The sequence below is a fragment of the Phalacrocorax carbo genome, chromosome 10, assembly GCF_963921805.1.
Source record: "Phalacrocorax carbo chromosome 10, bPhaCar2.1, whole genome shotgun sequence".
Classification (NCBI taxonomy): Eukaryota; Metazoa; Chordata; class Aves; order Suliformes; family Phalacrocoracidae; genus Phalacrocorax; species Phalacrocorax carbo.
The window spans coordinates 11,836,426-11,908,514 of record NC_087522.1 but is presented as its reverse complement, the minus strand read 5'-3'; the positions used below and the strand labels follow the sequence as shown (position 1 = coordinate 11,908,514).

General features: G+C 37.8%; 1 long non-coding RNA gene across 1 annotated transcript; it reads left to right on the top strand.

Moving 5' to 3' along the window:
- Positions 1-57,429: 57,429 nt before the first annotated feature.
- On the top strand, positions 57,430-71,827 carry LOC135315122 (uncharacterized). Its single transcript, XR_010374566.1, has 3 exons — positions 57,430-57,505; positions 58,242-58,312; positions 71,749-71,827. It is a non-coding gene; the product is annotated as an uncharacterized LOC135315122 (long non-coding RNA).
- The last annotated feature ends 262 nt before the right edge of the window (positions 71,828-72,089 follow it).

Below are 72,089 nucleotides of genomic sequence, written 5' to 3'. Positions count from 1 at the left end.
AAGCTGATTGACTTTTAAGACATATGATGTATATTTGGTTACATTCCTATTGCATTCTACAGGACTTTTTCATCAGAAATTCTATCAAGCCCAAAATCTTTTGATGTGCTGTGGATGAACTGTCACAAGATCCAGTAACACTGCAGGTGATGCCAGTTCAAAGCCTGAATTGTGCAATGAGCTCCGTACTTCATGGGATCTTTAGAGAGGTGGGTAAGCGTGGGTCCTGTTGCAGTCCTGGCAGTATGCTTATTAGCAATAGTAGCAATGCTTCAGGCTCAAATATAAATCAGTCTGGGTGATAGGGTTTGCAGTGAAACGGGCAGTGAACTACACACACAATCCTTTCACACACAAATGCAAGTCTATAAGAGCGGGGCCATGGCAGAACAAATGTGAAGGATATCAGTCTAGTGGAAGCAAAAGGTAATGAGTGTTTGTAGTTCATCCTGTTTCATGGCATATCCCTGCCAGCGATACAGTAGTTCAATATTTGGAAAAAGATTAAATCTTCAGGCGTTCTTCATGGGCATTGTTTTTTGCTTTTATTTGAAAAAGCATGGGTTTTTTTCCTCCGCTTGAGTTAAGTCAATAGAAAATCTGCCCGTGGCTTAATCAGTAAAGTAAGAAAAGGTGAAAGGGAGAATTTCATAGGATCTAGAAAAACCCTATGCATTAGAAATTAAATAGTTTCAACAATTTTGGTAAGGTGGTGTTACCATCCCACCACTCAGACCTATGATACCTGTACCCAATATTAGGTTATAAGGGAAAGACTAGTGTGCTTCGCTGTGAGAAACACAATGGAAAAAACAATCATTGTTGTCTTCTACTTTATCACTTAAAAGCGTGTTTAGACATCACGTGGATTTGATGGTATCAACTTACTTTTGTTTCCTCAAGATTATTATCTCCGAAACTTTGTTACTCTCCTGACTTCTAAACACAAAACCTGATGTTCATTTCCAGTCATTAACTGACTTTCACACAGTTATGCCCTAAGCTTCAGCTAATGCAATTCCAGGTAAACAGTTGGAACCACAAACAAAATATTATCCCTCTTACATCTAAGTGAATTATGCCACTATTTAATTACCTAATTTAAAATTAAGTTTATGATTCATAGAAGTAATAATGCACAACAGATGGATTGTTACTGCTGCTAAATTGTCGGATATGTAACATTCCTTCAGCTTGATATAAGGTTTATGGTTAGTCATTAGCTGTTTTTTGAAGAATTGACAACACATGGTATTACAGTTCCTGTAATAATGACATGGTACAGTTATTCTGTGATATAAGAAAAGTGGAGGGGTTTTCACCTCTTCTGAGAAGGCAAAAATGTAAACTCATAGAAAGTTAGATCTTCATATTTCATGGGATTTTGTATGTAATTTAAGAACACTTTTTGCAGGTGTGCCCCTTTCATATTTAGCTTTATATGTTTTTGGGGGAAAATGCCATTGCGAACACACTGGAAGCAGGTGAAGGACAGAATGCTCATGTTTTTTATTTCTGGAGAAAAAGACAGAAAAATGAGATGAGAGAAATGAGTTAAATTCAAGGAAAAAAAAACACTGCAGCTTTTCAAATGGGATAGATTCAAGAGAATTTTCAAGGTAAAGGATTCAAGTGAATGTATGAATTATTAATTATTTGCTCAGTTGGAGAACTCAAGAATGTTCTCCAAGTTCTGTCATACCTGTGAACTCACTATAAAAGCAGTCAGTCGGTCAATATTTTACAGATACTTTGCAGAGCTAGGCCAAGTATCATTTGATGAGCTTTCATAGAAAAAGCAGACTATAGATGTAAAAACAAAAATGTAACATTTATAATGAGCAATAGAGAAACCACTGAGGATTCATACACTGGATCTAGTGGTTCTAAACCTTCTTCCTATATTGTGGACCAGAAACAGCTTTCCAGAACTAAACAATATTTATCATAAGATGATAAAAACATAAATGAAATTCTGGAGATTGTGAAATAAAATGGTCTCTCCACATGTACCATGATGTGGAGGTACATCATGCGTAAATCCATCATCTGATTGTAAATACATCTACTGCATTACAAATCTAATATGTTAATGGTTAGGAGTATTACATTGTATATTTGTTGAGAAGTCCATTAGAAAAATATATGACACTTGAATGCCATTCTAAATCTGGTTTCAAAGGTCTTCTATTTTGCAAGTTTTCTGGTTTGTTTTTTCTTTGTTCCTTTCCCCCAAATATTGTTAGGAATTTAAAAGAAATATTTTTAATATTTATATCAATATTGAAATACAGGAATATTAGAATATAAATTTTTAAAAGGAACTTTTCTTTCCCCTTTTCCATTTTTCTCTTCTCTGTTTCATCCCATTTTTGAGGTGAGTGTGATATAATGGAATTTACTATGTGTCTTTTTTCAGTTCTTTGACAGTTTATCTGTACTGGAGATTTATGAAGTAGGAACACAGGGGCAGCTGTTGGGTTTTTGGATTTTGTTTGTGGGTTCTTTTTTATTTTGTTATGTTTTCATTTTAGAGCTCCAAAAATTATATGAACCTGAAGATGACTTAAAAAACAGAGTGTAAAAAAAAAAAGTAAAAATGAGGACTAATACCTCCCTCCTAAAAAAATCCAGAGCCAAACAGAGGAAAAAGGAAGGCAGAAAAAAAAAGGAGTTGAATTTTTGAAATTTTCTATTTTAATGAAAGGCTCGTTTTGAAAATAGCCAATTTTTGTTAAAACTACTTTGAACAACAAATTTTGACTAACTGTAGCTGTGTCTATGGGAACTTGCTGTTCATATCCATGGAGTTCACTATATCATACCACATCCTCTTGGGAAAATCAAGTTTATGTACCTGGAACAGGATGGTACAAAGGCCTGCTCCTCTCTCCAAGGAGCTCATCCTCTCCACCAGTTTTCACTTGTGATTTTAATGTCCTTATTTTGTAGTTGGATTTCAGACCAGGTGAAATGTGAAAACCAGGTCTGCCAGAAAAAAATCTAGTTATACAAGCAAAAATAGCACAGGGCTGCAGACTTCCAAGTCTTGCTGCTGGTAATGTGAATCTTCCTTTTTTCCCTGCATGTGAATTATACTTCAGTGGACTTTAAACTACTGCTTCTTTTTTTATTTAAATAATTTATTTCTTTGCTCAAGAGTGCTTGAGAAATTGTTGATTAAGATCTATTTTAGAGTAAGAATTGATCACTGCTACTGGACTTAATATCTACTGTTTTAATTTAGTAGTGAAAAAAAAATCATCTTGGACCTATACCTTAGCAAAAGAACCTCTGCACTAGATAAATCCACTTTCTATTTTCACAGAATCACAGGTTGGAAGGGATCTCAGGGATCATCTAGTATTTTGATGATTTCCATGTCATCATAGGCAGTAGGGAGAAATCTCACCCTATTAATGTTGTGTGATTAATTTCCCAAATCATATTGTATTTTCTGATGCATAAACTTTGGTAAGCCTGAGAGATTTTAAGATAGCCTCTCAAATACTTCAAGTGCAAACACTGTTTTTTCTACTGCCCCTATGCACCCTTCAAGTTTAGCTATTGTCACTTATGAAAGTTTTTGTTTCAAGTGAATAAGCGGATTACAAAACCCCAAAGTAGAGGTTTTAAATGTAGTTAGTTCCAATGAAGGTTTGCAAACATTTATTTGTAACTTTTGTTATTATTTTAAAAATACATTATTACTCTAGGTTAGTCTGAAATAAAAAAATATTGTTGCTGAGTGAAGTTCCATCCAGAATAAATAGCTATTAAGCAGATTACTGTAGCTTTTTAAAATGGTAACTTTTGAGTCTAAATTGAGTAAATGATACCTCTGTAAGGCAGTGTACTTGATAATGAAATTAATAAATGGTACAAACATTGCAGTCATGTGCCAGTAGTTGGTCACAGTAACATGGCAGGAGCTGGTCTAGTGGAGTTCTCTGGCTTGAGATCTAAATGCCACACGCAAACAAGGTGTTTTCAGAAATATTCTCAGTACTGTCATTAGTTGAGTGATGGCCCATCCATACTGAGAGTTCCTTCCGCAGGGGAAGAGACAATTTAGCTCCTCCTTATGCAAAAGGGATAGATACAGCAAGGTGGCAGGAGTCAAGAATTGTGTTGGTAAGGGTCTCTAGCTCTGTCTGCTTCATGTGTGGCAGCCTCTGAGGCTCTGTCTTGGCCATAATACTGCAGAAAAGCAAATTTAGGCTAGAGACTGAGACTGCCTTGCCTGGTGGGTGCTGTCTTGTTCTTTAGCTGGGTACAGAAAAGATAAGTCAGCGTAAGAAGCAGGTCACACATCCCATACAGAGAGTTCCTGCCAGGTGCTGTCATGTTTCGCTATATCTATGTTCTAGGGCAAAGGGTGCAGTCCTAGTTGCCAAGGGCATATCCTGGCTGCAATGTGAAATACACCTCATTCCTCATCCTGACTATCTCAGCAGGGTGTACACTGGAGTACATAGTGACTCCATCCCCACCTGCATACTGTTTCCTTCCAAGGGAAACTGGGAAACTTGAAGGGATGTGTTGACTAAACCCAATCCACAGCAGCAGTAAATTTATGTTTCAGTTTGGAAGTGCTCAAGGCTTTGGAGAAGAGAGTGATTTTGGCAGTGAAGGATCTTATTCTTGTCTCCTGAAGAATCCATCTTAATGACAAAGAAATATGGATATTTCCTTGCTTTATGCCCCTCCTTACCCCTTCAGTCCCCCTTCTCCAATATACAGTTGAAGTACTGTACATATTCTATGGTTGTTAATTAGGCATTCTGACAATTTAAACAAAGCTACACCTCACTGATTAATTGCTACGTTTCTGGTCCAGTGACATGCTTTCATTTATGCAGAAAAAAATGTAATACAGTTCCTTGCTCCAAGTGCACGGTGTAAGAAATTTGGTCCCTACAATATAAATAAAACTTTACTCCCATTCGCATTGTAGGAGATATCTTTTTTTTTTTTATTATTCCCAGACATTTGACAGTAATTGTGTTTTTCATTGCAGAAGTTGTTTTTAATGACAGCAGCTCAGAGTGTAGTGTTGCAAATTCTGAAGGTGATCTGTTGCAGAGTATAAATGGGTTCCTGGTGCTTGATGCAAAAGGACATATGTAAGAAGTTCTCTGATGCCAAAAGTTAAACTTCTGAAAGCTTTGCGGTATAGTTTGGCAGTCTGACTGCAGAAGACATGTTTTAAACCAAATATTTTTAAGGGTATCTGAAACTACAGATGCCTTTTTTTATTACAGTTCAGAAGGCAGAGTAGACTATACCTAGCGGTGTTATTGTAAAAAAGATATGTAGCTGCCCTACAGCATTAAACATTCCAAACTTTCTGTCAATTTACCTTTTTGTTGCTTTTATTTTTTTGGTTTTGCAGTATAGAAACTGAAAGGGTGCACGTTGGATTGTGTTGCTGAAAGCAGAGATAACCCTTGCCCAAAAGGCAAATATAAAGATTGTGAATGATGCAAAATGAGTTTAAATACTGGAGGTTGATAGAAGTGGTGACATTCACATGCCATTTTCCTATCCTTTTGCAAGATCTCGTTTTATCTGAAAGGCTCAGTCTGATTCCTAGCACAACTTAGTAGAATCATTAGAGATTGAACCTTAAAACTACATATTGTTGCCATATTTATTTTTTTGCTTTTCCTCTTTTCCAGTCTCTTAAGTCCTACTTGATAGCAGGTCAGTTGTTTGCAGAAAAAAATTCTATTCTATTACGTCTCTTACATCTTCATTATCACAGTATCTTAGCAGCTTCTGGTAGCACACTCAAGAGATTGATTACCATTTGTCATATATGCTTACATCTCTTAAACTCTCCAGAGGAAGAACTGTATGCAGAGTTGTATTTGAGATTTAAAGATAGAGTCAGGTCCCTGTAATTACCCTAGGACAAGATGAATTTGCTTTCTAATCTAATGTTACAGGTCATGTACTTTGTCCTTTGATCAAAACTTCAAGTTTTGAAAGAGCAGAGGAAGAGATTTCACAGAATGACAGAATCCCAGGTTGGAAGGGACCTCAGGGATCATCTATTCCAACCTTTCTAGGAAGAGCGCAGTCTAGACAAGATGGCCCAGCACCCTGTCCAGACGACTCTTAAAGGTGTCCAACCTGGCCGAGTCAACCACTTCCCCGGGGAGATTATTCCACTGGTGACTGTCCTCACTGAAAAATTTTCCTCTTGTGTCCAACTGGAATCTCCCCAAGAGCAACTTGTGTCCATCCCCCCTTGTCCTCTTCATGTGACTCCTTGTAGAAAGGGAGTCTCCGTCTCCTTTGTAGCTACCCCTTAAGTACTGGTACATGGTGATGAGATCCCCTCTAAGCCTCCTTTTCTCAAGGCTGAACAAACCCAGCTCTCCCAGCCTATCCTCATATGGCAGCTTCCCAGTCCTCTGATCATCTTGGTGGCCCTTCTCTGGACCCCTTCCAGCCTGTCCACATCCTTTTTGTATAGCAGGGACCAGAACTGTACCCAGTACTCCAGGTGTAGCCTGACAAGCGCTTAGTAGAGAGGGATAATGGCTTCTTTATGTCTGCTGGTGATGCCCTTTTCAATGCAACCCAGCATCCTGTTGGCCTTCTTGGCCGCAGCAGCACACTGTTCACTCATGTTGAGCTTCCTGTCCACCAGGACCCCCAGGTCCCTTTCCACAGAGCTGCTCTCCAGCCAAGTGGATCCCAGTCTGTGCTGCACTGCTGGATTACGTTTTCCCAGGTGCAAGACCTTACACTTGTCCTTGTTGAACTTCATAAGATTCTTGCTGGCCCACTCTTCCAGCCTATCGAGATCTTCCTGCAGAGCAGCTCTCCCTTCTGGAGTGTCTACTTCCCCACTCAACTTGGTGTCATCAGCAAACTTCATCAGGCTACACTTGATGCCATTATCCATATCACTTATAAAGATGTTGAATAACATTGGGCCCAATATCGATCCCTGGGGGACCCCACTAGTGACAGGTTGCCACTTGGAAAAGGAGCTATTTACCACCACCCTTTGGGTGCGGCCTGTCAGCCAGTTCCCCGCCCACTGCACAGACCACTTGTCTAGGCCATAACACATCAATTTCTCCAGGAGGAGGCTGTGGGGGATTGTATCAAAGGCCTTGGAGAAGTCCAGGTAGACAATGTCCACCGCCTGCCCCATTTCAACCAGGCAAGTCACTTTGTCATAGAAGGCCACCGGGTTTGTCAAGCACGATCTGCCTTTAGTGAAGCCATGTTGGCTTTTCCCAGTCACGTGCTTCATTTGACTTGTGATGGCCCCCAGGAGGATTCGTTCCATAACTTTCCCAGGGACTGAAGTAAGGCTGATGGGCCTATAGTTACTCAGATCCCCCCTTGAGCCTTTCTTGTAGATAGGGGTAACATTTGCCTTTCTCCAGTCCTCTGGGCCATCCCCCGTTCTCCATGACTTCTCGAATATTATGGAGAGTGGTGTTGCGATGATGTCAGCCATCTCTCTCAACACCCTCGGGTGGATGGCGTCAGGTCCCATTGATTTGTAGGGGTCAAGCTCCTGTAGTAATTCATGTACCAAAGCAAGATTTATCTTGCTTTAAAGAAAAACACTCCAGTTCTGTAAGGCAACTGCATTCACAATATAGCAAACTGGTTCAAAATCAGAAAGCCTTTGTGCTCATGCTCTAATGTAATAAATTCTTCTGATTGCTTTGATTCATTGTCTGTCTTCTGTAACTTGTTGTCCCATTCAGGACCTCGTTTCCCCTATACCCTTTCTAACCTAGAACAAAGTGCAAAGGATGTAGGAGAGAGAAAAGTGGTCCTGTAAGTCCTTCTGCTGAAGTTTTACAATGATGATTGTATTATTGCTCCTAATCTCTGGTAGAAAAAGCCACGACACAGGTTCTCCCTGTGCCTTGAGATTAATCCAAATGCACAAATCTGAAGCGGGTCGGTGCATCCATGTACAGTGAATTGGTAAAGCTTAACTTTAATCATAATTCTCTATCCTTAAATTGAAGTATTTAGGACTTGTTTTTTCAAAAGAAGTGTCTAGTGCTTTCAAAAATAACAGCAATCATGGATGGATTCACAGGCTTTCTGCAGCCAGCAGCTGTGTACTTCCAGCAAAACCTGAGGAAGTCTGATCATGCTTCAAGGGCCATTGCTGGGATCCCAGGGTGAGCTTATTCTAAAATAGTGCCCTAATTCCTGTCCAATCTTTTCCCCATAAATCTTTCTGTAGTTTATTCTGCACAACTTGAAGGAAAGAGTCTGGTCAGCTCTGTTAAAGCCTTTTAGAAATTAGAATTTATTTAGCCAAATGCCTACCAGTAAGCCTGGAGAAGAGTGGATTTAAAAGACTTATGATACATTTTAACAATCACACAAATTACAACTTTTGCAAAGATTGACAGCTGTCTTGGGACATCGGTATTTATATTTGAAATTGTAAACTCTAATATCAGTATTCCCATAAGCCAGTGAGCCACAACTGGGGAAGTTCAGTGTATCACTGAATGGACTCAAGAGAGAATGTTTCAGGACAGTTCAACAAAAGTAAGTACCTAAATAGGAATGGACCACCGTGGAAAGACAAATCTCATTGTAGTTGCAAAGAAGTGTTGAATAATTTGCAGTTTCCAAAAAGTAAAAAAAATGTTTTGAAGAAAGATTTTTGTAAAGGAAAACTCCTGATTGCTCATTTTTTATTATATTCCCCCATGATATGGGGAATAGGTGTTTAACTTAAAGGTCTCAGTTAGAAGCCCCATTTGTCTTTTCATTTTGGATCATAGTGGAGTACTTAGACTAGTAATTAGAGTTAGACACTTAAAAATTCAGGTTTCTGAAACAGAGTTGCTGTGCTTGAAAAATGACAGTTTTCTCACATCAGGAAAACCGTAGTTCAAAGGTAAGAATAAATATTAATTCAGCCATTAGTCACTACAATTTTGCCCTTAACTTAAAAAAATAAACATGCTTACCAAGTAATGAGGTTTTGTTCTTATTTATGCATTTTAGGAAGTTTGTTTGCAAACTGCTTGTTGTGCTGCTGTGTTTGAGCACCTGTGTGTTAGTGTTACATCTGAGGGAACGGTCTTCATTCTGTTCATTTGCTTTTGAAATTTTGTGGGTTTTTTACCATAACTCCTAAAATTTGGAGATGTCAGAATTAGCTTCTTCACTGAATGTGAGATTCTCCAGATATTCCTGGAAGCAAAATGTAATTTAGCAGGTTCTCAAAGAAATATAGTTGCAAGGAAGAGCAAAAAATGGCCAAAGAGTACTAATTAATTATATAGGTCAAGTTAGTTAAATTGTATCTAGCCTTCTTAGTCCTGCAAGTTTGTATCATGTGGAAAAAATAGTTGGACAGATTATGTTAGAATAGCACGTGATTTGTACAGTTCCCCTGTTCTTTAAAATTAATTTGTAAAATCTCGGGGAAACAGGAGTGCGTTAGCAGCTTTCTGACAGGAGTTACACAGTATCTGTAGTAACTTCGTCTCGGAACAATTTCATTTCCTCACTAGAAATAGGATGGCTTCTCAAAGATAAGTAGACTGTTATAAATAGCTAAGAACCTGCCTAATAAAATACAGCTGATTGCTACAAATGGAATTGCATGAACAACCATGAATTACATAGTTGTTTTATAGGACACCCACCCACTGCCATGATGTTATACCTCATTACCTATTCCTGTCATTATTTGTACATTCTTTTGTTTATAAATCTAAAAACATTTAAATTCTTCAAGAAAAAAAAAGAAGTGGATTTTAGGGGCAGTTTTATTTGAAAGCAGCGTTCATTCTTTACTGTCATATGCATTTATGAGATTAATTCCCTGCAATCATAAAAGTGACAAGCCCGTATTTAGTGATGGCAATAGTTCAGCTAAGTTCTCTAGGCTTTACATCAGTTTTGTGCAGCTGGATTATACTGTTTTGTGTACTAGCATCACAACTGTCCTGTGTCAATCAATGAATTGAAGGGAAATCATGCATGAAAAGAGGGGACATAAGTTCAAAGTGTTGAGAAGTGATGCCCAGGCTTTAATGTATCGATTGCCTGGCATAGTTTATAATTTGCATGGGTAGAATAAAAATAATGTATTTCTTCAGTCTCTCTCTCCCATCCTTGGGTAGTTAGATATGGTGAAACAAAAACATACACTCTGAAGGCTAGGAATAAAAATCAGAACACTTGTGTTCATAGTCAGAATCTGTGCTCATGATAGCAGGATTTATAGAGCTAATATTGAACTCGCATCCTGTTACACAGCCTAACAAGGCTAGTGAAACAGAGTATTGTATTCTGCTTACTCATGGTGAGAATAGACCACAACCAAAAAATTATTGTTCCTAGAGGAGTGCTCTGGGACATTTCCTTCTGTATTTCTGATAGTTTTCTTCTCAGAGACATGATGTTTTAATAGCATTAATCCTTTTGTATTTTTAGGACATCATAACTTGATGGGGTGACAAATCAAAAATTGACTTATACTACTGGGATTTGTGTCCTTTGTGGAAAACACTGATTTCCTGAATGTAGATTGAAGAACAAGTTTTGCTATCAGTAGTAGTGTCTAGATATTCTGGAGTGGGCATTGCATTAATGGTAGGAGTCTGAGGAGTGGCTAGGGAGAGAACCTATCACTGAGTCATGAGGTTCAGACAGGACCCCCTTGCCTTCTAAACTCCTTCCCCAAGAGGAGTCTAGGTGCAGCTAAGTCCAGTCTTAGTCTCAGACTTGGTCAACGGTTTATTTTCTAAGGATTGTAGGAGCAACCACTCATCAGAGTATTTGTTATTAGTAACTAATTTGGCAGATACTCAGGCCTGTCGCGTTCAACGAGAACAATCACGGCTAGATTAATGAATAGTACAATTTATTAAAGCAACAAATACTCAGGTTCTTTGGATTACCAGTGATAAGATTGCTGGTTAAAAGACACACATAAATACCAAAAGTATGAGTACACTGCTAGGCTACAAGTATGCTGAACAAATATGAAGCAACTCTAATATGAAGCGAAGCAACTCTAATATGTTAGGGATTTAAAGTGACTCTGTAAAGGTTTCCAATCTTACCCAAAGGTGTCCGAGTGAGGGGGAAGAGAGGCTCATCCTGTTGACTGTCCCCAGAAGTGAGTGTGGTATGTGATGGCATCTTCCCCAACACCCTCTTTCTCTTCATGCATTTTATACTATTTTTTATCTTTCAGGTGGAGCTTGAGTGACTCTAGTCATACATACCTTTATTATGATCAGTGTAGAATTTCCTTGCTTTGCTTTTAAAAGCATAGACTAGAAGAAATTCAAAGCGCATGCCCAGTGAGGGGTGGTTGCACCTTAGGGGCGGGTAACTTTTGGGATGGAGGTGTGTTCTGGTATTATAATGATATTATAATGAGGAAAGTTCACAAAAAGGACAGCATTTTGTCAAAAGCATGATGGACTGTTGGCCCAGGGTGGCAAATATGCAGCGTACCAGCTCCACGGTACCTCGAGTTCCCATTTATCACAGAGCCTGGCCGTGATGCCTCCACACCGCTCCACCCTTGTAGCTGTACGCTTCTACGGGAGAACTTATCTTGGGCCGCATACCTCTGGGACACAGGGCTCTACCCACCCTGGGGACAGTGATGCACAGACACCAATATGATGGATACAAAATGTCCGTCTATTTAGCTGCGTCACACGCTTATATAGCTCTTGCGGTTCCTGTTCCTGCCACTCCTATGGGGAGGAGTCTATCTTTCCATCACATCCCGTAATCCTCCGGTCGCCGATCCCTGTCTATTCCCCTACATCCCCTCTGGACAACTCCTCTTAGAGTCAGTACGCCAAGCTCTCCTGGCATTGCCGACATCTGTGGTTACTAGGGAACTTCTGTGGAATGGCTTTCTCACATAGCAGCTGCGCTTCACCCTGACAGCTTCTTCAATGCTGTACCTTTTCTAAAAACATAAGTTTAATTTCTAAATCACCTCCAGCGATTATTCCACAGTGGGATAGGTGACACACTTCTTCACAAAGCAATTGCTGAATCTGTGATAAACTTTCTATTTTAACTGTGCTCTTAGTTGTTAATGAGGGTATTATAGAATTTCTTATTGTAGAAAAGGAAATCACTAGTTAAAATCTGCTTATATTAAACTGAAACATAAAAAGGGTAGATTTTGTGTTACAAAAGCTGAAGCTCTGAAAAATTCAGGAGTGAAGGAAAGTGAGCCAGGCCTAGTGAACTCTTGACTCTTCTTTCAATAAAATGTAAGTCTTTAGAACATTTTTTAATAATAAGAGTAAATAAGTAACGAAGTTAATGGAAAGGGGAATATGACATGCTGTTCCTTTATCAGTGAGAAATTAGGTGACCTTAAGGTATTATCTTTGAGAAGATTACTGAGAAAGAATTTAATGTCTCTGGATTTCAGAAACATAATGCCAAAGAGAAAATTATTAATTCTGGTGTAGAACTAATGATCCGTGCACATCTTTATGCAAAAATTCAAATGTCAGTGGAACCTAGTAAACAAGATATAATAGTGGTTTGCAGTGAAGGAGAAAGCGCCAAACTGATGCATTTAGAATTCCCAGGAAACTTCTTGTGAGCTGGACATAACAAGTACAAATGTTCTAATTAATTTGCTTATAACTTAGACTTGAAGATGACATCAATTTGGAGAAGTAGTAGAATATTAAACAGGAAAGAATGGATGATATTGAGGGTTGTAATGATAGAAATAGGGTGAAAGTATAAGAATACAGCATGTGAAATCTGGAAAATCTGCTGAAGTTGGAAGCTAGGCAATTATAATAAAGAGTCAAAAACCCACCACTGTGCAAAGGTTTCTTGCTGATCAGAAGGAAACTATTAGCTGCTGAGTGATATAGAAGTGCAAAAATGCACGTGCGATTTGAATTGTTGTTGCATGGAAAGGTTTACAGCAGAAATTAAAGCATTCATAAAAGACAGTAGTGGACTGAATCTAGGATGCTTTAAACTACCCTGATCAGCAGCTGCAAGGAAAAACTGCTAGGCTTATTGTGAATGAAAAGCCAATGCATGTAATGCATTGCTATCTCTAAATATATCAAGAAATTAAATACCAGTGAGTGAAAAGGTAGATTTGAGCTAAAAGTCAAATTGTAATAAACTGATTATAAATAAATCTTAAGTAGATATTTTGAGATGGTTTCTTGCTCTGACGGGTGTGTTGTTCTGGAACAGGCAGACAGTAAAAGTGGAGACAAAATCTAATGAATGTTAAGGTCGCCCCCAATGAGTTTATAAAGGAGAGTACATAGTGTTGTTGCCTGCAACAAAAAGGGTTACTGGGCTTAATAAACAAGGAGGTCTTTTCCAGTCCAATCTCCAGGAAAAAGCAAAAATATTATGGGCTGTATAAGCAGACCAGTATCTGTTTCTTGTTTGTTCTTGAGAATTGACTCATGCACTCATTTTAACTTCAGATCTCTAGAGTTCAAACTTAGATTTCCTTGTTATTGGTTTGGTATTAGGAGGGAAAAATGTGGTGAGAGGGAGACAGAAGTAGGAGGAAGGTACTCATGTAAGTGATCGGTGTGCCTTAATTCAACGTGGGTTCTGCAGCTTTCCTTCTCATTGACGTTAAAAGACTGAAGAATGGAGCAGGAAGGAAATTAACACATTTGCACTTGGCAAATAAGTATTGTGAACAAAAAAATGTTACATTACACTTACCAATTACCACTGAAATACAGCTTTTTCTTCTTTTAGTCTTTTTTCTTAATGACCTTGCTGGGTATTTGCTTGTTGTTGCTATGGGCAAGTTGAAGGACACCGGTTATATAAGAAAAAAATATTGAAAAAAAACCCATTTGCTATAAATTATAACATAATTGCATCGTGTAGAATTCTTTGTTATTTTAATATACTACCTGTAGTTTTGTTACCATATACGAAATTTATTGGGTCATCTGATTTAGCAGGGCATCAGTGAGTACATAGAGAACAACAAATATGTTTCAGAAATCTTACTCAAAAACCTTATTCAAAAGGGGTTTTCTTCTTGTTTCAAGTATGTGCATTTGTATTATTACGAATTTCAGTTCTCTTTAAGGATGGGGTTCTGAATGTTATGTAGAAGATAGCAAGGTACATCCCCTAACATGCCAAGAATTTTATTCATGATAGTCCTTAAAGCTTGACACGTTCTTTCTTATACCTTGAAGTTTTCTCAGATGATCACAATATTAATCTGCCAGGGAGATAAACACAGTCAGGGTACTCCCATATGTGTGATGCATGCAACTGACAACATTCATTCAGATTTTGAGCTTAGACTGTAATCCATCATGGATTACAAAAAAAAAAAAAAAAATAAATCAGTGACAGACACTGTATAATATGCTTTGCTGAACTCGCTCTTGTTCACTAAATAGAAATATCTCTTTATAGGCACATGCACTTTCCTTTATATTTGTAGTATGTGGCTATTTTATATACGTGCAATAACTTTATAGGTGACCCAAAGGATTTAGTACTACTTCATGCTGATGTTTTACTTGTAAATGAAGAAGAAACCATTTTGATGTATAAACATTCCTGTATTCTGCACATGACATGAGTTTGCATCATCTTAGTTGATGCAGAGTGCCCTACTTGATCCATCTTGCAGCTTTCCTCCAGCTGGAGGAAAGAGGAGTGGCTAGGCTCTGAGGAGCTCTGTACGAGTTGTCTTGTTGCCATCGTGTCAGAGCACACTTCGAAAAGCAGCCTGTGGCACAACTGGAAGGAGATGATTAGTGTGGCTGACAGAATGGAAGAAAATGACTTTTCCATCAGCTCCTTGCGTTGCTGGGCGCTGCCAGAAACTATGGCTGTGTTACAGCCTGTCAAGTGTGTTTAACTACAGCTAAACAGCAAGTGCCCAGGACTTGCAATCTCTAGTGTTATAAGCCGTACTGAACATTGTGAATTTTAATTGAATCACTGCTGCTAAAAGTCCACAAAGTCTATGAACACAGGCTAACAGACACGTCGTCCTCAGCAAGGAGTTATCATTCAGAAAATTGCAAGAAAGCAGGTCTGAGAGTGTGGAAAAGATAGTAGTGTTTGTGTGAATTAGATATGGCAGTGCTACTTGCTACCAGACATCTATGAGTCTGGGAAACTGAAATATGAATCCAAATATGCCATGAGCCAGTAGGCAGTCAGTTCTTCCACAGTTCTTTAGGAATCCCTGGCATGAGCTACAACAATTAGTCAGTCTTAACATTCACATATTTTTCTTATATAATTTGCTATGAACTTGCATTTGCAAGGAAGGGACCTTTAAAGATAAACATCAGGAAACACTTGTTTACTGTGAGGGTGACTAAGAACTGGCACAAGTTTCCCAGGGAGGTTGTGGAGCCTTCCTCCTTGGAGATATTCAAAAGCTGTCTGGACTGGTCCTGCGCAACTGGCTCTAGGTGGCCCTGCTTCAGCAGGGGGTTGGACCACATGATCTTCCAGAGGTCCCTGCCGACCTCAGCCAGTCTGCAATTCTGTCATTCTTAGTTCTTTACTTCAGAAAACACATTTGTGCCTCATTTATACAAGGTAAACTACCTGGTGCTAAAGGCATGACAGTGCAAATCACAGCAAGCTGCTTTATGAAATCCAATGACAATAATAGCTGGGTGTGTTGGTGACTGATTTACCTATAACACAGTGAATTTTTCTGAATTGTTGCATCCCTGCTGCATAGCAGTTTTCTGCTATGAAGCAGGCTTCTTCTCAGCCGTACGGTAATATATTCTGTGTGTCATAATGAAATTAAGCCTTTGTCTCCAATGGAAAAACTATCTGGTCCTTCTGCCACGTTAATATGCCAGATTAAGAAAAAACAGGAATCCCAGTGCTAGAAGGAGTGGGGGTGGGTGGGAGGGGGGAATAAAAAAAAGAGAAAAATATACTTCATGTCTCTGACATGGAAGTGAAGAAATAGGAAGTATGAGGAAAAACACATTGCAGATTTTATAGCATGTGAATAACTGAAGTCTGTTAGACACAGAGATGAAAGTGGATGAAAATTACTAACAGATCTTAACCATCTGTTGAGAGGTGGGAGTTGGGTCTCTGTTAGTCCTCCTTCCCGTCTCATACTCCAGCCTATTTGCAACTGCCTGAGATAATTGCTGCTTGTGAGCCGTCTATGACTGTTAAATTGCATGTCTTACATGTATGTTTCAACTATATTTTTTCTTTACACATTGCTTGTCTTCTCTACCTAAGTATATATTGTGCTGGTACCTGTTATGTTAGCATTAGATCTCTATAACAATTACTGCCATTATAAGTGTCCAACAAGTATTGGAGCCTGAAATTCCAGATGGAAAAACTCCTTTTACTGAAAAATTACAAATTACTTTTGTATATTTTAAAAATTATTTAAATTATTATGAATGTAGTTTTGTTCTCGCTGTGATTGTTCAGAGGCCTGAAATTTGTTAATGGGACTCTCACATCTGTTCTGAGAGTAGCAAGATTTCTTGGAGGGGTCTGCCTTTGACAGTAACTAGCATTTGTGTCCCATCAGGCCCACTATCATTATATGACTGTAGGATTCAGACTGTTATGAGACATTTGACTACAAAGGAAATGTAATATTCAGAAATACTGGAGCTCTGTCATCTTCCAGTAGGAATTAAGTAAATGAAAAAGAGCCAAATCTGGGATCTAAGGAGCAGGTGTACTGTCTGAAGTTCTCCTGGGGAATTCTTGTAAGCTTTGTCTGTTTACATTAACCATTTTGGCTTCAAGTAGACATCAAGTTCTAATTTTGAAAATAGTGTTACTATATCACTGTAGTTAAGACAGTGTTTTCCTTGTTATGCAGTGAGAATTGATTCATGTAAACAAGGGAATGGCAGAAATGTGAACCAAGATGCTTTGATAGATTCACAACTGGTTCAGCATGCAGATGGGGAAAAAGTTCATCAAATTTCCAATTTTTAAGCTTTTTACTAAATTTATAACCAATCACATGTATTTTCTTGTTCTTTCCATTATCACAAAAGATGCCACTACATAAATATGATCCAAGGCAGTTTTGGAGTAAGGTTGAATTCAATTACTTCTTTCTCTGCCATGGAATTCCTTAGCCTTTCCTAAATCTTTTGACATGTAAGCCCTGACTTTTATAACTAGACAGTACAAGTAGTGAAAAAAGCTTGGGGAAATGAGCAATCACATCGAAACACAGAGCATATGAATGCTGAAGATGCCTAAAAACTTACACAGCTAGAAGGCTTCCTTAGGTACAAAATTGTCCCACTAAACTTAGTAGAATTACTCATATATGAAATGTAGCTGTAGTGTGAGTATTGACTGCTACAGGTGATTACTAGTAATATTTATCATGCCCGCAACATAGGTATGGTCCCTACCCTCATCGCTGCAAAGAGAAAATAAAAACAAATGTGGAATGGGGTATAAAATACCCAATGCATTGTGGTTTTCCTGCTTTATATATCATACAATGGTTTAATAAACTGTGATATAAATAAAACAAAGTGTTAAGACAAAATCGTACCATATTCTTATAAAGCCAAACAAGCATTTAGCAAACTATTCTTAAATTTACAGCAAGCTGATAAAAAAATTTTGTTTCACCTTCCCCCCATTCCCCTTCCCTCCCCTCTCATGTGAGATTAGAAAGCATTAGTGAAGGAATTTAGTAAAAGAAGCTAGCTAAGAGCAGGATCTCATACAAAGCATTAATTCATCTCTGATCAAAGTATCTGAGCCACTCTAATTAGCCCAAGTGTTCTAGCTTTTGAAAACGGAATTGCTTTTCTGGCATAGAACATGGTATTTCCTATAATACTCTGGTGCCTCATCAGCACAGCAGAGAAAGGTGAACTGTTCCCTCAAAAATTGAAGTAAAATTGATATGAACAGCACAATTCCTCTATGATTACCGTGCTACCCAATCTTAGCACTTCCTGTCTTCCATCCAGATCTTTCTGTGGACCAGCTAAAGCATCAGCATGTATGTGGCATAAATAGTTGTCTTTGTTTAAAATAAGTGTTGAGAAAAGTAGTTATATGTTTTGGAAATAGTGCTGATTGTCTCCCTCCTACACCTAAGCTCATTGTGGGACAAGCTGTGGCCAAGAAAGCAGTGCTTGGCTTGTGGAATAGGAAACCCAGAAAGGGTGCCCTCCTTGAAGTTAATAGGACTAGTTGTGTGACTGGGTATCTGGGCTCTTGGGTTTTCTTGGGAATTGTGGGAGAGTTTATTTCCTCTGGAAGCAAGGGCTGCATGTGGCTCATGCTTGACTGACACCAGCGAATTTCTTGGACATCTAGCTCTGATGAACCTAAAGGCATACCCATTTCAGACATAGGAAAGTAGCTAGTGCTTGACTTCAGAAAGCTAATACTTTGAAGGTTAGTACATTAGCCTAGAGAAATGTCGTCTTCTGATTTAAGCTCTTCTGAGAGTCTAAAATGAAGCAGCTCCATTTAACATGAAAAATGGTACAGTATTGTAAGCCTTTCAAAACTAAACCAGAGCCTGCCAACAGATGACAACATGAGCCTCTCCTTCCTGCACGTCTCTGTTTCATTCAGCATAATACTCAGAAAATCAAACAGATCCTTTCCAGCACAGAATAACTAAATAAACTCTATGCAAGGCATTAAGCAGGTGTTTGAAAGCACAAAAACCTTCCAGCTTAAGGACAAGACATCTGTCTCAAAATACTTTTCCAAGCCATGCCCTGAGCAACAGGATGCCTTGTCCCCCCAAGGCAAAGGAGAGGCCCTTTTGGAAATTTCATGCCACTTGATTTCAGTTATTTCTCAGTTATATTCCTTACTATCATCACATTGCAATAGAACTGCTTTTATGGTGTGCAGCAATTGCAGGACCTCTGCTGAAATGAAACCGCTGGGCATCAAAATGTGCCTTCTTCCCTGGGAGCAGGGACCTAGCTGTGCACCTGAAAGGATAGCCTCTTTTCTGGTCAGGAGGATTACAAAGTGCTATTAGAAGGCAATTATTTATTTATCTATAAAGTTAAGGTTTAGAAACAAGTCAGTAGAATCCTGAGTAACAGTAGCTACAGTGAGGGCTGGGAGTGAATCTAGTATTAATGAAACAGCTGTGCCTGTTGAGCCCTTGGACATTAGACTGTAAAGTGTATTAGATTTTTAATTTGCTTTATGATTCTGCCAAATTTTAGATCAAGCTGTTTGTTCATTCACTCAGGAAGTTGCCAAGGTTTCAGGAAACTTGGTTTAGGGAGGACATTTCCACATTTTAATGAAATTCTCAAATGTGCTGGCAGTTTTTATTGCAGAGTGACGTGTTCATGTTTGTGCTGCTGGTACCTTCCCCCTGCTCAGAGCTTCTGGGTTTCAGTTCAAGGAAGTGTCTCATATTCTATCTGCTCTGTGGTTGTCAGGGGAGCATCACTGCAGTCATTGGATTCTTTTCACCTGAAAGCCTTTACAGCTGTTGTGCGTGTCTTGATGAAATATTTGTATCTGAGTTTTTGACCAAATGTCTTTGCATCTTGTCTCCAGGGTGGGATGATGGCTCGGTCTGTACAGGAACAGTATGAAGCATCAGCAAACATTTGTGTGAGGCTATTTTATGTGTTAGGGCAGGATGTGTTATGCCAGCTAGTTGTACCAGAGCTGAGAGAACTTGCTGCTCAATAGTAAATCCACTCCTGGAGTCCCATTTATCTTTGTCCTTGTTGTTCATTCCAGTGGAATGAAACCTCATTTTCATTATCTAAAACTTCATGCTCAAAGACAAAATTTTATGAGTGTTTGAAAAGGCTTTTAAATATGGCAAAAAAAGACCACATGATCTTTGACTGATAAGCTTGTGTTTAACAGGACTTTGGGAACTGAGAATATAAGGACCTTGTAAAGGTTGTAAAGGTAGCTAGTATATTTGAAGACCACTCAAATCCACGTTTCTTCCATGATCTGGGCTCCCAATGGAGTATAACAAGTTGGGGTTTCTTGGCCTTGACTGCATGGTGGCTTGTATGGCAACACAATTGCAATTTCAGTCCAGTTTGTAGTTGTTGAGTGTCCTGTTTGCTGGCAATATCAACAGAGACAAAGGATTGAATTAGCAGAGTTTTAAGTGAAAATCCCGTAATTATTTTCTGCAGATGAGAGATGAAGAGCAGTGATGGGAATAGGCAACGTTTTATCATCAGTGTCCATACTGAGAACAAACAGAAGGTTTCCAGTAACACAGCTTTCACTCAATTGAATTTCATTATAATGTTTTCTTTAGAAATATTTTATATGTAATCATTAAAAAATATCTTACTTTGTCAATATGACTTATGTAACCATCCTTCTCTTCCTGAGCTAGTAGAAAATAGTAAAAGAATGAAGCTGAATTCTCAGCTGTTGCAGTCACTGAAGGTTTCCTGATTTATAATTGAGGACAACAAAACACATGACTCAGATCATCAATAAAAAATTCTAAGTGTATTCATTATCTGGAGCTTTAAAAATATTCTTTCAGTGACTTGACAGAACAGAACTGGAACATCATCAGAGTTACTGGATCCTCCCTTTTGGGAGTTGTTAGGTTTCTTTTCCAGGTACTTATAATCTGTGCCTTTGGTTGCTTTTACTTAGAATAGGATTAGGCTAGATCTGAGGCCAGATGTGGAATAACAATTTAAACCAGTTAGTGAAATTAGGGAAATTTTCTTTTATGAATGTAACACAGGGGCTCCTGTGATGTATATCTACAGAGAAGTATGACTTCTTGGGTCACACACTTTTTCTAGGTTGTAAGACACTTGGAGTCCAGCTTCAGTTATCTGTCTGACTACTATGGTGGCAAAAGCTCAAGTTTTTAACCTCTCTCTTCTCATTTCCTGGCTTTTTTATCTTTAAGCCTCTGCTAGGACTTTTCTGTGATTTCTGGGCATCACAAGGACCCACCTTTGATTTGAGACCACTGAGTGTTGTTGTACTGCAAACAGAAAGCAAGAGGCAAGCAAGCAGGACTCTGAAATACTCTTACTTAGTAGTTACTGTATATTAGCTTCCTGAAGTCTCAATCATTATATTTCACCTGTGCATCCAGGAACATCTACTTCCTTTGGGTAATCAGTTCAGATTAATTATGCTAATCAGCTACTCCAGGCTGACACAATTAGCCAAAACAGGCAGTAACTCTGGAAATCCGTGCAGGATCTTTCCTACTTGATGACTTTAATTTCATGATTGAATGCAACAATTACAGAAAAAGAGAGAGCTCTTTGTTTGCGTTTTCATCTCTATCATTCCACAGTTCCACTAATTGTCATAAAATTCCCCCCAGATTCTGGGGGCAGAAAGTCCCTTCATCAGGCTGCCTTTGCACTTGCTGCTTTGCAGGGATATTTGTTTTCTGTTATCTCACAACTTGAAAGGTATGTTTATACACAGTTACCAAACATTTCATTGAAGCATATTTCTGTTAGACTCATCACAGAAAGATGCCAAGAAGCTCTCCTGTGGATCTGGCTAGTGGAGCGATGGATTTACATGTGGCAGTGTAGATGTAGCTTGTAGAGCTAAAATAGCGAATTAAATTATAGAGAACACAGAGAAGCTCAACACGAAAAGCTAATGAAAACTCACCTATCCTACTGCTCTATGAGAATGTGAAGAAATATTTCTGTTGGTGTTTTTAAACAGCTATATTAAACATATTATATATATTATATATATTATTATATATATATATAATATATATTATATATATTAAACAGTACAATTTAATGGTGGTTCTTAGCATCTCCAGAATAAAAAGGGAAAAGATTATATTCTCATGACCACAAGTATTAATACCAATATGAACATCCCTTGTAGATGATGTGCAGACTGTAATATCTGCATTGTAAATAAGAAATCCAAAATATTAAAATAGAATAGAATCTTTTTCTAAGCATTTGGAGGAGAGGAGCTAATATTTTATATATTGATACTATAAAATATTGATTTAGCATATTTCCATTTCAGTCAAGAAATGTAACTGAGGAGAATTCAGGTTTTGTTCTTATCTGTATATTTTAAATGTAACTGTTTCTGCTTTATCTGGCTAAACTTGAAAAGAATGAGAGCTGCGTGCCTGTGGTCTTTTCCAGACAGAAACCAGCTGTCTGTTTGCCAGCTCCAAACCAGAGGCCAAATTTTTTGGTGAAAACCCAAACTAAAGAGCCCTGCTGAGATGCTCAGCCCCCTGATAACATAGCCATTGTCCTTCTAACTAGAGCTGGCTTATGCCCATTACCCATCATGGAATCCAGGCAGAAGTTGTTCACCTCTACCTTCAAAATGCCATGGAGACATCATCAGTAACACTCATGTTTATAGGCCTGAGTTTTTTCTAGGTGTAAGAAGCATAACTATTTCCATCTTATTCCTAAGTACAATGGGAAGGAGCAGTTTTGGGAAGTTTAAAGGACTATCATGACTGCAGGAGTCCATGAAGAGATTTTTCTAAGTGTGAAGACAACTTCAGAGAAACAGAAGTAATTTGTTTGAAAATACAATCAGTGAGATTTGGAGGTAAGCATCGTGATTGCTTGATCTGTCAGTACAAAATGATACAAACAAGGGCCTGTGACCTTAAGAAGTGCAGAACAGAAAAAAGAAAACTAATGGAAAAGATGGAGAAAATTTTGCTGTCCATAATTTTAATTTCTTTTCTTTCCACTGTATTTTAGGTCAGCACTACCGCTTCAAGTGCTTAGTCTCTCTTCAGTATTTTTTTCTTTTCCTTGAGAGTGTTGTGTTCTTTCTCTCCTTTCTCTCAAAAGTCATAGTTACAGAAGAGAAAAGTAACTTCTCTGAGAGCTATAAATTTTAAGATATGCCTTTCTTAATATGTGCTCACCCCTCTGACCAGTAGTCACACTTGCCTTGGGAAAATCACACCTTACTCTGCAGACATAAAAATCTGTGCATCTTCTTTGACATGAAGCTCTGAAATTGGTGTTCAACCTGTTGTATATCTGCCTGTGGTCAGATGTATGTAATGCCTCCTTGCACTCCTAAAGATGATAAAGCATTAGCTCACTTTTTTCAAGCAGGTAGACTACAAATGGCAGATATGGGATGACAGGATAACATCCTCAAACTAATCTTCCAAGAGGGACGATATATACACACTAAGAATAAATGCCTTTTTTTTTTTTCTTCTATCCATTATGGGTACTTGTGGTCTAGTTACTGGTAAGTAACCTGTTTTTGTAGCAGTAATCTGAATGGATATGAGTAGGCCAGAAAAGAAGATATTGCAATATTTGAGACATGAGAAAATGAGATTCTTGAAAAGAATTTGGCATGTGAATATTTAAAGTGATTAATGTTTAATGTAGTGATATTACAATCTGAAAAAGGGAAGAGAGGTAGTAAAGGAAACCAATCAAATTACTCTGTATAGTGCCACTGATCTAGCTTTGAAATTCCTTAAAAGGATTACACTCTAGTTTCATTAAATCCTTTGTTCTCCCTAACATTGCTTAACAATTTTTAGTATCTCCCTAGATTTCTAATGCTACAGAGAAGAGAGTTATGAGTCAGATTACTTTGTGTGTTGAGTTTTAAACATGAGCCATGAACCCCTGAAATCCTTTGTTGTTTAAGCAGAATACATTTTACAATCTACATTTAGGGTTTAGTCATCCTTTTCATAAGTCTTTTGATGAATAAGGTCATTAAAATTAACACAATATTAAAATAGCTGGTCTCAGTAATTATAATGTTTAACCATGGTTTCTCCTGAGATTAAAAACTCTGTTCATTTTATCTTCCAATCCAAGAACTTTAACAAACCTTATTTATAGAAGCCCAAAGACTTTAGCTGGGTATAGCTTAAGGCAACCACAATATTCTTGTGTATCAATAGCATCATATGTTTCTATGGTGAAGTAACTTTTAATGCTTTCTTTTTCACTCATCATCTCATATTTAGATATGTTGCTTGTTTTTTTAGTAATAATTTAAAAAATATTTCAATCCTTCCTAATGCTAATAGGTATTTTGTTTGATACTCTCATTAAGTTTTCCATTAACAAATTTTACCTGTCACATATTCCCACCTACCCATTAACTGAGTCACTATGTTGACACATATTGTATGATGGGTTTTATGTAAGAAGAGCCAAAAGTTATGTGCATAATAAAACAGGGATTGAGATTAAATTTATGGAAATTTTTTTTTTCCAAAAAACATATTACAAGGCTTCCACTCTAGTTTAACATGATGACCAGGACATGCTGGAACAGGAGAACCATAGCTGGAACTTCATGCCTCTTAAGAGTACTGAATATATTTAATGTCCTGTACTTAAATGGACCACTTTCATAAGATATTCTTGCAAATATTTGCTGAACACTGACTACACGTTGCTTTACGGAAAAAGCAAATTGGATAGGAAGTGGGTGAAGATAGTAGTTACTTAACTATCGTAATTCAATAATTCATAAATCCTTTAAACTCAGAGATCCTGACTTTCTGCAGCAGATCACTAACTAGTTGGAAAGCACATCAGTACAAAATGCTTGGCAGAGCCTCTTGTGTGCTTGCTTGCATTCATATATCTGTCACGGTCTTGCTGAATCACAGGGTGAATTTGGTTAATGGAAAATATTGCTTTGATGCAAATACGATATTAACCATTCCCTGTGGGTGAGCACCCTAAAAGCTTTTGAGTATACACCACACCATGAGAATCCCAGTTCTAAGGGTAACCAAACCCTCAGCTTCACTTGGGAAGATTTATCAAAAATCCTTTAGTTGAAATAATAGATCACACATAGTGAAACAAAATAGAAAATATATTATTAACAACATATTTAACATTACAAATGTAATTATTGGCTTGAGGATGCTTAGCTGATTTTTATGATAGTTGCTCGGCTTCTTTAACTTCTGCAGTAGTCACATACCTTGAAGAATTTATAGGGGATTTTCACTGCTGCCATTATCATAAGTGGTGGTTTCACCTATCTAAAGGAGCTGGTCTTTGTGATTGGCCCTTTCTTTAGCCTCAGTGAAAAGCCCTGCTTCTTCCTCTCGATTCCTATTTACTTCCCCCGTATCTTCTGAAACTGGGAACAATGATATCATGTAGTTCTGTGGAAAATCATGATTTCTTCCACTTGTCTTTATTATGGCTTTATGATTAGGATCTCTCTCGAATGCCCTAGTTAGCATATTTCTGGCTCCAGGCTGTTTTTCTTGAGACTTTCAGAAGAAACTTTTATAAATCATACTGTAAGATCTCCTTAAAAGGACAGTTTTCTTATTGGCTGCATCCCCATTCTTTCTCTATGAACATCATAAAAAGATTAAACATAATACCGCAGAGAATGAAAATTGTGAGACACGCCACACTATTTTAAGGAAACCCTTCTGGAAGCACTTTGTACTGTCTTTTAAAGTATTTTCTAGCATACTTCAGGCCATACCGATCTTCTTCATACTCTATTTATAAAGTATATTTTGAAAAAAGCTGAATCAAACTTTGCAGGAACTTTTCTGGAGGAACTCTGCTAACTTTCTGCTTCTTTGTGATATCTTCTATAATCCTTCTCAGCTGAGATCAGTAAACTCGTCTCTTGGGCAGTGCAAACTGCAGCATATTGTAAGCTAATTACCTTACACTAGCCATTTTAGAAATTACTGGCAGCTAATCTTCATAAAGCTAATCAGTCAGAAAAGAAGGCACCCAGCAAATAAATACCACGCATCTTTGTGCTTGAAACAATTAGGACTGACCCTAATCTGATTGAAAGAATTGGAGTGCTTCCAAAAAGGGAACAGTGTGTGGCTGGCTTCACTAATTCCATAAAGCTCTCGTGTTTTTTTTAATTGACCCATCTTCTTGATGCACTTTGTTGTTTTTCCTTTCTGATCCCTCTGAGCTTGAATTTTCAAAAGCTATTATAAACCCAAAAAGGTAATGTCAGCTTACCCCCTTCATCAGTTAGTGCTAGCTTTTAACTCTGCTCTTCCAAATACATTATAAATTCCAAAAAGTTAATTTAAATATAAGTCTTTTTTTCATTTCACTTATGTTTGAGTTTTGGAGACAGTGAGAATATTTCTTCTTTCATATAGGATCTTTCCTCCTCCCACTCCCGTAAAAATGCCCTGATTCTGCTATGCTGCTGAAGTGGTTTTAAAAATTATACAACTTCAAACAACAGTTTCCAGGTTTTGCTGGATATGGCTTATGCTGCATATTGCTGGAGAAAGTAAATATCCTGAATTCAAAGTACTTAGAAATAATTTAGCACCATGGTACCTTGCCATGTTAATTAACATCCTACAGGACACAACCAAGCATGTTGTTCAAAGGGAAATTATACAGAAATAGGTATACTTTTAATACAGATAATCTAAATCAACCTAATCTGAATCCCTCCAAACTTTGGAAATATTAAATCCATAGCTGTGCATCATACATTAGTGTGAACATTACATCAACCATATACTTACAGGAAAGAAGAATGATCTTAAATGATCAGGGATGTCAGAAGAATTGAGAGGTGCTTGGCATTCACCAGAGCAGACTAGTGTCTGCCTAGATATAACAAGAAGTTAGCCTCTCTCCTGTGTAGTCACGTTTACTCCTATGTGTAGGTAGAGAACAGGCTATGCAGTTTCCCTTGCAGGAATGATAAATGGTTTTTTGTGAGGTGCTTTGAGATCTTAAAATGGAAAATTCTGTAACTGAGTGTTGGTGGTTCTTCCACAGTTGATTTCCAAATGGAAGGGTTGATCTGGGATCTAAATGGCATTTTTTTTCAGCCAAGAACCAAGAAAAGTACTTTAATATTTCAGATAGAAATGCTGCTATGAACAGTGTGGTGTGACAAGACTGATGTAAGGTATCAAATAATTTTTGGACTCCTAGCTTCCATTAAAACAAAAGAATAAAAGAGCTTCCAGCTCATCTCCTTGATGGTGCAAGAATGTCGAATGTAAAATGATCACTAAGGAAGCTTGTCAGTGAAAAAGACTTATGTATGCTAATTAATTGGATTAATCATTTGTACATTGGCATATTAAAATAAGCAGTGGATATCAAAGCTGGAAGAAATATCTGTTGCCCTTTTCCTTCTTCTTCTTCCTTCCTTCTTTCCTTCTTCTTCCTTCCCCCCACCCCCCACTCCTGTCATGATCTACAGCTAAAATCTCTCTTCCTGGGCAAATGGCTGTGTATTACAAATCTAGTTGTAGTCCTGGGTAGTAGGGTTGCATATTATGAATGAAACTTACAGAATTCTCTGTTTTTAACACATGATGTCTGTGACCTGATCCACTCGGTCACTCTGGCAGCTTGTTCCATAAACTTTAGCCCAATGAGTTTGAAGACCTCTGGAGTTAATAGTATTTAGTTTATAAACACAGCTCCCTTCCCAGCTGCGTCCTGTTTTGGGTCCCTAGTACATGGAAGATGTGGATTAAGGTGAGCAAGACCAGTGGAGCCCAAGATGGTAAGGGAGTGGGAGTTCCCTGTTAGGCAATGCAAAGGGAACTGGGCTTGTTTAGCTTGGGGAAGAAAAGGCTTAGGGGGACCTCATAACAGCCTTCCAGTGTCTGAATGACTTTATGATTCCATGAGAATTAATTGTACTTAGTGGAAAAAAAGGCCTAAATCACTAAGCCAACAGGACCTGTGTAATCTGGGGAAGAAATGCAGTGTTCTGGCACTCAGCTAGCCTTGTATCGGGCTATAAGCACCCTTTGTCTCAGTGGTACCCTGACAGTTCTGAGAGGTCCCAGTGTCTTCCAGCAGAACTTAAGAATAAACAAACCTGCATCCTGAATCTCTTTAGATCCATGCTTCAAGTTATGGAGCAAATATCAGGATACCAAAAGATAAAATCTGTGCCAGGAACAATGTTTTTGCTAAAGGATGTAAGACAAAAATTTTAAGTACCCCTCTCTATCCTGAGTCAGACAGGCAATGGCTATGTGGATTGCTTCTTTTTTTTTCCCTTTTATATCCCTGTTTTATCTTCTGGATTCTTAAAATTATATCTAATGGTAGATGGGAAAATTAGAAATCTAGTAAAGATTCACTAAAACTAGCTGTAACTTGTCTTCAGTTTGCTCTTAAAGAAGAAATACAGTGACAGGCTCTGGCTGCTTTCTGATTTGATTCTTGGTTTCCCCTCAATCTATATTCTTATTCCTCACACATTTCAAACGCACCCAGGTGATGTGGAACCTACACACTACTTTTCCAAAGAACTCTGGTGTCCCTGTGGTGTTGAAAATGTTATGTGCGATGTCTGGTTATTTCCAAAGAAATGCAGGAGAACCACTCATGATACACACTTCAGGATGCTAACTTAATAATGCAGGCCTTGGAGAATCCTTTCCCAAAGATGACTTTTTTTTTTCTCCCTCAGTTCCTTGATTTGTTTCACAATACCTGGCTATAATCCTAACAAATGCCTTTCTTTAAGAGGATGAATGGTGCTGCAAAAAGTTCCGTCTAAAATACGGAGGTTTCTGTTTATAATAGCCACTATCCCATATTTTTTCCTGGATTCCTGTAATTCTACACTGGAAGCAGAAGCATGCCATACCTCCAAAGGAAAGGGTTTTAAGACAGCTGCATAGTTGTCTTTTACAGTAATTTTTTCTGCTTATGTCAAAACAGCCAACACCCTTTTTCTCAAAGCAAAGCAGGCAAGTCAGTGGCTTGAAATTTTGGTTAAGCTGGCTCTTAGATTATTGGGTTATTGCAATAAATTTGCTCTTGTCTAATTTGAGTACAGTGTAATTGCTACTTTGCACTGCAAGTAGATTTCCAGTGTCAGAATAATCAAATTAACAGGGGTGACCCTTCAACCGTCCGTTGAGGCCTCTGTTGCATTTTCAGAGGTCTCATTTTATAATTTGTCTTATATATGTAAGTTCTTATTGTTGCTGTTTGTTATGCTAAAGCATCTAGGTGTGTATTGAGTATGTTCTAAAAAACCGACAACCCAAACATCTCAAAGTTTCATTTAGAATGTAAGAAAAAAAAAGAAAGAAAGAGAAGGTTGTGCTGTAGTAGGAGTGCAAAGTATTACATAAAGACACATATACATTGACGGGGAACAATTTTTAAATTTGTATAAATTATTATTGTTTCATCTTAAATTATGATGTATAGTTAGACACTATTTTTGCATGTGGGTAGTAGCATACAGAAGGAAATCCAGTAGGGGAGCAAGGCTTATACAATAGTCTTTGTTGTCTGAATTGGTAGGAAATGGCAGTGCTTGAAAGTTCAGCAGAGGTGTACAGCATGATTTAGTGACCTTCTTGCCAAGTACAGAGATACTCCTCCTTCTCCACCACCTCCTTAAACAGGCAGCAATAAAGCATGTGCTTACATAGTCTGGGAATAGGGGTGATCTGGAGCCCTGTGTAAGTCTCACTTGGTGTGACACTTGGTAGAATTAGTGCAAAATCATTCCTAGTTTTATTAGTGGGCATGATAGGCAGTGGTGATTCCTGGCAGTAAGAGTGAACAGGGATGAAGATTTGTAAAAGGCTTGTATAGGAAAGTGGGAAAAATAACTTTTTAAAAACAATTAGCTTATGTTGAATGAGAAAGGTGGAGAATGGCTGTGGTTACTGTGTTTTGTCTTCTTGACTCTGTTAGTGTAGCTAGGGCTTGGCGCCGTATAAATGGATCAGTGCAGCAGAGCAACACTGAAGCTACTTAATTCAGGGTAATTTAAATGTTATTTAGCTGTACCTATACGTCACCATATTACTGTGCTATTTCCTCATAAAATGGTTTTCACTCTGAAACTGTTATTTTCTCTTTGCTTCCAAAGACCTCCCACCTATGTGGGCTGGATACTATGTTGTCTCAATGTTTTTCCCAGTTGGAATGCCTGCTGGAAGCAATTGGGCTGCATTTGGGCTTGGTATAACTTTTGAAAGTAATAGTATTTAATTCCTGTGTTTGGATTTTGATGCAGTCATAAAAGGCAAAATAAATTTTTAATTTGGGATGTAACCCTGTTGCCCAAGTGAAGCTGAAATGCTGACACACACCTTGTGCTCAACAGAATTTTCATGAGAAGAATAAGAAAAGAATCTGAGTGCCACTATTAAATGTCAATTTGATATTAATTCTGAATGCTTATAGTCTTTGTGGTATCCTTTTTCTATTAAATGTATTTTGGAAAGTAACAATATTAGTAACAAAAATTTATAAGTTAGCAAGAAATAGATTTGTTTTTCAAAGGCTTGAAAAGAAACTATGTGACATGGAAAGAAGTGTTACACTATTTCAGAGGGCTTTTTGATTTCGTGGCTTCGATTTACTTTTGATGGGTAGTATTTGTTACAGCTGTATTTACTGATTACTTGATTAAAGAAAACTAATTCTGTGACAGAATAAAAGGAAAAAAAATAGAAAAAACCTGATGGTATACTTAACAGGTAGTTTTTTATTAAAGCTTAATAATACTATTCTATTTTCATCAGTGGTCTAAATACATAGAAGTTCCTCAGTTTGCTGTCAGGGGAACTGATGGTCTGACAAATAATGATTTCAAATATAATTCATAAAATGTACTGACTGTCCAAATTATAATAGTAACTAACTCTTGTGCTTTAATTTAGTTATGATCATGTTATTTCAGTCCTTATATAGATTTATGGAATGTTGCTCTGCCCATGGGAAAAGTTTCAGTACGCATCAGAGTTGCACATATTTTTGTGGGGGTGGGAAAAAACCTTTTAATTTCATCTTTGCCTTAGAATATACTGTGGTCCCAGAGGCTGTTCTGAAAATGTTTTCATTTTTCTGACAGCTGTTCAGTCATGGTGAGGGTATCTCTTCAAGGGAAAGGCACACATTTCTAATTGGCAAGTTTCTAATATTAGGTTTTTGACTAAAAAAACCCTCACCCCTAAATCCTTTTTTTACTTCACTGCTCCTTGTTGATAAAATCCAAACAGCCCAGAGGGAATTTATAATTCTAGCAATTGCACCAGATGATTACTACCTACAGGAGCAATCACTTATAGTACATCACCTGCGGACTGATGAGCCATTTATTATCAAGGGTTTAATTGCTTGTAATACATCCTTGTGGCAAGACACACACACATATATACCTAATTTATACATATGTATAAATATATGCCACTTATGTTAGGAAAATGCTCAGTTCAGATTAGATTTTGCAAAACCAAAAGTACCCAAATTCTCTTAGAAATACTTGAGTCTAGAATACAGGTTCACAGTCTGTGTTCACCCATCTCTGGATCTAGTTTGAGATAAGAATTAAGGAAGACCGAGAAAGAAAGTATGTGTGTCTGCAGGGTATTTTTCATTTATTTGAACCTTGAAGACAGTTGTTTCATAATAGCTGGAGTTTGAGATGAAGATTTGTGGGTTCTTGTTCAAACGTGTGTATTTATTACAATTTTTGAAAATTACTATTTAGTGTGTGTGTTTTTAAATTATTGTTATTGTTTGAAAGCAAGATGTTGTCATGGGTTTAAGAGGCTTATGATGGGACCACCAGCAAGAGATACTTTCTTGCATGTCCACATATGGACAGGGAAAGATCCCTGCGACACAATTAAATGCTGATGAGCACTGGGATTTGTTTTATCTGAGTAAGTTTGCCATTTTCTATATTACTGCTTCAAAACAGTGCCAGATATATTTAGCAAAGCATACTCCAGATCATAGTTGTTAATGTTAAAGATGGGAGCTGGTTGCAAGGTATATACTGGAACAGCACTAGGTACAGGACTGAGGCAAAAGAGGAAAGTGAAGTAACATGAAATACTTCTCTCCTGGTCCTGAAGCCATGTGAAAAATTAAACAAATGATGACACCATGAAGACAATCTGAAGGCTTATTTAAATTATTTTACCTGGAGCAGTCCCTACAGCGTGGGCTGAAAAAAAGCCAGTGTGTGTTTACTTTCCTCTGTGTACTGCTCCACACAACAGAAAGTATGGAGGAAGAGGGAGTTGGTTTTAAGTAGACGTGTAAGAACAAAAAGGTTGCAAGAAGCTATCATTAAGACAGTCATGGTTATAGGTATGAATGTGAACTTCACTCCCTTACTTTGGTTAGTCTTCTAATACAATATTTTGTGGGGAAGTGCTATTAACAGCACTTTGGAGAATTTAAGCCTAGAAAGCCTGTATGACTTGCCCATGTCAGCAGCATCAAGAGAGTTGACCTGGCCACGTGTCTGTACAAAGCCTTGATCACTGTCCTTGCTTTCTATCAGCTTCCCCCAAGCCATTCTCTCCACAGCTGGGACCACAGAATTTGGGTCTTTGCAGACTATTTGCAGTGGAGGAAGTGTTGTGTGTCCGGATACTTGGGATCCTGGGCACTATCTGCAATTGGTGTGAGTTCCATGCTTAAAGGGAGTAATGAGGCAGCCCAAATGAGAACGTTTCCAGAGAGTGGTTTTTGCAACTATTCCAGATTCCATTAGAAGCTTTTAACATTGTTCCTTTGATATAGAGTTAATCTTCTCTATAATGAGAATATTGTAAAATATGCTACAGGCAAGAGTATCTAAATATTTTTTTATTAGACCTACTATATATGTAGGATCAAATCCTGCTTGCCTTATTCATGCAGCTAGTCCCACTGAATCTAAACGGGATTGCCACAGTGAATAAAGCAAGCAGGACTGGTCCTATATGTGCTATTTCTATATTTCATTTTCCTCTTTATTTCTGTTTCATTTGTAATTAACAAAGTGTACTGATTAAATCATTAACTGTATAGTTCATCTTTCAGCAGCAGCTTGAAGATTGAGATCCTAATGTACTGTAACCCATTGCTAGGATAGCTTTAGAAGTTTCAATTTATGAAGGCAAATATTTTCTGTTCTGGTATCATTTGTGATCAAGAAAAGATACAAACAAATTTGTCTAAGATAATAACTTCCTCGTGTCTGCCAGTGCTAGAAAATTCATCGTAAGGGTATACGGGATAAAGGGGAGGATGAACTTTCAGTCCTTTTGAAGCATATTGAACCCTGAGAGCTTCTTTGAGGTCTGAAGTGTAGAGGCTAGAGATTTACTAAAATGAAATGGTAAGTGCCTTTGCTTTCACATAGCTGCTGTCAAGATGGTGGAAGTGTAGAGTCGGTCTCACTGGTAATGCCTATGTGGATTGTTTTTCTTCTATCTCAGTTGCTGAAAGTCTGAAATTTTAAATGTTTTTGTCCTCTAGGTCCATCTAATTCAATAATTGTCTCAGCAACTTTACGCTGTAATATTCCAATGAAAAACACCTGAATTGCCTTATGAAGTGTTGTAATGCCTGTAGAAAGCAATACTGTGTTTACAAATTTTATTTTCTTAGCAATATCTTATGGCAGCAGTATTTTGGGTACATTACAAAACTACTGTCATGTTCACAGGTGGTATATAGTGGCTATTGGGATATCTTGGAAAGATATCCACCATCTCATGAGCCAGCAATGTGCCCTTGTGGCCAAGAAGGCCAACAGTATCGTGGGGTGCATTAAAAGGAGTGTGGCCAGCAGGTCGAGAGAGGTTATCCTCCCCCTCAACTCCATCCTAGTGAGGCCACAGCTGGAATACTGTGTCCACTTTTGGGTCCCCTGGTTTAAGAAGGACAGGGAACTGCTTGAGGAAGTCCAGCAGAGAGCTACCAAGATGATCCAGGGGGCTGGAGCATCTCCCTCATGAGGAAAGGCTGAGAGACTTGGGTTTGTTTAGCCTTCAGAAGAGGAGACTGAGGGGGGATCTTATCAATGCTTACAAATATCTGAAGGGCGGGTGTCAAGAGGATGGGGCCAGACTCTTTTCAGTGGTGCCCAATGACAAGACAAGGGTCAATGGGCACAAGTTGGAACACAGGAGGTTCCACTTAAATATGAGAAAAAACTTCTTTCCTGTGCGGGTGCCAGAGCAGGGGCACAGGCTGCCCAGGGAGGCTGCGGAGTCCCTTCCCTGGAGACATTCAAACCCCGCCAGGATGCATTCCTGTGCCCCCTGCTCTGGGTGTCCCTGCTCATGCGGGGGGATGGACGCTGTGATCTCCAGAGGTCCCTTCCTACCCCTACCATTCTGTGATTTTGTGATTCTGTCTCCCTGCTAGAGGCACGTGTCCCTAGGACAGATGCGACAGTACCATCTCCCAAACATTCAGCAATTTATAGGGCTCATCAGTGGTGTAGTATTAACAGTTCTTGAATTCTCCAGTAGATGCCAATGTCATACTTAACACACAAGCCATTAATTGCAATAATGAACATTTAAAATATCTCCAGCAAAACATAGAATACTTTGAACACTACCATAGGAGAAATAATCTCACAAAAATACCTCTGGGTATAGAAATATGGTTTTCATTTACAAATATAGCTCCTGATTCTGATCCCATCTTTATGAATCAAGACTAAATGTGAAAAGAGGACATACATTTGGCATAAGAGGTGATTTATGACTCCTGATGTTCTAGTTACTTCTCTGCAGCCAACTTCTATGACATGGCTTATTGCCAATAATGCAGAATATTAGCCACAAGATGTCCTCACAAGAAAAAAGTTTGTTGCCAGCTCTTCAAATATAGACAATTTTTTCTGTCTGAACCTGTGGGAACCAAGTGAGCACTTCCCCTTTTTAGGCATTCAGTGGTTTTGGACACCTACATGATCCAGCAATGAGTCCTTGCAGCAAAGAAGGCAAATGGTATTCTGGGATGTATTAGAGAAAACATCGCCAGCAGGTTAAGGGAGGTGATCCTTCCCCTCTGCTCAGTACTGGTAAGGCCACACCTGGAGAGATGTGTCCAGTACTGGGCTCCCAGTTCAAGAGACGTGGACATACTGGACAGAGTCCAGTGAAGGGCCATGAAAGTGATGAAGGAACTGGAGCATCTCTCTTGTGAGGAAAGGCTCAGAGAGCTGGGACTGCTCAGCCTGGAGAATAGAAGGCTCAGGGGGATCTTATTCATGTATATGAATACCTGAAGGGAGGGTGCAAATAAGATGGAGCCAGGCTCTTCTCAGTGGTGCCCAGTGACAGGATCACAGGCAATGGGCACAAACTGAAACACAGGAGGTTCCCTCTGAACATCAGGAAACATGTTCACTGTGAGGGTGACCAAGCATTGGCAGAGATTACCCAGGGAGCCTTCTTCCTTGAAGATATTCAGAAACCATCTGGACATGGTCCTGGGCAATTGGCTTTAGGTGGCCTTGCTTCAGCAGAGGGGTTGGACCAGATGACCTCCAGAGGTCCCTGCCAATGTCAACCGGTCTGCAGCAACTAAAATTAGTCTTGTGGCAGTGCTTCAGATTTCCTAAAATATTTGGAAAGCCATGTGGCTGCTTTAGCTGACCTGTTTGGTGGGTAATACCCGGAACATATTCTCATCTTAGAATTATTTGACCAGTAAAGGTTAGCTGGCAAATCATCTGAAAACCATAAAAGAGGAAAATTTTATTTTTGTTTGGAAAGTAGTTATTGAAACAAGGTGGACATTTTCCCATTATATCACAAAATGGACTTACTCAATTGCATCCAACTGTAGCTTTCCTGTTGCCCAGCAATATTAAGACAGTGTAAGAAAATATCCCTGTGGTACCTCAGAAGAGGTCTGCTACAGCACCTCTGAAAAAACAAACATGGGAGTGCTCACTGGGAATTTCACAGAAGAGCAGTCCTGGGAGCTGTCAGCTATAACCTGCACAGGGTTCAGCTCTCACAAACTCAGTGAAAATCTGAAGTAATTGTTTATACTAGCCTAGGGAATCTGAGAGCGCCCATCACCCTGAGGGTGTGAACCGCTGATATGACCTTATTTCTGGCCAAAATCTGCAGCATGGGTAATGGACCACAAATTGTGCTTACATCTGATAGCACATGGACTCAAACATATGGGTTGAAGGCTCATTTCCCTCTTTTGTGTGGTTTCTGCTCATTTCTTTGGGACCAAAACCCACATTTGACATGTTCTGATTAGTTTTTGCAAAACTGGTGTCATAGCAATTCTAAGGCTTTTCTTCCTGGGGAGCAGGTACTCACACCTCAGCCAGTCGGGCATAAATAGCTGTCATATGGCAGCAGCTCCACAATCAGTGATTAGAAGTTACTTGCAGCAGGAGTTCTTCAGAAATTAGACTGGTAACAGAATTCAGCTTGTAAGAGTTAGCACACATGCTTTTGTTGAGAAATTTGTGAAAAAAATATGAGAAAATCCTTTCTTGCAACCAGCAACGCAGGCTGAAAATAGTGTTAGGAGGATGAACATCACAGCAAAGTGGACAAGGGAGAGTTAATGATAAGATATCCAGGCAAAAGTCTTTTATCCTTAGGGGATGTAGAAAAATTTGTATACTACTTCTTTCTTAAACATGGCTGGATTAGAGACTGGTAGAGAATCAAAAGCATATATGATAACCTGAAGCAGTGAGTCTAGGATTTTTTTCTTCTCTCCTTTTTTCACGTCACCATGCTCCTTTCCATCAGGTTTTGATCAGAGGTTCTCGTTTGTCTGCAGTTTCTTTTCTATCTTTGATCAATGTTTGTCTTTAATCTGCTTTTCTATTCTTTTGTCTCCAGTCCATGGCTGTTATATTTCTCCTTTTTTTTTTTTTTTTTTTTTCCCCTGTGCTATTATTTGCTTCCAGTGGGTCTTTCTTCTTGTTTCATTGTACTCTCTCTCTGCCCAAAATGGTGTACCGGGTGTGAACAATAAATGAATTGATTTCAAATGAGTTGATGATAACGCTTACCCAATCCATATCATACAAAATAGCCCACTGAGTGAGTACAATAAGTGACTCAAATCAAAATGAATTCACACAGTCGCTTGGAAAATCCGTGTGGAAGGCTGGGGGGCTGTGGCTCAGAATGGGTTTATGTAACCAGTGTTTAAAAAATCTTTTTTAAGTAGTAGAAAGAAATCCATGTCTGCCTTTTCCTTCTACTTGGTTATCCTAGGATAAAACAGATTAGCGAGTGTGTAATTGATTAGTTAATGAGTAAGAGTGGGTCTGAAGATTGTTTACCAAAGGCATGAGGAATGATTAGAGATTGTAAAAATGTAACAATAATGCAAAATTTTAAAAATGCATTCTTGCCTCCCATAGAAAATATTAAAACCGTGAAAATGAAAACAAGCTTGCTAGCATGGGTTGCTAGACTGTACCTCAGAGATGATGATACTGTATTACTGCTGTATGACTTATACTTTTGAGTTGAAAGGAAATATAAATAACCAGGAAGAGAAGACTAATAATTGAAAAAGCTTGACAGAAACTCCTTTGTGTCATGCTCCCAATCTAGGGTTTGTCACAGGCTTATTCCTAATAACACTTTTAGCTCAATAGTTAGAATTATCCAAAGGATCATGTCTGAATTTAAATTAGTTTTTCAGTTATTATTTTTTGAGTGGCTCCATCAAATATATATAAAACTAGGGGAAAGGCCTTGTTGTTTTTAAACACAAGTGCTCTTTCCATAGCATGCCAGAACCTGACATTTCTTTGAAGCTTTTCTGAATTTCAAAGGAGGTAATATATTTAACCCACCAGAAAGTTTTTACATCTCTGTAATTATTTTTTATGTGCTACTTCTCAGGACACATTAAATTAAAGCATTTTCTGCCTGATCTTAATTGAGAAGACTCTTATCTCCTTCTGTAATTACTGATGAACAAGATTTCTACATGGATTAAATTGCATATTCTCACAAACTGGAACAGGCTTATTTTTGTGTCTTTCATAACACACTCTTCTAAAGCTCTGCGATGTCTCCATCCCCATGTAAACACCTTATTTACAGCTGTCCACAGCTGTATTACACTGACTGGTATATAATTACTTTTATTTCAGCAGGTTTTAGACGTTCAGAGAGGATATATAATCATAATTACTGCAAGTGGAAATATTACCATGGTGATTCCACGAGACTTACAGGAAAGATCATTGGGAATGTGCCAAGTCCAGAAGTATTTTCCTCAACCAAGGTAAAGCACAGTGATTCAGGCAAATCCATTTATGATCACAGCAATGTATTGGCAAAGATGGGCTTCATCTTACTTCACTCATAGGGGCAAAGTACATTGTTGTCGGTCAGTTAGAACCTGATGGGAACTCACCCACTGAAATCAAAGAGCTCTGTGACATCAGGGGACAAAACTTTCCCTTGAGATGCAGCACAGTACCTTTATGAGAGTTCCACCACCCTCAGGGGCAAGCTGGAGTTCTGCCCTCCCCACTGCCAGCCACACCATGCTGGGGGCCACCTTACTGCATTGATGGGCCTCTTGTCAGACTGCTGAGCCATTCATGGCCATTTTTGTATTTTTGGACTGAACCCAGATGCTGGTATTAATAATATGCCTTGGCTTCCTCTGTATTTCACTTTGACTGGTATTCTTCTAAAGAATGAATTTCTGCATTGATTTTTGGTTTCAAACAAATTTCAAATATATTATTTATGCTAAAAATTATTTTTAATTTCTTCTGTTTTCCAGGTCTATTTTTGCTGTCAGGCATGACCTTTGGGTAAGTGATTTTTATCATGGTAGTTACCAAATAGAAATTATTTTCTGCTCACTGGATTTTTTTTTTTTTTTAAATTTAAAAAGCAGGTCAAGTGTGGCTGCATGCAGAATGACCACATCTCCTGGCCCTTCCCAGTTGTGTTTCTGGGGTAGCATGTTGGGTTTTTACTTTCCTAATCCTATGAAGTCTTGGAAGCATATACAGTATTTTTCAAAACAATATAAAGGTTGTTATCAAAGAAACTAGTTTATGAGTTTCTGTGTATCATAACACAGGAAAATATTTGCATTTGCAAACTGATAATATTTTTCTGCAAAAATGAAGGTAACTCACTATACATGTGACTCATTTCACTCTAGCTCTAGGCACAGACATACGGCCTCTTAAAGTCAGGTGTCTTTAAGTGGGTCAATAGCAGTGCTAAGAAAGGAAAAAAAAAATGTAGTTAAAATAGGGAATTAAAAAAGCATGACAATTCCAGTTGAAATGTAGCACAGATACTGGTGCCTGGAATCTAACTAAAAAACATAGCTGTATGTCGTTCCAGTGCAATATTTCTAGCATCACAGAGCCTGCAAGTATTGTGGAGATATGTTACTTATTCAGAAGCAGTTGTGCCATCCAGTGAGTTGTCTTTGCAGACCACCGGTGATAATAAAGGGAAAAAACCCAAACAACCCTGGAAAACCAGTTGAACTCACTTTCTGGGTTCTTTAATGTCTTTTATAGCTCTGATCAGTAAGGTGTAACTGAGTTTGTAGTTCTTGGTGCCGTCATGGGTGCTGCAGAAGGTCATGAAGGATGTTAAACATTCAACTTCTATGCCTCTCACTAACTACTGGTAGGTGCACATTTTTCACAGTGCTATCCAACACTTGTTTGTCATTTTGGAAAGTAAAAGTATCCATATATCACAATATTCCTCACGGGGTCTTTGTTTACTGGTAGCTGGCAGGAATTCTCAGTAGATAAAGTAAGAAAAGCATGAAGCAACACATTATTCATTTTTGGTATGAAAGGAAAGCCACGCATCCTGTGAATCCTGAAACCAGTCAAGCAGACTAACGGTCTCTCAAAGTGTAGAGTGGCTTTGGTCTAAATAACAAAGCATCATGGTGTAACTTAAGACACAGTTCGAACTTATCACAACAATATATTTTTTTAATTCTAATTAGCAAGCAAGTTATAGATTAAATCTAAATTATAGCATCAACAAATCCCTTCACCATTTTGTACAGTCCTGATATTTTTTTATTTTGCTGCTGTTCAAGGATAGACTTAAGGAATCTGATCAATGCAAAGACACATTGGCTACAAATGAATAGATTACAGGGTCTTCTCCAGCCGAACTTGTGGTAAGGGTTGCAAGCTTATGTGGATTGGGTTCACTGAGTTTTGCCACCAAGACTGTCATATTTGTTAATAGTAAACAATGTTGTATATGCTGTAGGCATTAAAAGCTGCAGGGTTGTGTTTAGAATAACAGTGTATTCACAAATAGTACTCAGATTGCTCTGAGATATCACATTTAGCTGCATCTTCATTCTATTATCTCACTGCTTTGTGCTTGAGACCTTTTTCTAGCAGACTATAGAATCATAGAATCGTTAAGGTTGGAAAAGACCTTAAAATCATTGAGTCCAACCGCTAACCTATCACTGCCAAGTCCACCACTAAACCATATCCTCAAGCACCACGTCTACCCTTCTTTTAAATACCTCCAGGGATGGAGACTCAACCACCTCCCTGGGCAGCCTGTTCCAATATTTGACAACCCTTTTGGTGAAGAAGTTTTTCCTAATATCCAACCTAAACTTCCCCTGGCACAGCTTGAGGCCGTTTCCTCTCGTCCTATCGCTTGTTACTAGGGAGAAGAGACCGACCCCCACCTCGCTACAACCTCCTTTCAGGTAGTTGTAGAGAGTGGTAAGGTCTCCCCTCAGCCTCCTCTTCTCCAGACTAAACAAGCTCAGCTCCCTCAGCCACTCCTCATAAGACTTGTTCTTCAGACCCTTCACCAGCTTCGTTGCCCTTCTCTGGACACGCTCCAGCACGTCAATGTCCTTCTTGTAGTGAGGGGCCCAAAACTGAACACAGTACTCGAGGTGTGGCCTCACCAGTATAAAATCATTCCAAATATAAGATGATAAATTAATAGAACAAAATAAATTGGAGTCAATAGGAGTGTATTTAGCGCTAACAAGACCCGAGTTTCACATTTTCTGTTGCAATTATAAAAAATAAGGCTAGTGTCACAACTCTTCTTTAATTGCTGTTGCACAAAGCTCTGGGTATTATTTTACTGGATGATGGAAAGGCGGACTCCCTCCAATTCTTGACAAATATAATTTCTTCTGAACTACAAGGGGGAAATGTGAGATATAAGCAGAAATAAATTTCAAATCACCTATGGCAGAAGGAATGAATATTTGGTTATTTACATTGCATCAAAACGTACAGGGATGGCTTTAGGGTAAATAATATTAAATATTTGCAGTAAGTGAAAACTCAGACAAGGTACATTAAGAGGTGGAGAGTCTGATGTAATATTTGAGGAGGCGAAGTCTCCTGTGCTCTCCCTGAAAATATTGAAGGGTTTTGTTGTATTTTGGTTTTTTCTCCTTGGTGTGGAAGGAAAACTGTTGAAACATCTATATTTTGCCTAGTATATTTCTTGTGTTCCAGTGAACCCTAGCAACTTGGAAATTGAGGAACAGAGAATCTATTCTTCTAGAGAATAAAAGACTATTAAATTCTGCCTCTTTCACCCTATGCTTATAATGAAACTTTCAGCTAGCAAGCACCAAAGATGCTTGATTTGCTGTTTTGTTCTTTGGTTTGACTTCTTATGATTAAGCAGTTTTTACAAAGCTGTTTTATTTAAATAGCACTTTTGCTGTCCGTTTTATCGTAATTCATCATAGTGCCTTTGCTTTAGTTAACCCTAATAGCATCCCTGTGAAAAAATGTTTAAGTCAACTGGATAGGAAGATAAGTGGCTTGATTAAGAATACAAGAACATCTAGCATTCAGAACAAGAGGCTCTCATGTACTTATTTGGAGCTACAATATTGTCTTCCTCACATCCAAAAATGCTCTCCTGAGGTCGAAGGCCATAGTAACATTCCGGAGAATTTCAGATTCACTACTGTGTCTGTCATGGCAACCTCTCCATACATGGCTGGATTTATGAGACTTTTCAGGCAGCGTTGGTAGAGTTTTGAAAGACCTGTAAGCTTTAAAAGGCTCGAATGAGAATCTTGGGGTTTGAAAACTGTGTTTATGTTCTGTTACAAGACTTTCAAAATCATTTGCTTTGTATACTTTAGAACCATTGTGTTGGTTGGAAAGGGATTTTATCAAGTCAAAGCAAAAAAAAAGCACAAAGGAGTGGGAACAGAAGCAAGCCAGCAAGGGCATAAGCTTGTCAGTGATACACTTTCTTTCCCTTAAATAGTTAGCCTTTGTTGCAATGCATTCAGCATTGAAATGTTTTGCAGGGAGGACGCTAACCACAGTGTAGTGGAATTAATAAAGCTGATCAGCTCTGCACTGACATGTTAAAGTGGTGCCTTTTATTAGAAAATGTTTTCAATAACTCTTTTCTGTTTCCTCTTGAAAGAGGGAGGTGATGAAGGAGCCAACTTCTGTCCAAGGAACACTTTACATTCAGTAATTTGGCCAGATTATAAGCAATTTTCTGCTGAATGGAGGATTTCTACTGTTTGGTAGGACTAGAAAAGATAAATGATTACAGGACTCATTATCTTTAAGAATAAGAATAAATTACTTTGTCCTAAATACATAGTTATAGATATTAATGGCACTTGAGATTTAGTTGTGTGTCACTATATTTGTAAAATTTTTATTAATGGCATTATCTTTCTCTACTAGTGATCACTGAAATAAAAACACAGCTTGCTATTCATATTCCTTTGCCATTGCCTGTGCCTTTTACATGTATCGTACCATAAGAGGCACAGCTAAGCTTCTAGCAAGCTATCTAACTTCAACTAATTCAGACATACCAACAGCATCTTATGGACAGACAGGCTTTTAATGAACAGAAAAGAATGAGACTATGGCTAGAAACAAACAAATGTCTACCGAAGAAATCTTTTGCCAAAGATGAAGAGACAGCTGCTGGCCAAATTGTCAGATGGCCTTTGCACATGTGAACATGTGGAGAGGTTGCAACTGGCACTCTGCTCCTGTACAATCTTGTAGAACAGGCACGTGAATTTTTCTTGATTGAGCATGTAACGCAAAGAGTAATAAACTACATGAGGAGAACAAAAGGATGTCTGCATTTGCTAAATGCTTATTTTTTTTTGTATTGAATTATTTTGCAGTAATTATGAGTGTCTGTTCCTTGAGAACTCGATGACTGGAGAAGGAATAATGTAGGGGTTTCTTTCACTTCATAAAGTAAATGGAATGAAATTAGACCTTCACAGTAGCTAAGCATAATCAGTAAATTAAATCAAACAATACTGTACACGTGCTACTTATGTTTAGTTTCTTCCCTTGGATGTTAGGTTATTTAAAACTACAGTTATCTTGACTGAAATGTCCCCCCTCCAAAACTGTGGAGAGGAGGAAGGTATAATATACCAGCAGGAGTATATTGATGTCTTCAAAATACCAGCAGTTATTCTTCTTTATTATTAGACTGAAACTGTGAAAATTTTAGAAGTCAAAAGCTCTTTTTTCCACAATCCAGAACACAAGTATGAACAATTGATTTTGATCTTGTAAGCCCTTGTAAATACTGAAGTTTATATCAAGTGGGTGCACCAAGCTTAGTTTCAGAGGCAAGTGATAAGAGGTTTATATTCTGTGAGTGAATGCTTGCTAGTTACAGTTTATTTTTGAAAAGCAGGAAAGAATACATTCAAGATACTAACCTTTCGCTGTATGTGCCTCTTCTGACTTTTAAAAAATGTTATATATGTTATATAAGTATGTTAGTTTCTGAAGTATCTGAGAAACACTGATTTGATCTTATAGATTAATTTCAAAAGTGCTCAGAAACTGGGTTCTTGATTGCTGCATTATCTTCAAACCATTCCTTGATCTCAGTTGGCTATGAGGGTTGCTCAGATTTGTTTTGAGCTTAACTTAAATATTGAGCTGGCAAGCTTCAAAGTGAGCTCCTACTTCACATTAGACATTGTCCAACAAACCGATTTGCTTAATACTCTTTTGCTAACAGTTACTGAGTTTTGAGTCTGACTCTGACAATCATTTGCTGTCATTGATCAGGTCAGCTTTTTCATGGACCCCTTTCTTGTTGGATAATGAAGTAGACAATGTTTCCCTACCCTAAAAATTTATGAGAATTATTATTTAGTTCTTATGCAGGAGTTTAAAATGAGGTGGGGGAAAGAAATAAGAACAAAGTGTCAGGTAGATCTGTGTTTGAATTGCTAAATTATTGTATAAAAGCCATCACCAATGTACCAAGGGGTACGTTGTGCTGGATTTTGTGCATCCATTGAACAGGACCTGGGCGCTGTTTTGGTATTTTAAGTTACATTGCTGTGTCCTGCAGATCTTAGGGTTGGTTTTAAAGACAGAAGGCAGATAAACCAAGTTAGAAAGGAAGACTTAATCTTAGGCTAGAGAGTGATCCCATTATGGTAAATGCTTGATCACATCTTCAGATGAAAGTAAATATTCAAATCATTATAATTGAGGGCTTAAATACTGTGTCAGCAGTCAGCGTTTTGTGTACAAGAGACTGGCAGTTTTGGCTCCTAACATCTCCTCCAGCTAACATGTGTTGGTCCTACTAGAAAAGGTGAAAAAAATCCTGTTGACTTCAGATTTGGTCAGGGATGGCCCTATTCAAGAAGGTGTTTAAGCACTTCTGGCATGTTGTGTTTTTTTCATAGTATGCATGATTTTATGTATATGTGATAGATAAATGTTATATTTGGTTTGTGTGTTCGCAGCTGGTGTGTATGGTAGAGTGTCTGGAGGGGTCAGAGGAAGACTGCCTTGTCCTGCCCAGCTACAGGGGAACTGACCAGCAGAGTAGAAAAGTGGACCCTCCTGCAGAGTAGCTGTGCGTTCTCAGCTTAGAGAGCTGTACCCTGTTTCTGCAGTACCCCCGGATCAGAAAACATGGGAGAGAGCTAGAAGGAGGTGAGTAGTGTAGAAGATGATTAGAGGCACCTCTTAGAAAAGCTGAGTGCAGGTCACAGGCACATCTTAGAGGTGATCGCAGATAGCACTTTCCATGTAAAGTAATCAAGAAGGAGCTGGTAGAGCTTACTGGAAACCAAGAAGCCATGGAAGTGTATTGGACTAGAAAGGATGATTGAAGAAAAGGTTTCAGCCAGAAAGGATGTCACTGGAGGGGACAAATCCTTTTATTCTAGTCTGGTTTTCCCCCCAGCTCAAAGTTTCTCTACTCAGTAATTCTAGCCTACATTCAAATAAAATTCAATTCTATATTTTACAATGTAGAGTGTTTGCATTAAAAGGAGGCAGGTTCATCTTGTAGCCTTGGTTAACCTCAGATCCAATGAGAAGTGTCTTCTGAACTGGGGTTGTTAGCGGAAGGATTTGAATAATGTTTTTCCATTATCTGAATCAAAGTAACTCTAAAGTCTGAACAGCCCAGACTGATACAAAAAGCCCTAGGTTGATGACTGAATCAACTTTGTGATTTTTATTAACTTCTGTGCCAATAAATCAAAAACTGAAAACATGTGCCAAAGCAAAAGTGGAGACTTTCTTTTCAAAGACAGATTTTAAAAGTTCATAATTAAAAGATAAGTTCTAGGCTCTTGTCAATAGTTCCAAAATTAAGTTTGTCATAACACTTTTACATAACACTAATGAAAAGCTATTTATTGTGTGGAAAATGTCATTTTATTTCTTACTCTCTTCTTTTGATCTAATGTTTCCTGATGTACTAAAGTCTTACTATTTAGGTCTGTGCAGTGACTATCCATGGGAAACCTCTAACTGTGTGATGAAGGGAGATGTGCAAAGACAGGGTAAGGTGCAGCACCTGCATAACTTGCACAACTGGTTGAGGGGTACGGTGGGCCCCAAATTTAAGCAGCACTTTCTACCTTTGATCTGGTATCACAGTGAAATGTTTATTGCTAATTTATGTATTAGTTACGTTGCACAGTTCTAGCTTGTTGTGAGGCCAAGAGCAGATAAGATTAAATGAGGGGATGGGGAGAGAGAAGAGGCTTGGAACAAAGGCATGGCTTCAGGGCAGGAGGAGGCTTTCCCTTGGACAGGCTGTGGTTGGTTGTGCCATTTTGTTCAAGTGAAACCAGCATCTGCTGTGTTCTGCCCTGGCTTACTAGGTGTTTAGAAAGGAAGAAAATGCAGTTGGGATACCTGGGTACATGGCACCTGAGTGCCACTTCTGGTTTCAGTGAACTTTTCGCCATTAATTCAGAGGGGAGCAATGTTGATTATAAGGACTGTGAATTCCTTCTTGCATTCCAGTGTAACTGGTGTGTTCATGATCAGAGGAACCCCCTGTACAAAGGCAGGTTAAGGGCCCACAGGCAGCAAAAAAAGACCTGAGCTCACCAGCAGAGCTGTTGGGTGGAAGATTGCACCTCTCAGTAGTCTGAATCCCTCTCACCAGCATACTTTTCAAGATAAACCTCAGCAGCTTATTGTTGATTTAAATATCATTTGAGGCCAAATACAAATTTTCAGCTAACTTACTGTTAACCATCCAGCTCTGCACAGAATTTTGTCTGTTGTAAGAAAACATGGGTAGGTAAGATAGTAATATTCAGTCTCTGTTAAGAACTCCACTAAGATCCACTTTAAACTTCTCAAATAACTTATCAGTTCCAGGAGGTAACATATCTTGCTATAAAAAATTCAGTGCTAGAAGTAGTCCCAAATGGAACAAAAAATGTTGGACAAAACTTTTTTTTTTAAATTTCATTAAGACATTTCTAAAAGCGCAAGTCACAAATCATCATCATACTTGAAACACACAAAAGTTGCCTTCAAACATAAACCATCTTTTAGCAGACCTTTATGAATACTTATGTTAACAATACTCTCTAATTTACTGACAGGAAAGTAATGCATCATCATCTTATTTATTTTCCAGTTGTCAGAGTACAGGCAGTGGTAAAATATTTAAATAAATTCTGAAACAAATCATTGTAGATAATACAGTATCTCAATGCATTCATGGTAGACGCACCTATATAACCCTGTTGCATTTCTATAAATACCATTTGGTATCAGAAACAAACTGAAATCCTGCTTTTGACTTACAGTTAAATTATTGCTCTGTAAGGAATTTTAAGCAATGAATTTTTTTTTCCTGTTTAAAGACTATGCATAAATTAGAACTGAAGTGACATGTAATTTAATTAAATTATTTCTCAAGGCTCAACAGCTGCCCCAGACCACAGGGTTATCAATTGATCAGAACGAGTAGCCCCATCATTAACCCTGGTCTGCTGCAATCTCCAGCACAGGCCTGACCCACCCTCTGCTGTAATTCCTTGTAAAACAAGAAGAAAAGAAATCATAGAAAGACAATAACCTCAAAAATATTTTACTTGCCAAACTTCTCTGTATTTCTCCAGCTACTGCCCCAATGAATGGAGAGCTGGAGCCTTCTGCTGGCAACTGCCTCCCAATGGGAGTGGTGTGGGCCAAGTGCTAAAGGCAGCTCCCCAGCGCAGGGGTGGTCCTGGCTGGGCCCCCACACAGCTGCCTTGACGTGCTCCCACCATGGCCCGCATGATGTAGGCACCCGTGGCTGTGCTGTCTTTGCAGCAGCCCTGGCCATCAGCAGCCAAGCCCTGGTCAGGGACACACACTCGGGGCCCTGGCACAACCAGCCAGAGTCCCAGCTGTCACTGCAGGGGCTTTGCTTTCATAAAGACTTGCTCAAAACCAGCTGAAGGCAGTGGATGCTGTCTATTGATCTGAATGAGTGTTGGTTTAGGCTAACAAGGTAACCCTGATACTTAGATTTGGTAATATGAGTGGTAGGAAGGAAACAATATTAAGAATAATGTCAATCTCTGGATTATTTTAGCTATGAAACATATAGATCTGATTAGTATTTTGCTGTTCCCTGCAAAGTAGCTCAAAAGCTGAGTCCTGCTGGAATGTGATCAGAGCGAAATACATTTCTGCCTGCTTCTGACTTGTTTACAGTATTTATGAAGCTGCCTATGTGATTTTATTTTAAATTCTTTTATTCATGAATAAGCAAACAACTCCTGTCAGAAAAAAATATTTTGGGTTCTGTTAGAAGCATTCTTGATTTGTAAAAATCCATGGTTCAGATAAATTGTGTTATTTTTTCAAAGCATACTCAAGTTATGCATAATGCTCTCCTTGTTGACTCCTAGGTGGTCATACAAGGTCATACAGATCAGGACTGCTTAGTTTAAATAGACCTCCAGAAGGACTTAGTCTGTTCTGCTTTTGCTTAGCAAAGAATATGCTTACACGTCAACCTCCTACTCCTTTCCTTGCTCAGTTATTTCATGTGCTTATTTGCTTTCTTTGAGTGAGTAGGGATATTCACAAAAGTAGTTGTTCCTGTCCCGAGGATGTGATGGCACACTGGATGACACTGCTTTCTCAGCAGGATTTTCACTGCAAGAACACATGAAGATTTTGTGCTTGCACATTCAGTTAAACTGGCACACCTCTGCATTTCCAAGCTGTGAGTGTATTGTAAGAGTTAAATTGCATTCAGTATATTTTCTCCAAGAAAAGTAACTCTATCCATTGTAACGATTCAGACTTAAGGGTGCTGATGTGTTGAGTCCTATTCTCCAACAGCAAAACACATACAAATAAAAAACATCACTAGTGGAACAGAGCTCTGGAACATACCATCCAGTTTCCGTCGATTTCTTGGGGAGTTGGATTATTTGCAGCTAGCCATTCGCAGGCTCCACAGAGCTCCTCACCTCCCTCTTTACTGGAAGAGGAATCATGTTGTTTCCCACCTCTTCTTGCCATAATCTTAGGACATGCTGGCTCTCAGTACTACAGAAAGGATGTCAAGGAGCAGTTGAGTAAGCCACAGCTTGACTGTCCTCCTGTGTCTTGGTTGAAATTGTTATTTACATACTTATTAAACTCTTAGGTAACTCCTTCAAACAGTTCTTTTGGGATTGCTGCAAAATTGTGATTTTAGAATGTAGCTTTTTGTATCTTCATCATACCTAGTATGAAGGAACTGTTATAGAAATACTACCACATGATACAGTGGAGATATATTTTATCATTGTACAGGAAAGTCACAGACAAAAATTGGACATTGATGAAAGTACCTTCTTGCTACTGTGTTCCTTTTATTTTATAAGTAGTTGAGGGAATATACTCTGATATATGGTGTGTTATTGAAACACCATGTTTATGTAAAGTAAAATAATAAAACATAATATATAAATTATATAATAATTTAAATTGACAAGACATCTGAAAGTTACCTGCTTAAAGCAGGGCTAACTTCAAAGCTTGATCAGGTTGCTTTGGGTCTAGTTCTGACAAGTTTTAAATACCTCCAAGGTCCCTGCCAATGTTCAACAGCCCTTACTATGAAAATTCTTTTTTGGTATATCTGATTGTACTTGTCTTTGCTGTGTCATGTCACCTTTTGCTAGTCTCTAAGAAGACCCACCATCTCCAGGTACTTTACATGCTCCAGCCTCCTTACTAACTGGCTCCAGTATGGCAATGTCTTTTTTTTTTCTGTACTGGGGGACACAAAACTGGAGGCAGTATTCCAGCTGAGCTCTCACAAGTGCTACATAAAAGGGAATACTCAATTTCCTTGACCTGCTGCTTGTGTTCCTGCTGTGTAGTTATCATCCATTGCCCCAAGGGTGCACTGCTGATTCATGTTCATCTTTTGTTCACTCCCTCCTCCCCCATCAGCAGCTTCTCTCCCTTCTTTGTAAGAAACAATAACCTAGGAGTGACCAGACTTATTATGCCTCTTATAATGGACCTGTCCATTGTCAGGATGGCTGTGATTTCTACAAAACTCATTTTCAGAGTGTGAAATCTGAGTATGCTGTTGGACTTGTTCAGATTATGTGCATAGCAGAAGAAAGAGGTAGAAATAAAATAGTACCTTTCATCCAAGACACACAGTTCTGTTTGAACACTCAAACAGTGTTCGAACAACAGAAGCGGCCACTATCTGCAGTTAGGTAAGTATTTAAAAGACTGAATGCTCCTTGTGTGAGCTATCCATGACCCTTATTTTCACTCACTTTTAAAAAAGAAAAAGCTCTAAACCTACGTCATGACCTCTGATAATTTTTTAAAAAGCTTATACAGGTAGTTTTACAACAGGCCATTAACAGCTAACTAGGATACTGATAAGCTGGCTGAAGCTGATTTTCTCATCTAGACATTTTCATCAAATGAAGGTGGTTAGACTACCAGGAAGATGTTTGTTTTCAGCGCCCCACTTCTTTTTTTCCTGCCCCGTGGGTGATTAGAATAGAGAGCTATCTTACCAGATGCGATATTTTAAGATAGAGGAACATTTAACTAGCAATACCTCTGTAGTTAAACAGAAGTGAAGTTATAGCCAGGCATATTCTTTACTCCCACAGATTCTATATTTTTCATTAGATTTATTCATAATTTTACCGTTGACAGAGAAATAACTTTAAACATTCCTCCTTGTATGAAACAAATGGTCTAATTCTGGCTTCTTGAGTAGACAGGCTTTGTTTATTAAGTTTTAGCCATAGTTATATAACACTTCTTATCACACATTTAGGAATTCAAAGGCAGGTTTCTAGCCTGAGAGTTTCTGATAACATCCTATTTCCTCCTGTGTTTTTTTCTACCTACAATTTTCAACTTTGTGGGACTATTAATTCTCTGCCAGTAATTTTAGCCAGTCTCTTCAGATAACAACAAAACCTAACTTTTGTGATAGATTATATTTTCAATATATAAAACCTCTATATTTTATAATCAATTTATTATTAAAATCTTTTTTTTCCCTAGGACTGGTATGCTAAAAAGTTATTCAGTGACAGCATAGAGCAATTAATATTTAGGGTTTTCCATGCAAGATTTTAAATAAGTATAAAAAAATCCAGGATTTTAGGTTTTGTATTCTTTCAGAAAAAGATGCTTTCCTCTCAAGCTTTGTATCCTTTCAGGGAAGGTTTGAAGGTTTGTATAAACTGTTACAGCAAAGTGTGCTTTCATGATTTGCAGTCACCTGCATTTTGAATTTGAGAAGAGTTGTGAATCCTTTGTACTTTGATCAAATCAGCGGTACGCATCTTTGCTGAGAAAGTCTCATAGGTTCATTTTCTAAGTCTACCTGACAGCAATGCCTTTTTGTTTGGTTGCAACAGCCCATTTCTACAGGGGCAACTTCTGCTATAGCCCAGATGACTTGTCACGTAAGTTTCCACATCTTCCTATTGCCTTGAAGTGGACACTTTTGCCTTGCCATCTACAGGCTCAGGCTTCTTAGCAGGCTTCGTGTAATGCCTGCTAAATATCCTTATGCAGCTAAAATCAGGTCTGTAACTTAAAGTCAATCAAATCTGTTAAAAGAAAAAGCAAGAGTGGTGCTTTCCTACTTGATCACCGATACAATACAAAGACTAAAGCTGGGTTGCCAAAGCTACAGAGCTGCTTTGTTCTTTGTGCAGATTGCAAGAGACTTGTCAAAGAGCTTTTAACTAACAGAGAATACAGTCCTAGCCCCCGGGTTGAAATACCTATACCAGTCCCATTCTGGAGCTCCTGGAGTACAAGGACTTATGGGAAAGACTGAATTGTCTCTTGATTCAGTGAAGTCTTGGGAGGGGAAAAGCACATAGTTTGCTACATAAATTGTAGGGTTTGGTGGGGAGCTTTGACAGCAAAGCTTTTTGTGTGTCCCTGATCACAAGGAGGATGTGAAAGTTTACAGGAAGCATCAGGAAGGGATGTTTACTGTCACACTTGATGAAGCTACATGTTCACAGAAAAAACATGCAGTTACAGGCATTACTAGTTGTGGCAATTACTCACTGGAAATGTGCCCCTTTTGTGCTTTTATCTTGGGTTTTGTGCTATATTTGTCATGTAATTTGAATTCATGAATTTCAGCATATGGGCTTTCTGATTTATTTATGTTGTTGATGATGGTGTGTGATTGCTTAACTTTATCTTACTTTTTTTATTCTTTCACATCATATCATGCCTGGAATTCTTGGCAAAATTTTAAATAGTGTATAATGAATTAGGCAAGATGTTTGGCTGTACCAAATGTTGCAGTATCTTTTGGGACTAAGAAATATTGCACGCATACAGAACTCAGGCTTTGGTTAAAAACTTGTGTGGGTGGCAGAACATACCTATCTGAAGTGGAAAGGCTGAGGACTTAAATAGTGGTGAAACTCATGCTTTCCAGAACTAGAGCAAGCTGTAGCTATCTATACCGCTACCTGTCTTCTGCAAGAGATAGTAAACTTCTTGGCCTTATTTCATGTTTTATAATTCACAGGGTTTTGTCCCATACAAGCTAATGGAACCTCCTGACCCAATAATAATATACGCTTCATAATATACACATTAAAACAGGCTAGGTAGCCTCTTGCAAACATAGCAAATGCAGACAGTGCCTTCAACCTAACAAAGGGGGTTAAAATAATTTAGAACATAAATAATAAGAAAAAACCTAAGAAAACATTATAAAAACACAAATTAAGAATCAGTTTTGCTGAAGCCCACTTAAACTGGCAGGAGTTTTTCAGTTAACATCACTGGGAAGAGGTTTGGATCCTGTGTAAACTCCTCTCTGTTCTCATTCTAGCACTACATCTAGAATCCTTCCAGCTTTGGAGATGGCAGCGCTGTGGACTTGAGCCTGGGAGGCAGGAGCCGAATCTCCAATTTAATCACAGTATTTTTGTCACTTCAATTCTCCAAATGGAAATAAGAAGTAGTTTTGCTAAATGGGGTGTACATTAGGAGAAAGAAGTCCATGAATGATTGTGAAGCAGCCTGATGCTGTGGCAATGATGGCCAGGTGCTTAGTGACATAGGGTGCTAACATACAGACGAACAGACAGCAGGAGATGTGATCTAGCCATAGGTAATTTATTTATTAAAACAGGAGAACTTGTAGACTGTGATATCATTTCTGCAGTTTATTCAGAGCTGCTTACATTGCTAGGTTAAATAGTCTGTGTGTGCAGAAGGGAACACCCCTGAGGAAGATCCGTAGCTTCCTTTACGTTCTATCTACTACTGAGCACACCTTGGCACATCATCAATGGCCTTCCTTCACTACAGGATCCTAACAATTAAAACTTCCTTATTTACACAAGGCTTCTTAAGAAATATTGTATAAAAATTTAGTGATGAACATCAGAAAATGTTTTACGTAGGCATCTGAAAGATTTTGGGGGTTTGTTTTTAATCAGTCTAAGTGAGCAGTTAGATATCAGTCACAAAGTGAAAATAATCTTTTGTCATATGTGATACTTCTAAGATTTCAGATTACTGACTAATTATCACTAACTAAGATGTGAACAGAGTATCTGGATGCTTGTTTCCGTGCCTGGACACTCCAAAAGGTGCAACTGATGTGTATTTTTTCTGCATTATTTTAATTTCTATTTTATTTCTGTAATCTGACAATCAACAAATCTAAAAAATACTGGTCCTAGGAGTGGGGAAACTCCAGAATCATACTTTTTGCTGTTTGTTAGTGAATATGAAAATTCTTCCAGTGCTGTGTTTCTTTTTTCATCTTTTATTGGAGATTTATTTTTCAGACCACCATGTAATTGATTTCAGGTGTGGGTAAAATGTTGTCAAATATATGGGTGTGCTTTTTCTCTTTTTTTACTGCAAGCATTATCTTCTTAATAGTAGACCTTCATGGTAACCCAAATGACATTCAGAAATGCTACTCATGCTCATGCATGATGAAGATGGCATGTGGAGGAGTAGAGGGGATGATCTGAATGATTTGAAGGGGCTAGTATGTAGCTACATCAAAATTTATAATTGTATCTAACAGAGCTTGCTGGGAGTGTGTTGTAGAGAAGCAAATGCCATAAAAACTAATGCTAAACAGCCAGGCCAGGAGGCTTATAAGCCACTGTAGTTCTTCTAAAATATAATGAATTAAAACCACTTCCATCACCTCTAAGGTAAATGCTATCATTTAGTGTCCTTAACTGTAGTAAGAAGGTAATAAAAAACTCTGTTTGTTATAACTTCATTGCATTTTATTAGAAGACACACCTTGAGACAGATTTGTGGTATGCTTCTACCAGTACCTGGGATTACTCAGCAGCAATCCTTCAATCTGATTCATTGGTTAGACTGGTAGACCTGGAAAAAGTTTTAGCCATAAACATGATGGGGCTGAAGAGTTTTGAATGTTAGAATAAGAAATTCCTTGCTCATACTTTCATACTTGCAATACATCTTTTCAACTTTCATACTTCATGATCTGCAACTCATGCAGCCAGCTCTTTTGTGCAATATTCAAGGCCAGTAGTTTAACACACACAGTGCCCCAGCACCCAGGCCCTTATACGTGTAATTTGGGCTATTATAAGAAAGTGAATTACCAGCTGTAGCAGGTAAGATTGATCAGAGTGCAGACTGGCAAACATGGAGTACCTAAGAAGCACAAAGAACACTTGAAAAGGCACTGCCAAAGTGACACTGCATTGGCAGCATTACCACACAACCTAACAGCTTGCTTTCATTGTGGGAGGTTTTTATCCTGTCTTTCTGGCCTTGTGATAAACTTAGAGTATCCTAAGGAACCAATCAGTTACGGAGCTACAAAAGCATCTGTATCCTCTCTGACATAAGTGTCCACCAGCTTTCTGGAGATGTGGATATAAATGCGGTGACCAAATCACTTGACAGGTTTATGAAATAAGGCAACCTCAGTAGCACATTTCCTCAGTACCATCCTTAGACATGTTTTGAAATTTCCTTATTAATATTGCAGGTACAAAAAAATAGCTTATGTTCCTGTACTTGATCCGTTGTGCAGAAAGGAAAAAAAGATGCATCAGGCAAGTGGTTTGAAGGTGCACAAAGATAGTTATTAAAGTAGGTTGCTGTTTGTGTGATGTGAATGTGTACATAGGAAAAAAATGTGTATGAACAGCATACTACTAGTAGCTTGGGATGAAGATGTTAAAAATAAAGTGGGAATTTGAAAGGGCATGTCTGCTTGCTGCTGAAGCTGCAACCAAAGGTTTGTCAGAAAGCCATTAAGGACTGCACAGTGATTCTGCACTATAGGATGTAGCTGTCTAACAGCGTATTTGTCTGGGAGCCTATGTATATACTTGTCACTGGCTGAGACAATATTACTGAGAGAGTATTTTTCTTGTTCTTCTGTAGATATTTGTTGTTAATATCCTCTCACGTGTATACTAGATAATCTCTTGTGATGGTCCCCTTTCTCATGAGGACCAGAGCCTGCTGAAGATCAGAGCAGATCCCTGTAAGTGGGATACTCCAGCAAAGGATCTGGCCCCAGGATTGGCAGTGCCAACGTTACCCAGAGGAGTGGGACTGACACTGTGCAGTTCTCCACAGCAAGCTTCTGTCACTTGTGCCAACTTGTTTACTGGCAATGACCACACCCCAGAACATAAAAAAGGTTTCCTAACACTAATATGGAGGGAATTGGTTTGGGAGCACAAATACTTGCAACCCTTTATATTTTATTCCTAGAATATGCTATTCTTCCTGCTTTGTATTTTAGTTGCACGCAAGAAGAGTGCAAAATTCTTACTACTCTTTTTTATGCAGCATCTCTTCAACTATTTTTTTCCTTGCGTAATTTAAATTAAGAGAGACCCCAATTAAAACTATGGGGTTTGAGTGAGTTTGTTTTTTCTTCACTGCCTTTTTTAGGGACCTAACCCATTCCTACATGTGCAGTAAAACTTTATCTGTTTCCAATGAGCAGGTCTGCATATTAAAAATAGTAATAGTTTGCACTTGCTTAGCTGCTTTAATATTTACTTTACAGGTACCAGTTAATTAAGTTCTGTAGAACTGCTGCTACAGCATAGGCAGGGATGGGTAAATTGATAAACAGAGTTGAAACGTGGTTTCCCTAAATTCATAATGGGATGAACTCAGCTCTGTGATGTTTTGTTTAGCCTCTTTATTGAGGTTTTTGCAGTGTAAAATTCTCCTGTTTGGTGCTCTATTTTTCAAGCACATATTAGAGAGCACTGCAATGCACATTATAAAGGTGATCATTGCCTTTGTGAGAGACTCAGTTATAGCCACAATATTTCCCTTACCTCTCCTTAATTGGTCCCTTTGACTTTCTAAGTTTAGCTTCATGTTTCTTCTATGCACTCAGTACTATAAATATCCTTACTGCCAAATTGCTCTTTTTTCTAAAATCACATCTAGATCTTTTTTCTCAGCATTATCAATGTTATATATATATGGTATCATCCTTGCCAAATTTCTATGCTATATTTGCTCTCAATTAATTATTAAAGCTACATCTCATTATGACTTGTCTGTTTACGGTGCAAGAAAGTCACCCATAAAAAAATGTGGAGTGTGTTGTGTGCATATATATGGACACATGCATACATTTACACATCTTAAGTGTGTAAGAAGCCATAAAAATAATATCTGCTGAATTCTGGGTCCTTAGACCAATTCATAATTTCTCTACATTTCTCAGTATCGTTAATTTAACTGAAGGAAGTTATGATGAAGGTAAGTGTAGATTTTCTTCCTTAGAATTCTTCTTTAACATACTATTTTTAAATTATTTCTCAGCAATGTGAAAAACAAAACCCTTGCACCAAACAGAGAAGTGCCAAAAATCCAAGTTCACTTCTAGTTTATGAAATGTGCTTCAACAGAACAATAGCTTTAGGACTAATGACTGTGATCTTGATCTATTCTTGACCTGTTAATAAAATGTAAAAACACCACAATGCTCTTTGGGGGTGTGTTTAACTTACTATGTAATTTTCAGTGAAAATTAAAGGCAACAAAGGCATATAAATGTTTTAGGTCAGTGAATTAAGGTCAATTTGTGCTTTGCATTGGTTGTATATCTGTATTTTCGGAGGAGTCAGAAGAGAAAGGGTCATGTTCACTGTGTGATCAAACTGAAGCACAATTACCATCCCCATTCTCATTGCAAAGTTTATAATTCATGCTTGATTTAAATTAAAGTTTGCTTAAAAACAAAATTAAAAAATATTCTAATTTGTCACTTAAAACCCCTGCCTTTCTAATGTTCTCCATTAGACATCATGGGCATAATTTTAATCTCCAAATTGGGAATAGTTTTGAAGATAAATTTTGTCAGTCGTCAGCAGGTATAGATTTGCATTAGGACAATAATATATCCTGGAACTTCCAAGAAAATTCAATTTTGGATTCAATTTCTGTTTCAGAGACTAGTATTAATCAATTCTACCATATTCAAAATTGGGGCTAAAAAAAAGGCCAGAAAACAAAAATGACAATTGTAGCAATTCCTGAAACAAGCTTACCTACCAAGTTCACCATGAACTTTGAGACTTATTTATTTCAAATATGTTTTTAATACTTTAAAACTTTAAAATGTGGAGATAGTTTCAAAGTTTGCTCTCTGAGAGGCCTCAGGACATGTAAGTTGTTTCATTCTACTACTCATTTCTACTCCATAACAAGCAGGACTAGCACTGCACATACTTAGGTGATCTCATTGATTCTAGTAAAACAGAATAGTGTTTGGAGAGTTTGGCTGCAAGTATTATTACACATTTTACTTTTATTTTCAAGTGACAGGCTGGCTTTCTGAAGCCAAATCTGCTGAAACAAATAATATTACTGAAGCTCATGAATGGAGAGAATAAGTGAACTGTGCAGGCAATGGATTTAACTGCTACTGAAAGGCTTGGCAAATACACAATAGAAGTTTGTTTATAAGGTAAGTAAAACATCAATATAATACAATCTTAAACAACAACGAAATAATTGACCTTTTGTTAAAAATTTTTGTCAGGTCTGTTCAGATCCATAAAGTTTAGATCCAATGGAACTGGGGCCAGCCTCAGATATAAACCAGAATGGAAAAGGAATCGTGGGATATTTCAAGTTGCAATCTTTGATTCATATTGGATCTAAAACTGGATGGATTTATGGTTTTTAATTAAATGAAAATAATTTCAATCCTTCACTATGGCTGAATTTTTAGCTCCTTTTGGGAGACAACAACCTACCTTTCTGTCTTCATGACAGTGTTTACTTCAATGGGACTCTGCTTCAACCTAAAAGGCATAGTCGTGATACAAATTTCTGTGGTGTTTTTGGTGAAGAATATTTATAATGCATGTGTTCAGAACTGCTAAGTGTTTAAACAACTAAATTAATAACAACACTCTTTTACCCCCCACAGGACATACCAAAAAATCCAAATACCAAAATACCAAAAAATACCAAATACCAAAAAAAGGAAATACCAAAACATTTGCATGAATATTTCCTGATTAAACAAGGGCAGTTAGTCCTCTGATTAATTCATATTGAAAAAAATAGCTGACTGAATATTTAAAAGCAGAGATATACAAATACAGCTACTCTGAAAGACAGCTTCCTCATACTTGCTAAACTTCATGCTCTTTTTCTTCTTTCTTTAATTTTTTTTTTCTTTTTTTAACTTTTAGGAGCACTCTAGCCACATCAGTGACAAAACAGACATCAGGCAACTAGCAGCTATCCATTAGAGTCACATCTGGTAGGTTTGACTGACACTCAGTAGAACTGATTAATCACAGAATAACATGCCAGAAATGTAACAGGAGAAGTCACTTCTGCCTGATACCAATCACTCACTCACTCTCTGCAAGTACAAATGCACATTCACAGTGGAATGAGTTTGACCCACACTCTCATCAGAATAATAGTGAGAAACTATTGCCAGACTTCTAGATGGGAAAAATAAAGTACAAGCCAAATGCCAGAAAGCAAACTCACAGATGGGAATACATGTTGTTAAATGGCACCATGGCATATGACCGCAAGAATCAGACAGTTCTCCATATTGTAGAAGATGAGTTCAATATGATGATTGCCAGTACTTGAAACATAGAACTGAAATATGTAACAAACACTACAGCAAAATCCTGATGCAGTATTTTGACAGCTCAATGCTTCAGAGATCCCTTTTTCATCAATGCAAGAGATAAAATAGTCTAATGCTTAGAGACAAAAAGCAAGGGTCATAGAAAGTGAGAGCTGCTTTTTGGCCTAGATTAAGTAAGGCAGTTAAGCATGTCCTAGAGTCTGCTACTGACATTTTTGTTGACTCTGTATATATTTAAGTTCCATTACATGGAACATGCTTATGTGCTCTGAATCAGTGTCTTTAGCCTTGTGATTTCAGTATTTCAGTTCTCAAATTACCTAATATAATGCAGGCCACATTCCATCTTGCTAGCCAGGCATACTCAAGGGAAATAGAAAAATAACTTTCTTAATCCTGCAACTTGAGGCATCTCTGAATTTGGTTGCAGTTTCTTTGCATTGTGTGTTGATGGGTCCTGGACACCATGGTGTGATTTGGGATAATCTGAGTACGTTATAAGGATTTGGGAGAACAAATGCAGTTTTACAAACCCCTTACAAGATGCAACATTAAATATAAAATTATTCTCTGTCTCCACTTTATGTAGTCTCTTCCATACCCCCTCCAGTGCAGGCCCTGGCAGGACAGAGTGCAAAATATAACAAACATTTGAAAAGCATTTGTCAGAGAGAATGTACAAAGAAAATTATTTGCTTGACCACCTTCTGGATTCCACAAAATTGACCTTTATAATTAAATCCTTTGATTCTCTACTGCCCTTGACTGTATTTTTTTCAGATTTTTGTGCACCAGAAAGGAAGATTTTCTAGCTTGTAGTTTTCAAAACAGCCATATACCCCAGCTATATTTTAACACATACATTGTACAGTTACTCTTACAAACTTTTCTATTGCAGCCTGTTTAAGCTATTGCAGCAAAAAAAATGCTATGCTGCTACCACCAGATCTGCCTCTGTATTTGCTAGACTGGTGTAAATCAGGACCAACTGAAAGCAGGGATGGTTTGAATGGGAATAACAAGTGAGAACAGAGCAGGTTGTTACATTGGAAAGAATCAGTCTATCCACAAAAGAAAATACCCATTACATATAATTATTTCCTGAAACAAAAGATTGATTTAGTATCTAAGTGTAGAGCTTGCATAGTATTTCACAAGAAATGACTGTGCAATAATCTTTTTTAAAGAAGATAGCTTTCTGAAAGCAAGCCATATGCATAATGCCCCCTAATAAGAGATGAATCTGATTGAAAATAACTGTGCAGATAATCTCATTCCATTTTTAAAAGCACTAAGCTCTGTGTGATTGGCACAATTGCATTAATAATTTATAGCCATTGGGAATTGTTGGTTTCTGCCTTTTTTGGGAGTGTGAATCAGGAATGATTGCTCATTTTAACAATATTGAAAAAGATTGGAGAAGTAAAGCTGAAGGGAGGAAATGTGCTGACAGAATGTGCAATAATTGTGTTGGCCAGCCTGGCTGCTGGAGCTGGCCATCAAGTATGTTTTTTCTACTCAACTAGCGAGAATCCTTATATGAGGAAAACATCATCTCTGGAAACAGTCCCCAGTGGCTGCTCTGTTTGAGAATGTGAAAACTCCCTCTTTTGTTTATATTTTAGATGTGGTATAAAATAAATTCCAAAATGTGCAACTAGGCTTTGTTTTGTTTGTTGCAATGTCACAAAGTTTTAACGCCTAAGCTGTCACTGCTGTTCCTGACAGAGCAAAGTAGGACAATCAAAAATGATACATGAAAGGAGCTCTCCATGTTTGACTTCATTGTTTTTAGCATGCAATGGTATATATTTCTTTATTGAACTTGTTTCTTTGTGGACTGAATGAGCATGTTTTGCAGAAGGATCAGACCTTTAATATGAGATCAATCACTTTTCTTACCATTTGAGACATATGCTCAATGCACCTCTGCAATTTTTGAAGTGTACGTATCTCCTGTACTATATTGTACGCTATTAAGCTGTCTTCTTTCATGCTAAAATGCAAATCATGCATTGGAAAATTCATCTTTCCATCCATACAGACACAAAACAAAAATACCCAGACTTTGAGAGGAACAGTTGGTGGCTTCTGAGCTATACAAACAAATTTGATCAATGCTCATAAACCTTTGCAAACATATAGCATTGTCAGCAGAAGAATCAATTTGAATTAGTCACAGGTTTCACATGTGTCCATTTATTTAACAAAAATATATTAGTAGCATTTACTGTGCCTCTTCCAAACTACAGTTTTTGACAGCCCAACTCTGTGTCCATTCACTAATGAAAATATTGTCTCTAAGCAAGAAGTTCTGTTTAATATATTTGGTTCAAATTTCTAAGGAAAAAAACAGAACGTTTGCTTCTGAATTCAGGTGCTGTAGGAATGCTCTTGAGAAAGAACTACAATCAGCATATCACTAGGAATAATACTTAGAAGAGTCCCTCACAAACCATTGTTTATGATTTTCATCTTGCTTGTTTTTCCTTGCAGCTGTCTGGGCTGCCTTCTTCATTTCTGTTTCCCATCTTTCAATGGATATGAAACAACTGATCCTTGGGACAGATTTTCCCCAGCAGTAGAAAACAACTGTGAAAGTCCCAACCTCAGCTCTATTTTCTCTTAACAAAACATTAACACTGAAAGGTACAGATTAAGGCTGTCTCATCTCTAGCTTCCTCAGCCCTGTTGCAGTTCCTTCCAGTCCCATCAGCTTTCAGTAGCTGCCACTTACACAGTTCCCAGAGGCTCTGAATGCCCTTCCTGGCAGGGATGCCCAGGCTGGGATGTGTTGAGAGGCAAGTCTCCTCCTTGGTGGTATCTGACTTCAGGTCACAGAAGTACATGGTTAAGCCTCATAGTGAGTCTTCTCAGCTCGGCAAAAGCTAGTGCACAACCCTTTTGATTTTCATCATTTCTGTGTTTCCTGGTGTAGGGGCTGCCGGATAAGGAGACCAACGAAACAGCCCCCTGTCCCTCAGCCCTGCCTTGGCTCTTCAGCTCAAGGGTGGCCTATTCCCATGCATCTCACAGATAACCTGCCTCCCCTGGGGAACCTTGCTTTCTTATGTTTCCCTCCTTTTTTAAGCTCAGAATGTGCTTTCCTCACCCCCAGCCTTTTAGGGCATCCTGGGGTACACTTGTGATTTTTACAACAGGAATGTTACGTAAAAGCTCCAGCAAATCAAGAGGGTGGTACAATTTACATGACTTCAGGGTTGCGAAATCCTGATGGGATCCTTTCAGCCAGCCTCTCTCCAGCTGGCTGTAAGCACTTCTGAAGATAAATGCTACAATTTTCAAAGGAGCTTAAGGAAGTAGGTGCCTGATCTCCTTGGATTCCTTAGAAAATCCCCTTTTTTTTTTAAGCTTTTGTAGCATTAAAATATAATGTGTTCTTCCTTTTTTTCAGAGAAAGGGAAGACTTTGTTTACTGAAAATAAACTTCAAAAGCACATAGTGTTTTAAGTTTTTTTTTCTTCTTAATAGCTATGCATTTTGCAGATCTGTATTAAGAATAACTATTGATTTGAAGAAGCATGCATGGAGGCACTCAATAGATAGATTGAACAGAATCCTATTACATTCATCTGGTTGCAGGAGTTATTGTAATTTTATTTTTGGGGAAGGTATAAGGCTTTTATATGCATCTGTGTATATCTGAGTGTAAAACAACATTCAGTAATTAGATAAAGTCAGCAATAATAAGAAACTGGAGCTTCCTTTTAATAATTTCTTGAGCTTTTTTTGGTGTGATTTTTCTGTGAGAGGCTTAGGAAGATCTGAACCATTAAAGCTCAGCAAAATACAGACCTATGCCATATAAAAAATAATAAAAGAAAAGATAAATCCATAATATATACTTCTAAACAAATTACTATGCAGAACCGTCATTCTTGCTACAGGGTAACTGATGATGATGTGATAAAGCTTAATTCCCACTGGATCTTTTAGACTTTCTACTCCGTGGGTTAGGGAATTCTTCCTAGCAGCAATGGCTATTTCTGCTACTTGTTTTTCCAAGAATGTCTCATCTATGATCTGCTCTCTGGTCTCACTTCACTGTTATATGTTTATTAGTACATTTTACTAGTCATTTTCAAAACAAAAGCCAAAAATCACTGCAACAAACCCCAGAAGTATCTGCAGAAAATGAGTGAGCAGGCTTATAATTACTGATGTTGAATGCTACCCCATTTTCAGATTAGTTATGTTGAATAAATCTCAACATGAAGGGATAAGATACTAGTGTTCTGAAGTCAGAGTCTGATCTGTAATGATCAATTATAGTCTAGTAACCATTTGTAGATTTTTTTTTCCTGAGTGACGTGTCAGGAAAAAAATGTACAGTGTAAAAAGTAAAAAGATACCATATACTTATGAAAAGTCTGCCACAATTTTAGAATTCTTCAGCTATTCTCTTTTTTTACCTCCCAGCATCCAGTGGTTTAATTCAAATCCAGGAAAGCACAATGGCTTTTGCTACCGTGTTGGCTGCAATGTAAATTATTTAAAGACAAATGTCAAGTTTTCCTGTAGACCAAGACGCTAAACAGCCTAGGTAAATGACAAGAATTTGTCCACAATGTAAACTGAATACAACATTTATAAACCGTAATATATTTTGTACTGCATTTTAATTTGTTTTGGTGTAATTTTCATTTCTTTGCCCAGGCTATGTATTTCAGAAATCACCAAATTACTTAGTGTAGTTAGTGATGTGCATTTTATTATCCAGAAGTGAAAACCTGAAAGACAAGAACAATCAAAGAACAGCAAAACATATTTGTTTTAAGTGATAGACAAGGAGACCGATGATTCATAATAGGAACTGTAAGTGTTGATTTTCCAAATGAGATGGGAACAATTGATTATGCTTTTGAGTGCTTTTGAAACAAAAAGATGTAATGAGCATAAGCAAGTATCTAATTCTTGATGCTGGCTCTGAATAATTTCTCTGCTTTAAAGTGAAACAGGAATCATATATCACACACTGAGTTAACAAGCCTTTACTGTAGGTGTTTTCATTATTACTATTACATTATAGGCAGGCAATTATATGGAGTATAAAACCTTTTTTACACTTTACTGGTTACATTTTTAGTAACTGGTCATGAACAAATTAATCACCTCTTTGGAGAGTCTTCATTAAAAATGATATTTTTTAGTCTTTCTTTAAGGCTTTCTCAGTTTGTGTAAACAATGATTACAGCTCACAACCTGATACTCTGCTCGCATTGAGTAACACCTTCCCACAGTGATGCAGTGGGACTGTTTATGCTCTACAGTGGGAGTTAGCGTACACACTATGGGCTCTATACCAGCCTGAACTGCTTCAGTGATGTGAAAAATCAGTAGAAAGTACTTGGGGTCTTTAAATAAATTATTCCATCAACCCATCCTCTTACTTTCAAAAATTCAGAGCTTTATTTAAATCACTCTTGACTCTAAGGTTGTATCCAGACCATGTTAAAGGTCTGCCAGCTGTATTTCCTGTGCTTATCTTTTTTGAACCTACTTGTTCCTTTGCTTTCACAATTTCTTGGAGTCATGAGATCCACGATTTTATAATCTGTGTTTGAAGAATGAACTCGTTTTTTTGTTGAATATTATGCTTAATAATTTCAATGGATGTATCCTAGTTCTCATAGTACATGAAATGGAGAATTCTTGCTTTTCAAAGTGTTAAGGAGACATTAGATCTGACGTCTGAGGAACTGCTTCAAGGGCTGTAATTTCTCTTCTATGCAAACAGGCTTCGCGGGTTCAAGGAAAACCCCGGTGTCTGGAACTCCAAGCATCTTCAGTGGTCTATCACATCTTTGCAAAGTATTTGCTGAAGCTCATCAAAACTTTTTTTTAAAAAAAGTGTATTACAAAATGGTATCCAGATGAGATTATTTAGCATTACAAGTCCTTATGCAGCTTTTAGGAGAATCACTTACTTGCTAAATAGAGTGCAACAGCTCCTTGGGAGCCATTCCAGTCTATCAGGTAAATCTGTAATTAGTATCCAGTTGATCTGAAGCATGGTGCTGTCATTATATTGATATAGACATACACATTAGAAAACATTACTGCTTGGGCACAGCAGGCAATTCACAGACTAATAACTCAGCCATTTTACTTTTTTAAAGCCTAGTAATTTTTTTCAATGTTAAAATACAAAATCACAATTGCAACAACATTTTTAATTTTCAGTTAAGCATAAAACAGTTGAGACATCTGTAATTTTTTTCTGTGATTTCTATGTTTTTCAAATAGTCTGTTAGATTTTTTTTAAAAGAACTGAGAGGCTTTTTGTTTGTTCTTTGTTTTTTAAGCAAATAGGTTGTGTAGTGACATTAAACTGTTAGCAACGGAAAAGAAAAGAGGAAAGATTGTAAGTTGGTTTTGTGAAAATAAATTAAAAAGGAAAAAAAAGACGTTTGGATTTAGTGCAGCCAAGTGGAATCCCCTTTCATTTTGTTTGAATTTCAAAGTTTAGTTCTTGGCATGACAGAGGTTCATGCCCTTTTGCAGCAAGTGGAGGTCCCATATTTTGGCATAAAGGTTTAAAATATGTAGCCATGACTAAAATAGAAGGAAATAAAATGATGTGTCAACTTGTATCTGCTATACTTCCATCTTATTCAATAAAATTTAGAATAATTACACTGAGGTGGATTTGACAGTATAAATTAAATTCAGGCATGAGAATGCTGTGAAGTTTCTATGGACAGGAGCAGATGCACAAACTTTGGATAACCTTGCCACCAATTATATTGCATTTGCAAGTCATTCAATCTTCTTTTGAATAGTCACTTAAGCCTTCATTATTAACCAAGCATTACTTTTTCTTTCTCATACATTGACTATTGGTTTGGGAAATGAAAAGCAAAGCTCAGAGGTCTGATAGTGTGTTGTGGGATGAAATGAATACTGTCTGCAGACTCAAATACAAGAAAACAGGTGTCTCGTCATTTTTTCCACTGCCTCAATATACCACAGCTAGTGTAAGCATAAACCAGATTTCTTAATGGGCCGACATGAATAATAAACTATTCTCATTCGTGTGACATGTTTGAAAGGAACAATGTGAATGAAGAGTGAATACTACATAGAGTTTTTCAGTCTGATACATTTTCAAACAGAACTACAAAAGCTGTGAATGATTACGGACATTCAGGCTTGATTGTTTTTGCTTTAAAATCACATCTAATGGGAAAAAATTGTCTTAAAAATAAGCCAAATGAGGCATGTTAGAATACCTGGCATAAGTAAAATCAGAAATGCGAGTGCTTATTGAACAAGACATCAAGGCCAGTCGTGTGACTAATGCAATAGACTGGGCCTGAGGAAAACCTGATACATAATTATTTTTCAGTTTATTTGTAGGGTGGAGAATAATATCGGCAAGAAAATAACTTTTTCTTACAATTGTGAAATATTTGGAAACAAATGGAAACAATTTCGGGTCAGCCAAGTACCGGCTGACCTACACATAGTCTTTTCAGTATAAAAATAAAATTCAAACTGAAGTATTCACTCAGCTCTGAAATTGAGGGCATCTTCTTCATTCAGTCTCTAGCTTTTTCACCAGTCCCTTATATGGTTGGGGGAAATATGTGTAACCTTCTCTTGTCCTTGTCCCACATCTGTAACAGGTATTTAAAAAAGAAAAAGGGAAAAAAAGCCTTCTATAAGAGGGCAGAGGCTCTTCCTTATGCAGTATGTGTACATCAACTAGCATAGGTGGGCTTTGCCCTTCTTGGGACCTTGGGCTCTACCTTTATAAAACTGCAGTGTGATTAGGATTCTTTTCAAGCTATTAGTCTTGGCACTGAACAGGGTCAGTGAAGATAAGATCTTTGAGAAACAGAAATCTCATTCCAACATCATGAAATGCTTTACTAGCAAATCCTTTGGATTAATTCATCACCCACAGTCCATGCAGGTGGATGTTTATTCAAAAACTTCAGTTTTCATCATAGATTTAACTTTGTCCTAAAGGAAATTCTGACAGAAATAAACTTTGTTAAACTGAACTGAGCACAAATACAGAGTGTAATTACAGTGAGCAAATAATGGAAGAAATAAAAAACTGGAGATCAGAATATTCAAAAGATTCACAGAGAATAAAAAATACATTCAATTTTGTAAACATATTGGCTGGTAACTCTGGGATTAAGACCTCATCCAATAGTTTCGGAGCACGTTTAAGATGGGAACTTCACATTATTTGCATCTCTCAGCTTCTATTGACAGGCTGTCTGTAGAACACCTCCTGTTTTCATTTTAGAATACTGCAGATGATAAAAATAATGTTCCAAATCCAGTAAGGACTTAGAATTTATATCAGTGATATTAACAATTTAGTAAGCAATCTTGGACTGCAGTACTGTCCTTTAACAACCACAGTCAGACTGATGGTCTAATGCATCACACTGTTTTGTCACTATAAAAAATAAAGTATGACAATCATAAAGTACATGAAAGGTGAAAACAGTTTAGTGAGAGGCTGATCTGTAATTACTGCTCCAACTCCACTGAGATTTCCAAACGTTCTGTTGTTTCTATTAACCTCTCTCCTTCTGCCTGACTCCAAATCATCTCCCTCAACCACTTACACCAGAAGGTAAATTGGAGATGATTTTGCATGTTCATGTGCTGATACTTTATCAGGATTTTGAGGTAATTTTATTGATATAATAGCATTTATATTATCTGGGTACTGAAGTTTTATGGCAACTTCAAATAAACTTCTGATATTTTTTCCACAGGCACAATAACAGAAGCAAATATTAGCATATTATGAAACTGTTACATACAACAGTATATTTTGTAGCCTACCTCAGGCCACCTAGGTTTCCAGCAAAGTAAAGTCCCAGAAAGAAGAAAAGCTACAGAGCACCCACGAAGATTAAATATCACAATAGTAACTTAAGGAAGTTGAATTTTGACTCAAAAAAGCTCCAGCTTCCAGCTGAAGAAAATCTTTAAGTATCACTCTTCATATGCATTTTCTTATCTCAAAGATCTCTCTAATGTTCTGGTCTGAAAATCTTGTGCATTTGCCATCACTCTTTTGCACATTACTTTATTGTTCACTGTGTGAAAAATAGGTTTTGTACTTTTATATCTTCTCATGAAGTAAGGATTTTTAAGACAACTGTCACTTTAGCGCCTTGGCAATAAATAGAAGCCTCAGTTCAGGATAAAAAGGAAGTATTGCTACACCATTTTCAACTATATAATATATTACAAGATTTTATATATTCTTGAGTTTCACTTTTCACACTTGCATATCTGTGAGGAACAGGCAGGACATCCAGGTGTAATATAAGGAATCTTTCCTTTCTATTAATCAGGAAGCAAATTTGCTCATCTTAAAATAACTACAAGATAGCAATTTTGAAGAAATGTGTTTTTCTTTCAGCTAAATTTTTGTGTCACTGTTTTTGCTTTTCGTTTTCTTCTGCCTAGCTATTGTGAATTTCAGGGGGGTTGGTCAATTTTCTGTTGAAGGAGAAACAAATGACATGAAGTCTGTATGTTTCCTTAGTTTGAATTCTTTCCGTTTTGGTGTGCACATGCAGAAGTACTTATATATAGCCTGCAGTCAATCTTCGTTTTAAATATACCAGCCTAGACATCAGCAGTCCTTTTCTAGAAGTCCTTTTCTACGGCACAGGCCGTAAGAGCTTGCTATAGTTACACAGAGATTCATACTTGCCTATTGTAAGGGCATCACAAAATTATCAATGCATCTTTTTTCAAAGTTAAGCTACAGCTTTATCAGGTGATCATTAATACCTTTTCTCAGTGCTATAGATTCACCCGGATCAACAATCATGGTCCAGATCAGGTGTACAAATCAGCCAGAGTATGCAGTATGAACTTTGCACTTTCTTTATTTCACCCTCAGGACAGATGATACTCTCCTGTTAGTGTTCCACATGATAATACATTATTTGTGTTGAAGGGTTTTGTTTTGATTATATAAATGCTTGATGCTGTGATTGTACCTATGAAAGCCCCAGCAACTGGGTAAAATATGCCCTGGACTAAGTTGGTCACCCTGCCCTTATGCCTGTGTCTTATGGAACAGGATATATATGTTCTGTCAAGAGGACTTTAGCAGCCTACATTTCTGTCTCAAGGAACTGGATTTTTTGCCTCCATCACATTTATTATTTTCTGGAATGAAGATTATGGTGATTTGGACCCAGTCTCTTGGGGAAGGAGAGGGGAGAGGCTGGATTAGATCAAGAGGATGGCGGTCTTCAGCAAAGACTGGCCATGTAGGAGTAATAGAGGTGAATCACAGAACTAGGTGATAGGAGAGCAGGAATGGATATCACTGGGGTAATTAGCAAGGACTTCCTGGCTCATGGGAATTGTTTGTGAATATATTCTGGAATTCAGAACATTGAACAATTAGTGCTGGAAGCTGAAGGCATTACAAAACACTAGATTAACTGATCCAGGCTATGTTCATGTAATTGTTTTTCATGTTAGCTGCTAAAGCTACAGATGATTCCATGTTACAAAGACTCCTGAGAATTTGCAAGTGTGAAAAGCTACTTAGTAGGCTAATGAGGGAGGTTAGATTTTTATTTCCCAAAGCTAGATATGGGAGTATACTTCTGAACAGGGACTTAACTTAGTTTTATTTCAGAGAAGATCCTCTGAGGCAGTTTGAACCTTGTTGTTATCACTTGCACCTGATGTTTATTGAATAACTATCCTTTCATAATCTTCTTTTGAATTGTTACTGAAATATCTGTTCAAGTTTGTATTCTATGGATCTAATCAAGATTATATGTTGCAGTAGAATTAGAACAGGGATATATTTTTCCCCCTGTGACCAACATTTCTGTTTCTGTTTCTAGTTTTTATGCTTTTCTGTATAGGAACCCTGAATCTATGTTTAAATGTTATTTATTAGGCCCTTTCCTTTGAGAGCTGTTTCAGAGAACAAGTATGTGAACAGACTGGTAAAGAAATTTTCAACCTTTACTTTCAACTGATCAGGCTTGAAGTCATTACTACTTTTCATTTGGTCTTTTTCTCATTTCTTTAAAATCAATCTGTACTCCAAGAACAGTTTATAAACTGCATACAAACTAGGGCTGTCCTCTCAGCTCTGAACTAGAGTTATATTTGGTAAGCCTCACAAGCCCCTTCATATGTGTAACACAGAAGTTTTATAGAATTCTTGCTGTGGACATAGATTAGCTACTTTGCTGATAGGCTGCTTTAACATGTGGTAGAAACAGACAAAGGGAGAGGCTAGATTGCTAACATACCCCACCTTTAAAAGGGGAGTTATTTGCCTTCATTAACTTACTATGTTTTTTTTAAACATTATATACTGCTTTGAATATATTACTTATGTTAGACTTGGACTAGGATTATTTTTACATGCATCCCAGGACGTCTGGGAGATGTATTCATCCCAAAGCGGAAAAGATGATTATTTGATTTTTGAGATAGTTATGGAAAAGTACTGCTACTCTTACTCTGAACGCATATGAAATTCATCTTGTTTGAGGCCCTTTCTTAAAATACTACCTAGCCGCAGAACTGGCAAGAATTCCTTGTGACTTGCAGATACTGAGAGATAACTGGAAGTTAAATGCCTGGCTTACTCTAAATATAGCTGAATAATAAGAAAGTGAGGCAAACACATCTGGAGTACTGTGTCCTTTTTGATCCCCAGTTCAAGAAAGACGTTGATTTACTGGGGCCTGTCTGGCTGAGAACCATGAAGATGATTAGGGAGCTGAAGGACAATGTGCCCAGAGACATGTTTACATGTTTAGTCTTAGAAAGAGAAGGCCAAGGCTGGGGGGATCTAATTGCTGACTTCAATTACCTAATGGGAGGTTATAGAGAAGGCAGAGCCAGAGTATTCTAGAGGTACACAGCAAAAGGACTAAGGCCAACAGACACAAAAGATGCAGCAAGGACAATTCCAGCTAGACATAATGAAAAAGTTTTTTCATGGCAAGGGCAGTCCAACACTGGCACAGATTGCGCAGAGATATTGTGGAATCTCCATCCAGGGAGAAAACAAAAAAGGCCCGGAACAACTTGACGTAACTTTGAGGTTGACCTTACAGTGAATGGGGCTGGATAGGGTAACTTCCAGAGATCCCTTCCAATCTGAATTATTTTCTTGATTTCAACTGTCGGTTTCTTAGTAGGTGTATAAGGGATGTAAACTCAGAGCTTTGGAGGCTACCCAAGTGAGAAAGACAAAGTATACTGAGAGAAAAAAAAAAGACAAAACAAAAGAAAGACATCTGTTTACTCTTTGGAAAAAAATAACATATAGTAATTCTGTCTTGAGCTGTCAAATATTGTTTGTACATAATAAAGGTTCTTTAAAAGCTTCATACAAAGAAAGACAGCTGAAAGTATATTATTTTTGCCTTGATATGAGGCACCAACTGTTATAAAAGTTTTAATGTCCTTTAAATATTGTAGCATGTGGGAAAAAATCAGAACAAGCTAACAAAAAAAAATAAAAATGTGTTCCTCAAAACAAATTAACATTTTCAAATGCCTTAGCTTAGTGATTCCTATAGAGGCATGGATGATCATAAGATGTTGGCCCTAATTTTGTCTCTAGCTGTTTCTGTGATGGCCTAAGCTGTTCAGTGACAAGATCCTGAAGATCTATAAAAATATTTAGAAACAAGGAGTGCATTATAGAGCTACACGTGCTGCTAGGGCTATGTTTGAGGAGGAGGAAAAAGCTCCCCACAGAGACAGGAGATCTAAGGCACCTTGAGGAGAGGGGAGTGCAGAGGATAAGCACCGTATCAGAGAACGGCACATAGGCTGGAAGAAAAAGTACTTCTAGACATCGGAGTTTTTATGGAGTTGGGTCCTGGTTTCCTCACACACCAGTGTATAGGTACAAGAACACCAAAATAATGTGGTTACAGTGGTCTTTACATTGTTATTGTTGAATTAGCTGTTTGCAAACAGTCATAGAGGTTTGAAGATTTATAACCATCTGTCATGTAGCTGGACGTAATGAACTAACACATGATGTCAAACCTTTTTTGCCCACCTTATTCCTGATTTCTCAGGTTCTATATCTGGAAGTTAATAAGTGACGCAAATAACAGAAGTTTGATTGCTTACTACATCCCAACTTCTTTCACCCAGTCTGTACTGTTAACATGGTAAGTGCATAACCTGAACAGTTATGTTTTTGCAATCCTGCCAGTAAAATAGTTGCTGCTCTTTTTTTAGATCATTCCATGGCACAGATTCTATTGCAGGGTGCTGGATATTGCAGTAGAAGGCTCCAATAGTTTTCCAGGAAGAAAGGTATTTTCATCTGCCAATTATATACTGGGAAGGAAGGTACAGATATGCATTTGGAATGGTTTTTGCCAGAATTTTTATTGAAGTTCTGTAACATATG